Here is a 72,089-nt window from a genome sequence, read left to right as displayed (position 1 = left end):
TTCAGTGTGCCACGTTAGGCCCTGCTCAGCCTTCAGTCTTTCCAGGTCAGCAACTTTATTCTCTAGTTCTGACTATTCGTCTTGGAGTGCTGTAAGTTTCTGGAAATCTTCTTTAGTTGCCTGAACTTTCGGAGTTAGTTCCCTTTCCTTTTCCGTCAAGGGCTCTTCATGTCTTTCAATATTGGCCTTGAGAATTTCAATATCTAACTGCAAGCCATTAATTTGGCTTTGCATGTTATCTCTCGAAACAATGGAATTTACCCAATCTGTTGGCGCCTGTGACTCTGGCAATCACTTTCTTGGTTCTGTTTCGAGGGTGTTTTTCAGTGAAGTACTATGTTCAATCCTCAGTGACTCCAATTCACCTCAAGGTTTAATGAGATCAGCTGCAGCTCTTTGCAACTATTCAACGTCAGGAAAGTAAGACCATCTCTTTCAGTGACATAGAGCATGCAGTTAACATCTTTTTGTTTGTGCGTCCCTCTGATTTGGGTTGTCGAATCTCATTTCCACCACATGCCTTCAGCATGATATTGCTCGGCTTCAGAACATCTTTCTTTGAGTACCCACTTCCTTTCAAATTTTCAGGAAAGATCTTCTGGTGTAGTTTGAGTGGGATGATGTTGCTCGGCTATCAAGCTTCAGATTTATCATTGGGAGCTTACAGATTTGAATGCTTATGGGAATTTCTTTTCTCTGGGAACTGTTGCATCTAGCCATTTCATGCAGTGTATGGTTCCTATGTCTATTGTGTTCTCAAACTCACCATCATCTTCCAGGGTGTGTATGATTTTTGTTTCCTTTCCTTCTCAATCGCTCTGTTGCTCTGCCTTTGTAACTACTTTACCATCTTCTTTCCTTATTCTGCACATCCTTTTCCAGTGATTGGACCTTCCACCAGCTTTATAGTTTGTTCCATATGCAGGTCATTTCCTGCTGTCTGAGAACTCATGTGATCATCCACAGCTCTTGCACACCTTTCTCTGCCTGGTATACATTCTTTTTTGCTGTTTCACTGCATCAACCCTGCTGCCTTTTCCTTAATTGCCTCTCAGTTCATTCTGAGCTGGAACTGTGCATTCATTGCTGCTGTGGGGCCGCCTTTTCGATTTCACACATTTCATTCAGCTTTTCTCTCTCTCTCTGGCACTAATTCGGGTTGATTTTTCTCAACATAATTCAGTATTTATTTCATTGTCATTCTTTGGTTTTACTCACAGACACCTGCTGCCACCATCTTGTGGTTCCCAGCAGTTTGAAATAATCATTTTTAGACTCAAATGCTGGCACTGCATTGAATATACTTCTCAGATCACCATGTGACCATGAAACCATTGTGCTTTGTCATAAAAACGCATCTAGTTCACTAACATCCTTTTGAGGTGGAAGTCTGCCATCCTTACCTGGTCTGGCCTACATGTGACTCCAGACCTACAGCATTGTGGTTGACTCTTAACTGCCCTTTGAAATGGGCTAGCAAGCCACTCAGTTGTATCAAACTGCTATGAAGTCTAAAAGGAATGAAATCGGATGGACCACCTGGCATTGGCCTAGGCACCAGAAGCGACAATGGTGCCCCAGCACTGTTGACCCAGCCAAGTCCACCTTACTGACATGAGGGCCTGTGCCAAAATTGGAGAGCTGTCTCACAGACTAGACAAACAACAGCCTGACATATTCATATTCACAGAATCATACCTTACAGACAATGTCCCAGACACCACCATCACCATCCCCAGGCATGTCCTGCCCCACCGACAGGAGAGACCCACCAGAAATGGTGGCACAGTGGTATACAGTCGGGAGGAAGTTGCCCTGGGAGTTACCAACATTGACTCTGGACCTCATGAAATCTCATGGGGAAGGCAACCTCCTGCTAATTACCACGTACCATCCCACCTCAGCTAATGAATCAGTGCTCCTCCATGTTGAACATCACTTGGAAGAAGCATTGAAGGTGGCAAGGGCACAGAATGTACTCTGGGTGGGAGACTTCAATGTCCATCACCAAGAGTGGCTCGGTAGTGTTACGATCCCAGCTGATGTTAACACTGGACAAGTCAGATCCCAGGATGAAACTTGACTTGCTAGATCCTAACTTAGAAACTGTGGAGGAAAGTCACTGAACAAATTCACAGGACTCTGCTGATGACCTTTTAAAACAAAGATCTCAATACCAACACAAGAAAATGATTCAAATCACACTATTCCTTTACTTCAGTAATATCTTACACACACATGCAAATACAGTAAGATTAAACAATTTACAATACCTATCTTATACTTTAATATTCAGGGTAAGCATGAGGTATGTGCGAATAAACAGATGAACTGTGGTCAGACAAACAATACTCTAAAGTAAACGACAGATGTGACCAAAGCAGATTCCATGGATTTCTCAACAACCCACCCAGGCATTTGTCACATTGTGAACCAACCAGTCTCACCGAAACTTTGTCTTTCTCATGAGGGTTTCCAATCTCCACATTTGAAAAACTTGCCTTGGAATTCTCTCCAAATGTCACCCCCATTCAAGATAGCTTCAACAAAGATTCACCTCCATGGTTTCAATCTCACCTTCTGAGATTTCTTTCCCCTGGATCTCCGAGTACACTCAAGCTTCACCTCCAAAGCACAATTTCAGATCTTTAGCCATGCCAAGCAGAATACTACTGCTCAAAAGGCCTGCAGTAAGGAGTCACCAAACTTTGACTGCCTCCTCAGATCTTCAGGGCTTCTCTCAAGCCCACCTTGCTTCAAGTCTGCTCCTTGCAGCTCTCTCTTTAACACAGAGCCTATTGCTCTGCTCCTTTCTTTTAACTTGACTTCTAGGAACCTCTTTCTGAATCCTGTCTTTGATCCTGCCTGGGACTTTCTTATGGGACCACTCTCTGTTCCCCTCCCCGTGTCCTGCTCCCTGGGACACTTTCTTGGTAATGGTGCACCTGTCAGGTCACCTGATCTGCAGTCTGGCGCCATTTCACTTTGCTTTCACACAGGTGCACGGGGCTAATTCCCAGCTTGAAGATGCAAAAGCAAAAGAACTGCACATGTCCGGCCATTTCGCAGCCGGTGCATGCGTGAAAAGCCCAAGGCTCACTAGGAACTGGAGTTCCCAGCCACCAACTTTAAGTCAAGGTAAGTATTTGCATTTCATATAGCAGCACCAATATTGACGGAACTGGCTGAGTCTGAAAGGACATAGCTGCTAGTGCGGGTCTATGGCAGGTGCTAAGGGAACCAACAAGAGGGAAAAACCTACTTGACTTCATCCTCACCAATCTACCTGTTGCAGGTGCATCTGTCCATGACAGAATCGGTAGCAATGAACTCTGCACAGCCCTTATGGAGACAAAGTCCCGTCTTTACATTGAGGATACCCTCCCTTGTATTGTGTGGCACTACCACCAAGCCAAATGGGACTGATTTCAAACAGATCGAGCAACTAAAAACTAGGCATCCATGAGGTGCTGTGGGCCATCAGCTACAGCAGAATTGTATACAGCTACAATCTGTAACCTCATAGCCCGGCATATCCCTCACTCTACCATTACCATCAAGCCAGGGGATCAACTCTGATCCAATGAAGAGTACAAGAGGGCATGCCAGGAGCAGCACCAGATGTATCTAAAAATGAGGTGTCAACCTGGTGAAGCTACAACACAGGACCACTTGCATGCCAAACAGCGAAAGCAGCAAGTGATAGACAGAGCTAACCTACAGATCAGATCTAAGCTCTGCTACATCCAGTCTTGAATGGTGGTGGACAACTAACAAGAGGAGGCTCCACAAATATTCCCATTCTCAATGATGGGGAGCCCAGCATACGTGCAAAAGACAAGGCTAGAGCATTTGCAACAATCTTCAGTTAAAAGTGCCGAGGGGATGATCCATTTTGGCCTCCTCCTGAGGTCCCCAGCATGCCAGTCTTCAACTAATTTGATTCACTCCACGTGATATCAAGAAACAGCTGAAGGCATTGGATACTGCAAAGGCTATGGGCCCTGACAATATTCCAGCAATAGTACTGAAAACTTGTGCTCCAGAAATAGCCACACCCCTAGCCAAGCTGTTCCAGTACAGCTACAACACTGGCATCTACCCAACAATGTGGAAAATTGCCCAGGTATGTCCTGTCCTCAAAAAGCAGGACAAATCCAACCCAACTAATTGCCACCCCATCAGTCCAATCGCGATCATCAGCAAATTCATGCATGGGTCGTCGACAGTGCTACCAAGTGACTTTTACTCAGCAATAACTAGCTCATTGATGCTCAGTTTGGATTTTTCCAGGGTCACTTAGTTCCAGACCCCCTTGGCTGAAACATGGACAAAAGGACTGAACTCAAGAGATGAGATGAGAGTGACTGTCCTTGGCATCAAGGCCACATTTGACCGAGTGTGGTTTCAAGGAGCCCTAGCAAATCTGGAGTCATTGGGAATCAGGGGGAAAATTCTCCATTAGCTGGAGTCATACCTAGCACAAAGGAAAATTGTTGTAGTTGTTGGAAGTCAATCATTTCAGTCCCAGGACATCACTGCAGGAGTTCTTCAGGATAATGTCCTCAGCCCAACCATCATCAGCTGTATCATCAATGACATTCCTTCCATCATAAGGTCAGAACTGGGGATGTTCGCTGATTATTGCGCAATGTTCAGCACCAGTCGCGATGCCTCAGATACTAAAGCAGTCCATGTCCAAATGCAGCAAGACCCGGACAACATCTAGGCTTAGGCTGATAGGTGGCAAGCAATATTCACACCACACAAGTGCCAGGCAATGGCCATCTCCAACAAGAGAGAATCCAACTATCTCCCCTTGACATTCAATGGCATTACCCTCACTGAGTCCCCCACTATCAACATCATGGGGGTTACCATTGGCCAGAAACTGAACTGGACTAGCCATTTAAGTACTGTGGCTACAAGAGGAGGTTGGAAGCTGGGAATTCTGCAGAGAGTAACTCACCTCCTGCGTCCCCAAAACCTGTTCACCATCTACAAGGCACAAGTCAGGATTGTGATGGAATGCTCTCAATTTGTCTGGATGAGTGCAGCTCCAACAACACTCAAGAAGCTTGACACCATCCAGGACAAGGTAGCCCGCCTGATTGGCACCCCATCCAGCACCTTAAACATTCACTCCCTCCACCACTGATGCACAGTGGCAGCAGTGTGTACAATCTACAAGATGCATTGCAGGAGTTCACCAAGGCTGATTTGACATTAAACATGCAACCCCTACCACCTAGGAGGACAAGGGCAGCAGATGCGTGGGAACACCACCACCTGCAATTTCCCCTCCAAGCCAAGACTTGGAACTATATCACCTTTCTTTCAGTGTTGCTGGGTCAAAATCCTGGAACTGCCTCCATAACAGCACTGTGGGTGTACCTACACCACATGGATTGCAGTTGTTCAAGAAAGCAGCTCACCACCACCTTCTCAAGGGCAACTAGGGATGGGCAATAAATGGTGGTCTAGCCAGCCATATCCACATCCTTTAAAAGAATTTTTAAGAAGTGCTGTAGACTGATACAGAGGTCCATACATAGTCCTAGTTGTGAGTGATGTGGCACTCTGGATACTTATGTATGCATACGCATGAGCATATAGATCCTAAGTTATATTAAAATCATATAACAATACAATACCAATCACCTTCCAAATCAAAGAATTGCTCCTATTAATATAATGTACATCCGTTGTATTTTACAATACTTTATAAGTAAAAGAAAGCGTGGTTTCTTAATATTGCTCATAAGCTCCCTTTCGTTCACTGTGAATTCCTAACTTGGAATATTCTTTTATGTCTGACCTGCAACACTAGTTGTCTAGGGGTTGGAAGACATCAACTATATTAATATTTGCATCAAATCAATTATTTTCCTGTACATTTTTCCAGCAAGTTTAAGTGCCCCCTGTAGAAATGGTACAGCGTGCCCAGGACTTGGCTGCCACAGACTTCATGCAGAAAGATTGGAAGGAGGGAACAGACTTCCGAACACCCCTTTCTATTTTTTGTTCCTTTCAAATGCTGCCCCCTGTTACTGAAGCTATCTGCATAAATTACAATAATGTAATTTGAATAACGTGAAGCATCTGAAAGCTCCAAACATGTTTGTCGTAACGTTGGTGACTTCCGCAATCATTGGAATAAAACAATGATGCGCCGATCCCTTTTAAATTCCTCGTTTGTGCTCAACCACATCTGGACATCTTAATCTTTGTAAAATCGATATCTCACCACGATCGTTTTATAATTGTAAATTAGAGATGATCTTATCAGTTCTTTTTTTTCGCTTCTGTGTACGTTTTATACCAACACGGCTGTTCTAAGCAAAGTGCAAGCGCATCATTGAAATGCAGAGCGTGTCACATCTGTCAATTATATTCAGGTCAATTCTAATTTCGGTTCTGATGTTAGAGAGGAATTAAGTTCAAAACTCCAAGCCTGCAGTTAAGTTCGGACTCTGGAGGATAAGAGGAAATAAGCGCTGCAAGATAAACTAATCATCTAAAAACCATAATTATATGAGGTATCTTTGTACAGCAGGCTGTTTATACGAAGCATTTGAATTGAGTTTGAAATGAAAAAAGCATATCTATGAAAGTGGTAATAATTTTTTTGTCATCTCACCCCGGTCAGGGGTTGCAGAATTCATTAGCACAGATTAATACATTATGTACAAAGTAGTTGAGATATCTAATAGCGAATGCAGCGGTTCAGGGATTGCTAATTCTGTGCTGAATGCCATGCGTGGATAATATTTGGTCTATGATTTTTTTTAATTTGCAGAGGAGTCCAAGGATACAGGGAATAAAGCAAAACCCAAAACAGATCATAGAGCTTTGCCCTTCCTGGCCAGCAAACTGAATTGTTTTTAGACTAGTGAAGAAGGCTAATTATCCTGGGCACAAGGAGACAGACGGAAAATAATAAGATTATGGAGAATAATTTACTGATATAATTACAACAAAGTTGGGTACACACAATCGTCAAATACATGTATTGCTTGACCCGGGCGAGGCAGTGAAACAAATCCTCCTTCTATAGCCATCATTAATATGTTTTTATCATCTCCAAGTGGTATTTGCACAGCCAGAGCAATTTGCATGTGTAATGTGGCTATACAAATTTTCAACAAGTTGATAATTCATGAAATGAGCTGGTAGCTTGGTCTGCCTTGCATACCTACAATTTAAAAGGTGGTAGAGGGGGAAAAAGATCTTAAATTAGCATTTCCTCTGACAATCCTCTACCTAATTGTTTTCAGGTTGCCATTGCACCTATTAGTTATGATGGTATAATTCATTTGCTTAAATCAATTTTTATTGGGATTAGTAACGTCAAGTCATTCATGGATGACACTTGTAAACAATGAGGCTGTATTTACAGCATAATATTGCCAACCTATATATGGACACACCATGAACCCCAACAATAGATGGTGTAATCTATTCTGAAACAACATTTTTAGGATTTTCAGATTGGTATGCAGTGTTGCTAATGCTGACTCTTTCCTGTGTGCTCAAACTCTCTTCTAATTTTGTTCTAATTTTAGGGAGCAATATTCTTTACGCTTTCACTATTTTAGGACATCAGGGAGGTGTTGAGTCATGAAGTGGTTGAGAGTGACGGTGAGCAATATTATATGGAGAAAAGGTTTTTATTTAAGATAAATGAGTTAGGAAGACAAAGCACTGGGGGCTTGATGAGATTCTGGGGGAGACAAGGGAAGAAAGAGCTAAGGCTTTTTTACATTTACATTTTGGGTTTAAAACCCTATTAAGAATTGATTGTACATCTCTCCTTGGGTAGGCTATTTGCTATTGAGTTCTATACAAATGACACCATTTTTATGATTCTTTTTTGATGGCTTAGTGAGTTTGGGCAAGGTAGTAAATAAGATGAAGTCTGATTTTTCTACAAAACAAACACCACTGCAATCCCCAGTGCAAATACAATGCAAATGGCATAACAAGCTGAGAGTTATGTTTTACTTCTGCAGCATTAACTTGCCTTCTGCAACTTTATGAAATGATGAAGCTTTGCGGAAGCTGAGGTTTCGTCCCTTTGCTGGTGATGGAGTAAAATTAGATATCAAGCGCAGAGCAAAAGTAATGAACCCAATGATCTTTAAACGTTAAATACTAAAGATGTTGGAAATCCGGTGAGAATTAATCAAAACATTAACCCTCTACCTCTTTCCATGGATTGCTGCCTGACTTGCTGAGTGTTTCCAGCATTTTCTGCTCTTATATCGTCAAAAGTGTTTAAAAAAATAAACGGTGGAGAAATCGCAGATTGTGTCTCCTGTCATGCCAGAGGATAAAAATATTTTTCTTAAATTTAAGGGAAAAATGTTGGGCAATGTTATGCTAATTGGATTTTGAAAACATAATTTAAACAGTATTTTCCCCTCTGGTTGTGGAGTTCTAATGAGGGGTCATCAAAAAAAAACTGGGACGAAGAAATTAAGAAGGCATCCCAGGAGAAATGTGTCTGTTGAAAGATTTGATGGGGCATGGAATGCTTTTCTACAAAAGGTGGTTGAGGCAGAAATTATTATCTCTCATAAGGTAAATGTAGATAAATATTTGAAGCAGAGAAAGATATAAGACTGCAGAGAGAGAACAGGGCAGTATATTATTCCAGTAAAAAGCTGGTACATACATAGTGGGCTAAGTAGCCTCCTTCTTGTTGTAAGCTTCTAATGGTTCTAATATCTGCAGTCAATAACTGCTATTCTCAGTGATTCATTTTTAAAGGATTGAAAACCTGTCCTATTAGAAGTCAGGCTAACAGCTCAGGAGGGAAGGAAAAGTCGTAGCACCATCTGAAAAAGAGCAAAACCCTGTACTTAATTCAGCATTGAAATCATGCTACCTATGTATTGACTGTAGCAGCTAACTACATTCCTAAGCTGTGTGTGTGGGCTGCAGCTGCTAACTGAATTGCTGCATTCTGTATGGGCTTAAGAAGGAACAAACTTATGTAGTCCCTGTTTTGTAAGCAAATATAGCACTTGATTTAAACAGCAATGAAATTAATAATCAGTTGATCTATTTTTGGTATTGATTGAAGGGTGAATGTTGGCTAGCATGCTGGCAGCATTCCCTATTGGTCAAATAATGTAACATGATCTTTTATGTCCACCTGAATAGGCAGACAGTATAATATCAGAATTGCCTGACTCAAAGGTGAGAATGCTACCAGTCAGCCAAACTAACGCTTGTGGCAGCTAGGCTTCTTGCATCAACTAATTGCATCGTATATGGACTGTAACAATTTCCTGCACTGCTGCACCTTGTGCATACTGGAGCAGCTATTGCAGCTCAGATGGTAGTATTCTTGCTCCTGAGTCAGCAGATTGTGGGTTCAAGTTCTACTCCAGAGACCTGAGAACAAAACGCTAGGCTGATGTTCCAGTGCAGTAGTGAGGGAGTGTTGCACAGTCAGAGGTGGTTTTTTTCAGATGAGACATTAAACTGAGGCCACGTCTCCTCTCTCATAGATGCAAAAGATCTCATGGCATTATTTTGAAGTAGAGCAGGGGAGTTATCCCCAATGTCCTGGCCAATATTTATTCTTCAATCAACATTCCAAAAGCAAATTATCTGGTCATCATCACACAGCTGTTGATAAAAGCAAAAAACTGCGGATGCTGGAAATCCAAAACAAAAATAAAAATAAAAATACCTGGAAAAACTCAGCAGGTCTGGCAGCACCTGCAGAGAGGAACACAGTTAACGTTTCGAGTCCGTATGACTCTTCAACAGAACTAAGTAAAAATAGAAGAGAGGTGAAATATAAGCTGGTTTAAAGTGGGGTGGTGGGACAAGTAGAGCTGGATAGAGGGCCAGTGATAGGTGGAGATAGCCAAAAGATGTCATAGACAAAAGGACAAAGAGGTTTTGAAGGTGGTGATATTATCTAAGGAATGTGCTAATTAAGGGTAGAAAGCAGGACAAGCAGATAGCCCTAGTGGGGGTGGGGTGGGGTGAAGGAATCGAAAAAGGCTAAAAGGTAGAGATAAAAGAATGGATGGAAATACATTTAAAAATAATGGAAATAGGTGGGAAAAGAAAAATCTGTATAAATTATTGGAAAAAAAGGGGCGGATCGGAAAGGGGGTGGGGATGGAGGAGAGAGTTCATGATCTAAAATTGTTGAACTCAATATTCAGTTCGGAAGGCTGTAAAGTGCCTAGTTGGAAAATGAGGTGCTGTTCCTCCAGTTTGCGTTAAGCTTCACTGGAACAATGCAGCAAGCCAAGGACGGACATGTGGGCATGAGAGCAGGGTGGAGTGTTGAAATGGCAAGCGACAGGGAGGTCTGGGTAATGCTTGCTTTGGTCTGTCCGCAGATACTGCCAGACCTGCTGAGTTTTTCCAGGTATTTTTATTTTTATTTTTGTATCACACAGCTGTTTGTGGGAGCTAACAGTGCACAAATTTCCTGCTGCATTTCCTGCATTGTAACAGTGACTGCATTTCAAGTCTTTCTGTTCTAGCTACACTGCTGCATCTTGTGTATGGACTGTCACAATTAGCTGTACTCCTGCACCATGTGTGGACTGCAGCAGTGTATGCACTGCCTCACCCTGTGGAGGTATACTAACTTTGATCAGTGGGCAAAAAGAGGGTGATCTCAAATGGGCTGGCGTTTCACATCTCATACGATTTTTTTCCCTTGTGGAGGGGGTCGGCTGTGTGGGTGGGGGGTTGGGGGCTCGTATGGTCTCCTACCCCATGCCCCTTGTAAATATTGTGCTCTCCCAATGACCCTGGAAACTAAAGCAGATATCAGTGTTAGAGGGTATAAATATCCCAACATAACCATTGGGATGCTGCCCATGGTGTTTTGGGACTCTATTTTAATAAAACCATACAAGTTTGCTTCGCAGATGGAGACCATTCAGCCCATTGTTCCTGCAGTCGCTATTTGGGGCATTTCAAGACTAGCCCACGGCCCACTCTCTCCTCATTGCTTCACACAGTTATCCAGTTTTCCTTTAAAAGATGCAATTAACTCTACCTCAACCCAAGAACCATTGCATGTTTTGTGATTACTTTTGACCTGGAATCAGTGTAGTAAGGGATATTTGTAATTTCTTTAAAATGACTAGGGAATCTGTAATTGTTTTTTAAGAATGTTTGAAAAGGTATTTTAAGAGTTTGTATCATTTGTAAAGGGACCCATCGTATTTTACTTGGATAATAAGAAATGCTGATCCATGTGACCTGGTGGCCTGGAAGCAGTATGGACAGGAAGGAAGTTAACATTTGCCAGCCATGTGGCTGGCAGGCAAAAAGGAGAGCTACAGACACAAATGAAAGCAGAAGGCACAAAGGAGGGCTACAAACAGAAGAGCTGGAGGGTGAAGGCCCAGATGCAGACAAAAAGAAAAAGCAGAAAGAGGAACACACTGAGTTCTTGTAAGGAGAAGATGAAAATCACTCTCAGAAAGAGGTCAGTTTTCTGCTTCATATAAAAGGAGGCAGGAACTCTTGCAGTACTGTGTGAGCTGGCTAAAATGGTATAAAACCCAGAAAGCTGTGTGAATTGCTCAGAGACACTAAGGAACTGGGTGTATTCACAGAAGTGGCCTGGGGTGCTATTGGTTAGTTGGTTGAAAAGGAACTCTAGGAAGCTACAACATCAGGATTGTCATGATCAAAAGGAGAGGGAATTCATAGAAGCGTGCCTTGTTGATGATAATCATACCCATGAAACTTGGAGCTGAAAGCTGTTTTTGGCTAGGGCTCCAGACCTGCCCTGCACGAATAAAGAACAGCATATTGTGGAACTGTGTACTGTGCATACATGCTGAAGAGGAATACTTCTGGTTGTGCAAGATGTATATTTCTTCTATAGACTATTTAAAGTGAAATTTACCTTTTTATTTGAAATATCATTTACCTGTTAATTCATTTTTAATTTAAGCTTATTCTGAGTCAAGTTTAAGTAAAAACTACATAAAGTGGAATCTTGTTGGTAATTTCTCATTTGAGGGTCATTTAGTAAATTTGATTATTTTAGTTTATGATTTCCCGACAGGGATCGTGACAGTGTCACCAACCCTCCGATTAAATAGAATTTACCTTAGCGGTGTCCTTAGTGTCTTTGTGATAATTTATTGTCGAGTACAAGAGAAACATCATTAACATTCCAGGCCAGAGATCTTTCATCAATTCTGATCATAAGTCACTGACCTGAAATGTTACCTCTGTTCCTCTCTCTACAGATGTTGCTTGACCTGTAGCGCATTTTCTGTTTATATTTTAGACTTCAAGTATCTACCATATTTATATAGTACATATATTCACTGTATATATACTGTTCCTCTGTCTGTCCATCTGTCCATCCAATCTTCTCATGCAGATTGTTGTTCCCATTAGATTTGGTATTCTTGTGAATCTATCCTGATGAGTGCAAGATGAAAAGCTTTGACAGCATGTCCCTTTTTTCAGCAATATTCAAGTTCTGTACTACCAAGCGACTATTTATCGACCATATTTTGATTTTGCACAAGAGAAGCATCGCTCAGTTTTATTAGTGTGAGGTAATAATTGAATCTCCTTTCCTTCAGTAAATCTGACTCTTCAACATATGAACAGAGCACAGAACTAGGATGGATACAATAACAGGATGGTAGTTTTACCTATCAGAAGTTGAAGTGGGGAAAGATTGAGTATAAAGATGTCAAGGCATTCCAGTAAAAGTAAACCTATTTTAACAGAGGGAATTGATACAGCTTAGTAAATTGTTTGCCTGGAAAAACATAAGGTGACATTGTTAGAGCTACAAGTTTGTTAGAATTTTTGGGGTTTAGTTGAGAAACATCAATGCCAACTACATAGAAAGTAGTTGCTTTGCTTTCATACAGTGTTATTGCAACCTTCTTTCCCTCCCCAAAAACCTTAATGGAAGTTAAATACGCTACAAAGGATTTTGTTCCATATGTGAGTGCATTACACTGGACACTTCTGAATGAATGTAAGCAACTGCCTGTATATTTTATTCAGGGAATTAAAATTTCCGAAGCAGGGAAGCCTAAGATTTCTTTATTAAGACCCAGAGGACCAGAGGTGTTTTTTTTTACAGTACTTTCCTGGCCCTCTTCTGGTTCTGGTTTCAGATGCAGACAACTATGTCCTTTTGGGAAAGACTCAAATCCCTCAGTTGGCCTCAGGTTAATATTACAGCAGGGTCTCGATGATGTAATTGGAGCCCACTCTGCATATTTAATGAAGAGCTCTGCTAGTTTGGGTGGGTATCCTTGCAGCGTGAAATTTAAAATTGCAGTTAGCCCGATTGGGATGGGATAAGCACATTTATTTCATTTTAACTGCCTCTTCCCAATTACTGCCATTTAGGGGGAAGAATTAAAATTCCACCCTTTACCTCTGGAGGTAAATATTTTAGGACTAGAACTTATTATTACCTGCTGGGAGAATAAAAACACAACCAGGGAGTTGCTCATTTTTAATTCAAAGACTAAGAAAGGGAATTTTTGGAATGTTGGTCTTTGAGGGTGTTTATATTCTAATTTTAGCATCAGAGTGGAGCTGTTTTGCCTGGAGTGTAAACATCAAGTTGGATCTGCGATCTGATTCCACAGTGCACTCAGAATTTGAAAACAGAAATGCAAATCCCGTTGAGCAGCTTCAGTCTAGTTTCCAAGAATTTTGGTTACCAGCTGAAATTTGTTTAAATGTATAGCATTCACCTTGGTGTCACACTTGTGAGAATTTGAGTGATTAATGTCAGATTAAATCACCTGAATGCATTGTGAAAAACCATTGTTCATTATTATTGGTTTTGAAAAAGGTTGCGGTTAAAATAAAAATGCCAAAATATGATTAAATGTTTCAAACAAACTCCTATATATATATAACACATGTACATTACAAATCCAACTTCTGCACACATTTCCTATCTGAACCACTTGGTTTCCTGTTGTTACATTTTTCTTCCATTTTTCATGCAACCTTTTCCGTTATAAATTCACATGGCTAGATTATAATGGAAAATGGCTGAGTAAACAATTCACACTGGCTGTTGCTTTTCCAAATGCTTTGTGAAAATATTTGTCACGTGCTATTTTTTCTTAGTGCCCAGATTAATCTTCATTTTAAAAATTAAATAAGAGCATGCATTTAATACCGTCTTTTATATTCTCAGGATATGCCAGTGCCAATGAAATACTTTTGAAGTGTAGTCACTGTTATCAGAGTCATTATGGTACAAAAGGAGGCCATTCGGCCCATTGAGTCCATTCCATGTCATATACACAAATGAAGCGGCCAATTTGTACAGAGTAAGATTCCACAAAAAACAAGTAGATAAATAACTAGATGTTGGTATTGGTTGAGGGATAAATGTTAGCTAGAACACAAGGAGAATCCTCTCATTCTTCTCTGAGCATAGCACCATGTATCGGAGTAATAAGTACTACAGGTAGTTACAGTGCATTTTCAATGGAATGTGTGCTTCATGTACTGAAGTTAATGATAGAATCATCTAATAGTACAGCACAAAAAGAGGCCCCTCAGCCCATCGAGCCTGTGCCTGCTCTTTCAAAGAGCAATCCAGTTACTTCCACTCCCCAGCTCTTTCCCCAGACCCATGCAAATTTTTCAAATACTTATCCAATTCCATTTTGAAGCAACTATTGAATTTGTATCCACCACTCTATCAGGCAGTGGATGTCAAATCATGACCACTCACTGTGTAAAAACATTTTTCTCCGTTTGCCTGTGAGTCTTTTGCTGTTGACCTTAAATCTGTTGTCTCTACTTAGCAACCCTGTAACCATTGGAAATAATTTCTGTCTATTTATTTTTTTAAAAATCTTTAAGATTTTAAATACCTCTTTCAAATGTAGTTTTAGCCATCTCTGCTTTAAGGAAAGCAACCTCAGCTTCTCCAGGTAACAGCAATCTTTCATCTCTGCGACCATTCTAGTAAATCTCTTCTGTACCCTCCCCAAAGCCTTCAGATCCTTCCTGAAGTCTATTGCCCAGAATTATACACAACAGCTCACAACACTCGGGTCAAGCTAGTGTTTTTAAAAAAGGTCTGGCATAAGGTTCTGGCTTTTGTACACTTATGGCTGTACTCAATAAGCCCAAGATCTCAATATTCTTTTATTCATTCATGGGATGTGGGCTTTGCTGGCTGGGCCAACATTTATTGCCCTTCCCTAATTGCCCTTGAGAAGGTGGTGGTGAGCTGCCTTCTTGAACCGCTGCAGTCCATGTGGTGTAGGTACACCCACAGTGCTGTTAGGGAAGGAGTTCCGGGATTTTGACCAGTGACAGCGAAGGAACGGCAATATATTCCCAAGCCAGAATACTGAGTGATTTGGAGGGGAGCTTCCAAGTGTTGGTGTTCCCATGCATCTGCTGCCCTTGTCCTTCTAGATGGTAGCGGTCGTGGTTTTGGAAGGCGCTGTCTAAGGTGTCTTGGTGAGTTCCTGCAGTGCAACACACTGCTACCACTGTTCGTCGGTGATGGAGGGAGTGAATGTTTGTGGATGGGGTGCCAGTCAAGCGGGCTGCTTTGTCCTGGATGGTGTCAAGGTTCTTGAGTGTTTTTGGAGCTGCACTCATCCAGGGAAATGGAGGGTATTCCATCCCACTCCTGACCTGTGCCTTGTAGATGGTGGACAGGCTTTGGGGAGTCAGGAGGTGAATTACTTGCCAAAGGATTCCTAGTCTCTGACATGCTCTTGTAGCCACAGTATTTATATGGCTAGTCCAGTTCAGTTTCTGATCAATGGTAACCCCCAGGATGTTGATTGTGGAGGATTCAGTGATGGTAATGTTATTGAATGTCAAGGGATGATGGCTGGATTCTCTATCGTTGGAGATGGTCACTGCCTGGCACTTGTGTGGCATGAATGTTGCTTGCCACTTGCCAGCCCAAGTCTGGTTATTGTCCAGGTCTTGCTGCATTTGGACATGGACTCCTTCAGTATCTGAGGAGGTGTGAACATCCCATTTCTGACCTTTATAATGGAAGGAAAGTCATTGATGAAGCAGCTAAAGATGGTTGGGCCTAGGACACTACCTTGAGGAACTCCTTGGGAACAACCCTAAGGGTTTGTTTCCACAGGAACTTGGAAGAGTAAGGGCTGATTTGATTGAAGTATGCAAGATCCTGAACAGTCTTGACAAGGTGGACATGGAAAGGATGTTTCCTCTTGTAGGTGAGTCCAGAACTAGGGGGCACTGTTTTAAAATTTGGGGTCACCCTTTTAGGACAGGGATGAGGAGAAATTTTTTCTCTTAGAGCGTTGTGAAACTTTGGAAACCTCTGCCTCGGTGGAGGCGGGGTCATTGAATATTTTTAAGACAGAGGTAGATAGATTCTTGTTAGGCAAGGGAATCAAAGGTTGTCAGGGTTAGATGGCAATGTGGAATTTGAAACACAAGAAGATCAGCCATGATCTTATTGAATGGCAGAACAGGCTTGAGGGTCCGAATGGTCTACTCCTGTTCCAATTTCTTATGTTCTTATGTTCCTGCAGTGATGTCCTGGAACTGAGATGGTTGACACCCAACAACCACAACCATCTTCCTTTGTTCTAGGTACGACTCCAACCAGCGGAGAGTTTTCCCCTGATTCCCATTGATCCCAGTTTTGCTAGGGCTCCTTGATGCCACACTTGTTTGTTCAAATGCTGCCTTGATGTTAAGGGCAGTCACTCTCACCTCACCTCTTGAGTTCAGCTCTTTAGTCCATGTTTGAACCAAGGCTGTAATGAGGTCAGAAGCTGAATGGTCCTCAGCTCCTGACCTCATTACAACTTTACTAACTGCTTCAACCTGTCCTGCCACCTTCAAAGGTTTTTCCACAAACACATCCTGGTCTCTCTGTCCTTAGTCCCACTTTAAAGTTGTACCATTTTGCTTCTATTGCCTCTCCTCATTCTTCCTACCAAAATGTACCACCTCATACTTTTGTAGAATCATAGAATAGTAAAGACGGAGGCCATTCAGCCCATTGAGCCTGTACATGCTCTTTCGAAGAGCTATCAGTTAGTTCTGAGCTCCCCGGCTCTTTCACCAAATTCCTGCAATTTTTTCTCCTTCAGGTATTTATCGAATTCGCTGTTCAAAGCTGTTATTCAATCTGTATCCACCCCCATATCAGATAGTACATTCAGTCTCTAACCAGTTGTGTAAAAAGAGCTTTTCTTCATGTTGCCTCTGGTTCTTTTGCCAATCATTTACTTCTGTGCTTTCTTTTCCTACAACAACCAAGAGGGCTGTAATTTCTTTTTAATGGCAATTTAACTCAGATATTTGTGGGTATGAATGAGTAGAACCCACTGTTCATAATTCAGCAAGATTTGCACTTAACGTAGTGAAGTCCCTTAAGCGAGCCACAAACCCACTGTGGAGTAGGATGAGGGTTACAGTTAAGGCAGCATTGGAGACTGTTGAATTTCTTCTGCCATGTATCTACACATTCCACTAGCTATCTGTGTCCTCTTGAAACCTACTGCTGTCTTCCTCACTGTTTACTACACTTCCAATGTTTTATTTCATCTGTAAATTTCGAAATTGTGTTTTAAATCCCCAAGTCCAAGTTATTTATCGATCTCAAAAACAGTGGTGGTTCTATAGTATTGAAGTCTAGGGAAATCCATTGTGTGCCTCCTCCCAGATTGAAAAAGAGCCATTCACCACAAGTTTCTGTTTTCTATCCCTTAGCCAACTTTGTATCCATGCTGCCACTGCCTTTAATTCGTCGGCTTCAATTTCGCTAACAAGACTAATATGTGGTGCTTTATCAAACACCCTTTGAAAGTCCATATACATAACAACTGCATGGCCCTCATCCACTCTTTTCGTTAGCTCATCGAAAAACATGATTTGTCCTTGACAGATCCATGCTGACTCTCCTTGATTTGTCCATATTTTGTTTTACATTTTATGTCTATTCAGCAGGTTTCACAAAGAGGTTCTGAGGCTTGCATGGTTGAACATTAAGTGTTTATTGATAACACCTAACTATGTACATATATACAGAGTATAGCCCAAATTATGAGCTAATTCCATGCTTGCTTCTACACAGGTCTCTGTCCAGTCCAGAACTGACTCTGGTCTCAGGTCACGTGTCTCTTTACATCACACTGTGGGTGTTACTATTTCCCAGTCCCACATCAACCCTTGCTATACCTAATACCCTTGTATTACATACTTGCCCAAGTTTTTCCCAGATTATTTTTTCTATAAGCTTATCCACCATCAATGTTAAACTAACTGGCCTGTAATTGCCAGATTTATCCCTCACCTTTTTGGAACAAGGATGTAATGATTGCAATTGTCCAGTGCTCTGGCACTACCCCTGTATCTAACGATGAAGACAGTGGGCTAGCACCTCCACAATTTCTACTCTTCCTTTCCTCAGCAACCTTGGATGCATTCCATCCAGACTGGGTGACTTAAATTACTACCTTTTTAGTTCCTCTACTTTATCTATTTTTTTTTATCTCATCCAGTCTCCCAACAAACGCTGCTTTAGCAAAGTCCTCTTCTTTGGTAAACGATAATCATATACCAGACCCCAGACATGTATCTGTCTATGATATTTGAAAAATCTTCAATATGTGTGCTTTCCTCTTGGGGAGAAGGTAAAAAACAGAAAAAGAAGTACTTAGAAGTCAAAACATAGAAATAGGACATTTGGCCAACCAACCCACGTCAGAACTTAACCTCTCAACCACATTTCTGATTCCAAGCCCCTTAAACTTCTTCATCCACTTATCCAATCTAACCTTAAATGTTGACAGTTTCTGCCTCAGCCACTAATTCTGGAAGTGAATTCCACAGACTCACAACTCTTTGTGTACAGAGTTTCTCCTGCCGTCCATTGCATTTTATCTTGTGCCTATGGCGCCTCATTCTTTCCTTTTTATTAATTCATGAGATGTGGACAATGCTGACCAGGATTTATTGCTCAGCCTTAATTTTTCACCTTCAGAAATACAACTGAGTGACTCGAGAGGCCATTTCATAGGGCAGTTAAGTGTCAACCACATTGTTGTGGGTTTGGTATCACATACAGGCTAGACTGGGTAAGAATAGCAGGCTTCCTTGCCTGAAAGGGCACTAGTGAATCAGATGTGGCTCCCAATAATCCATTAATTTCATGGCTACCTTTACTGATACTACTTTTTAAAATTTATTTAAGTAACTGAATTTAAATTCCCCATGGTGAGGTTTGAACTCAGTTGCTGAATCATTAGTCCAGGCCTCTGTATTACTAGTTAAGTAACACAGCCACCATGCTACTAAATGGGCAGAGTTTTACAGCTCTGTTGTGGTGGGGGCGGGGCCCTAAAATGCGGAGAGCTGTTCAAAAGCCCATTGACTTCAGCAGGACTGTAATATTCCACCAGCGTAAAATTCCACCTAATGGCTGCAATCAGCCTGTCCCTATCTACCCTGTCCCGTGCTTTCATCATTTAAAAGACCTGTATTATTTCAGCCCATAATCTGCATTCTAGCTGAAAAAAGACCCAATTTTTCATTTATCCCTTGCACTTGTTTTACCTCCATTTTACTTAATATAAGATACACCTCAGTAACTCACCTATAGTGTCGTTCATGGTGAGTCAGAGGGTACACTAAATCTGATATCCGATGTGTGACTGGGAATAAGTAAGTTACTTGCAGGAAATAGGCAACCTAGCATTTTAATACATATGTACATGCACCAAGACCAACTGTAGTCTTCAGGTGAACTGGGGTTAGAAGGCAGAGGATACTTGGATCAGAGTGTGCAGGTGTAATTTAGTCTCCATTTAAAAGTTTAACATTGGTGGTGGGCAAGCTTGTAGAAACAATAGTCTGGGAGAAAACTTGGGCAAACATGTAGCACAAGGGTATCAGGTTTAGCAAGGGTTGACATGGAACTGGGGAATAGTACCGTCCACAGTGTGATGTAAAGATACACGTGACCTGAGGCTAGAGTCAGTTCTGGACTGGACAGAGACCTGTGTAGAAGAAAGCATGGAGTTAGCTCATAGCTTGGCTATACCCTGTATATATGTACATAGTTATGTGTTAATTCATTCATTCCTTTGTTATATTTTATTTTGGGAAGCAAAGTAGTTCAGAAGCATTGAAATTTCCCTGCAGTACAAGGGAAGAGCTGAGAGCGATATAAGACTAAGGGTGGAAATTTCAATGCCTGTTGGCGGCGGGCGTGTTTGGCGGCATGAGTGGACAATATGGCGAGAAGGCCAAAAGTCATTTTCACGACATTGTGAAACCAGTTTGCAATTATCGACTCTGCCCGTCAATGGCAGGCTGTGTTTCCCTCTGTCGGACGTCAGGAACTTCATTATAATACATCTGCATATCATTATAAACCCAGCTCGCCAAATGATACCCCCACGCTGGATCGTCCGAGCACACTGACATGTTTCACAACTGTACATAAGCAATGTGCACCTGGCGAGCTGCACTTCACTCGGACTTCTAGGTTTGTTTGTCTACTTTACCTCGGACAGCACTCGTGGTCATCAGCACCAGGCTTCGCAGGCAGCACCACATCATTTTTAGGGGGCTCACGGGCAGGTATCTACCTACCAGACCAGCCATGAGGCAGGGGTGGATTTTCAATGGTTGCAGAGCTATGGCTTGCTTGGGGAGGGGGGTAAAGTGGCCTCAGGCAAGGGGAAAGGCTGTAGGGTGATTGCTGTTCTGGGGAAGGGGGAATCCCAGGGTGTGTGTATGGGCACAAGTTGATCTGTGCAACTGTCCTCAAGATAGTGAGGGCTGAGGCAAAAGTCTCCAGAGGAAATGAGGCCAGATGGAGACGGGAGGGTGCGTGTGAGAGAATGAGTGGTGGTGTCTCTTGAGCTGGCAGTGAGTGAGATGCCAGTGAATGTGTGTTGGGTTTGAGTGTGTGTGTTTAGATGAAATGGTTGCCATACCCTGACAGCACGGATGAGATCATTCATCGCCTTTCTGCATTGGATGGCCAACCTCTTCTGTGCAGCATTGGCACTGATCACCACTGACACTGCCTCCAAGTCGGACTGGTGAGATTGCTGGACCCCCTGCAGCCAGAACGGGGGTAGAGGACATCATGGAGGGCCTATACAGCGTCCAAAAGGCATTTCAGGGACGCATCACTGAATCGGGGGGCTGCAGTCTTCTTGCCCTTCGGGGCCATGTCTCCTGTGCAGCTGCCCTAGGCTGGAAGCACTGAGAGGTGTGAACGTGGCTGCACTTTAAATATGGCACTCAGCGCGAGGAAGCAGCGAGGTGACAGCATGGTGGGCAAATGAGAGCCCACCTGTTACCGAAATGGTGTGTTTCCTGGGAATGCATGATTAATGAGGTGGGATTGGGGCAATATGGCGTGAAAAGCCGCCATTGCGTTCTTTTTCCCGTCCGCTACCGCATTTAGTGCAAACCTGGGATGATTCCGCCCTAAGCTGCAACAGTGCCACCATGGGAGTTTGGGGATAAGTGCAGTGTGGCAAGTTTCCGAGCACAGTTTCCATTAGAAATGTGGATAGAGGAATTTGTAATGGAACGCGCTGGAAGGAAATGCTTTAGTGCGTTTCAAAGAACATGTTAGTGATTTCATATTAAATTGCTAAACTGCTTGAGCTTTGCTGTTAGGGTTTAAGATGTTACTTGAACTTTGTGCACTGTTACTGCCTTGTATCACAGTCGAGATTATAAAGTAGATTATCTTAGTTGTTGCCATGGCTGAATGGAAAATCACAGCTGATGCACTCCCAGTTTTCTGACATGTGTTGGTGGCAGGCATGAACTTAGAAAATTTACCCTTATGTGAGACTGCTCTTTGTACTGTTGCATATTTTAAGTCAAATTTGGGCTACTGGGCTGTCATAATTCACAATAAAAAGTGTGTGAACAAGAGTATTAATGCCATAATACTAACCAAAATCTAATTCTCAAAATCAAATTCCTCCATCTTTCACTCTAACAGTTTGGGCTACAATTAAGTGGCAGATGCATTTTATTATTATCTATACGCGATGCTCCTTTATTGGAGCAGGCAAAATGCTGTCTCCTTTTCTAGAAGTATCCCAACTTCAGGTGGGTACAATATCACAGTTTGCTAGAAACCTTGGGTCAAGTGCTCATCCATCATCGGAGGACCTTCACAATGGGCGTTGGCTGGTCAACTGTCAGAAACATTACAGCTAAACTCAATTTGATACAGACCAGAATTCATACCTGGGACTTTCCTAGTCTGTTTTGGCTCAGCTATTGGCTGAGCCTTTGGGGAAATGGAAACAGGTAGCTGTTTAATTAGTAATTTTGTTCTGCAATTTCAACAGATATTATTCCCCTAACAAGATGGTAAATAAATGCTGACTGCAACGATTAAAACAAAATTGGGCCAATCATAAAATGTCACATATACGATCGAGCTCAGTGGTTAGTGAAAACTTAAGCATGGGGCCTTGGGCTACACAACTCGTGAGTGTTGCAGGTGGCAATGAGTCAAGAAATATGCATCAAGGGAGGTTTATTTTTATCTAATTGATTCTCCATCATATAATCTATTTATCCTGCACTAAAATACACAGTTGTACAGAGATCAAAACCTTTATTATGTTAGTTTTAAGTAAACCTGGCACAGGTTTAGGATGACTGACTTCTAGAACAAGGCTAATATTAGATTATATAGGTCAGTTAGCATATGTGGGGAAAACAGATAATGTTTCCGTTGTAGATTGTTCATGTTTTGTTCTCCATAGATGCTGTCTAATCTGCTGAATGTTTCCAGCCCTTTTCCTTTATTTAACATTTCGAGCATGTGTGGTATTTATATTGATATGAGGTCATGCATATGTTTTGCTCAGAACCACATGAGACTGATGTTTGGTGTGAACATGGAAGACCAACTGATATTGGAGGACCATAGCCTGTATTTGCTGCATAAAATAAAAGCCCATTTCCATTGCAATGATAGCAGCTTCCCTGAACCTGATAGTATTCTATCTCAAAAATCCAGCAAAATACATTTCTGTGTGATTATATAATCACCACAGTTACTTATACCATTGGATTTGATAAGGGCAATGTAACCCATTTTTAGTTGCTTGCCTGCAACTTTCCCTAAATTACTGTAAAAGAGGAAGGATGAATACAACTTGATATATCTTGATTTGTTCTTTTGTGTCCCTAACTTAGCCCAACTAGATAAGAACCACAGTGATCACCCGTCTTAGGTTAGATGTTGAAGGATTTATTTCCTTTACTTTCGTGCAGTTTTCCCCGAGTCAATCCATATTTGGGTTGGTACACTTTTCACCACTAAGACTGGCCCTGGAGAAAAGAGACACAGGGGGAAGTGCACAGAGGTGAGGGACTTTGGGCGGAATTGTCCCAGATTTGCACTAAGCACGTTAGCGGGTGGGAAAAAGGACATTTTATCCGCCGGCCGCAATGACGACTTTTCATGCCGTATCATCCCACTCCCGCCTCATTAATTATGCATTCCCGGGAAATATGCCAGGTTCGGGCAGGACGGCCTTTGGTTTGCCCAGCCTGCCATCACCTCAGGCATTCAGTAAGCCGGGTGCCATATTTAAAGGCTGCACTGAGCTAGCAATCTTCAAGGGATAGGAAGCTGCTGGGAGCTGATGGCTGCTAAAGGGAAAAAACATGCTGCTCCCAAATTTAGTGACGCCTCCCTTGAGTGCCTACTGGATGTAGTGGAGGCCCGCTGTGAAGTCCTCTACCCCCAGTCTGGGCGAAGACCAGCAATCAAGGTCACCAATCTAGCTAGGGAGCCAGTGGCAGTGGTGGTCAGTGACAATGCCTTGCAAAAGAGGACAGCCACCCAGTGCCAAAAAAGAATGAATGGTCTCATTCATTCCACCAGGGTAATTCACTCTTCTCATCACTCTCAACTCACACAATCACAAACCCATCAGACATCCACAGGGATCTCACACCTCAATGGACAACACCACTAACTCTCTCACACACCCTCACATCTCCATCAGGCTCATATCCTCTGGAGCTCACATCCTCATCCTGTCCATGTCCCCGCTCACCACACAAACATTCCATGCAGTGCCATGTGCCCTGCTCACACTCTCTCCATCTGTTTTCACGCAGGAGAAGCTGGTTCACATCAGCAGGGGGAGGTCCCAGACCGGGGGTGGAGTGGCCCACGTTTGACCATACCATCGTGTTGACTAGTGAGGATGTGGACTGTGCCTGTGACGATGGTGAGGTCAGTGCCGAACACCCACGTGAGGATCCTGCACCACATCTTCCCTCTCTCAAGGCTGAGTGTTCTCTCTCTTTTGACTCTGCTGCCATGCACTAATTATCTCTACTCTGGTTCACAGGGAGCTCTGCCAAGCGACCAACACCCTCAGCCAGCCAGTCCCTCAGCTCCATCCATGCCCTCACCTCCAGCCAAGAGGACACCTCCTCCATTGAAGAATTGGAAATAAGCAGCTGGAAGACCTGTCACAGTGTTTACCCACACCTTCCACCAGCGCAGAGACACACACCTCATTGGGACCTAGATCTAGAGCAGGCTCGGGTTCACAATCTGTTGGTCACCGCACGGACACATGTCCGCAGCAGGAGGAGGCAGGTTCAGCCGAGGTCCCCAGCACCCGGAGGACTTCTGGGGAAGAGGCTTCTGTGAGGTCCGAGTCAGATGATGAGCCTCTGGATTCGGCCTTCCAACTCAACGTGGAGAGTCAGCAGAAGGTGGGGGAACGTCACGCTGTTGGAAGCACTCAACAGAGTGGCACGCGAGTTGGAGGAGTGCATCCATCTACTTCCTGATGAAGAGGTACCTACATGTGCATGTATGGAGGTCTGCATGAGAGGGATGCTGGCCGCCCTGGAGACCCTAGTCCAGCAGAATGCGGAAATGCTCTCAGGCCTGCACTCCATTGCGGTAGCCATGGGTGCATTCCTGCAGCGGATATGAAAGTGCAAAACGGGACACCTCGATGTCCCTCCAGGTGCTCCTTCCCCACAAGGGGTCAGGCTGAGGCCATCTGGCACCTGAAGGGAGGTGGAGCGGCAGCTGGACATCCCTGGGTCATCCACTCAAGAATCTCAGAGGCTGTCCTCTCCCTCTGAGTCCTCTTTGCTTGTTACCCCCCCCTCAATCTTGTTCGTCCTTTGTCACTGCAGAAGGAGCAGCCCATAAGAGGGCAGATAAAGCAAGCCGGGGCCCTCAAGATGGCTTTCCAGAGGACCCATGCCAAAATCATGGCCGTCTCCACCGCTGCTGCGATGTCACAGCAGCACCTGGAAGCATTTGGCCTTGAAAAGTTAAGAACTCCTGATCACAAGTGGTTGTCTGGGTGAACACATATTGTCACTTTATGTAGCAGACCATGGCCAAGACCCCAATGTCCTGAAGCAGACTCCATACATCAATGGTGACCTTCCACCTTCCGTGAGCTGCTCTGCAGCAGTGCCATGTCCTTATAGATCCACCCAGCAGGCATGCACAGGTATCTCCAGGGTCCAGTATCTGTTGGGCTCCAACATCTTTTGCTCCTCGGATGTCCGCAATGTGAGCAAGGCCCTAACGGTAAGTCCTGAGTTCTGCACGTCACACTTGTCAAGACGTGTTCTGGGCCGGCGTGTTTTTCCACCAACATGCTCGGGTGATCCAGCATGGCGGGGGTGGGAGGAAGAGCAGGGGTGGGGGGGGGGTGATTCCAGTGAGCAGGGCTTATAATTATACGCAGATGTATTAAAATGATTTTCCCGGTGTGTGGCGGCAGGAAAGGCGGCCGGCCATTGACGGGTGGAGTGGACAATTGCAAGCTGGTTTCATGACATTGTGAAACTGATTTTTGGCTTTCTCGGCATATTGTCCACTCACGCCCGCCATGACGCCTGTCGCCAATGGGACGAAAAATTCCAGCCTCTATCTGGAGTGGCCTTTTGGTCTTTTCTGTCCCACATGCACTGAAAACGCAGAGGGACGAGGTCCGAAATTGTAGGTCAGTCATTCCTGATGTCTCAATGTATGGGCAGAATTTTAACTTAACTGACCAGTGGGGACAGGTGGGTCAGAAAGTGGTGGGGAACCTGGAATTTGGGTTCCCCCACATGCTTTGGAGTTTTAGTATTCATGTGATGTCATCGATTGGTTCCCCTGTTTGCAGAGTTGGCCTCTAGTCAGGATGGAACCAATCGGTGAAGGCTGCAGGACCTGGTAATTCTGTGCTTGGGTGGGGGGTGAGTGTGGGAAGTTCGATCCTGGGGGAGTGGAGGGTTTTGATTGGGGGTACGGGGGCACTAGGCCAAGAGGTTTTGATTATTTGGGAAAGGTCTCTTGATTGCAAGAAGGTCATACCATTGATTAACTTACCAATGAAGGACAACTTGCTAACACAATACTGGCCCCTTGAACTGTAAGGACAAGTGCATTGTACAAAGTCTAGATTGGTATATGAATATTATTTGTACAGAAACCGTGCACTCTTTCTAAAATAAATCATGGCTCCTGCATTATCAACATAACTTATCATGCTCTCAAGTGTTGCCTTGGACAGATATCCTTAAGCGTCTACATAAAGCTTGTGCCAGCTTCATACACAAATCATATGCAAGCTATAAAGCAACAAATGTGAATGAATTGGGAGTGAATTACAAGCCTTTATTTACTATAAACTGTAACCTTAAACCCTCTGTGTTGTCAGTAATGCATTTGTCTTATCAATAATACAGATTTGGAAAGTGAGTAGTGTTCTCCTGAGATTGAACCTTTTAAAAAAACTGTTGATAACATTTTATGACATTAATCCAATGTGAACAAGAATGAAGGTTAAAATAAGTTCAACCTAGACCACATTACAATAAATTTCTCCTGATGGAAACATCAGCAAAACTTTATTGATTTTGTCCCACATCAGAATTTGTACTTACTGTCACAATGTCTCGTGGAACTCCACCGGTTTAATTGCCTATTTCTCTAACTTTACTGGAATAATATTGTTGCAATATGAAAAGTAAGACATCTCAATATTTCCTTATAATAAATAATAATCACTATAATTAATATTTATGCACCTTTTAACAAATTCAACTTGGGTAAAAAAAAATAGAAATACATTTTTTAGAGTGTGGAAGATGATTAAATCGAAAACAGGTTCAAAGTCTGAACTCATTATTTAGAGCAAAATGTATACGTTTGAACTCCATCATAACCTATTGATGCATGCTGCTTCTTGTTCTACAACAATCTTCTTCAGAAAACTTGTTTAGTAACTAGAATCTCTATCCATGCACTGTGAAGAATCCAATTTTGATGTGTGTTACTCTCCTCACGGAAGATTTGCAATTTGTGTTATCAAGACACAAATTTGCTCCATAGCATTTTCCCTGAGTTAACTGGGCAAATTGGGGAAAGGCTGCAGAGGGAGGGAGAGAGAGAGGGAGAGGAACCAGGCCCAGAGAAGGGCAAACAAAGCACAACCTCTGGGGGAGGGCTGATGGCGGGAGGGGAGTTGGTCCAAGGGTAAGGGTCAGGTGGAGGGATATTGATTGGGTGGGATGCCAATCCTTGATTGAGTGGTTGGTGGTGTCAGCCTATAGGTGGGTTGAGGGGGTAGTGGAGATCTGGTGGTGGAAGGGATTGGGGGCTGGGTGATGGGGTCAGGGGCAGAAGAGAATCCTATGTTATAGTTGCACCATGTTGGCACTTGAATGATCCAACAGCATCTTATGTGTCTCTGATATTCTCTGTGTTGATATTGAATGTTGTGAGTGGTTGTGTTTTCCTAGAAGAGTACCAGCTATGTTATGTGACAAGTAGCACTGTTCAATCATATTTGAGTTGAAATTTCATTGTGCGATATTTATATTAGTCACGGATGCATTAACATGTATATTTGAAATTCCTGTCTCCTATTTTAGTAAGGCTGATTATTTGCTCAATCACTTGCAGAGTGTAGCTCTGGAAATTGTGAGCCTAGGGCATGTGATCTCCAATAGGATTACACGTATACTAGAAAGTGGAAGTAGCATGATATAGACAGAGCTAATTGATCCCACAACCAACGGATCAGATTAAAGCTCTGCAGTCCTGCCATATCCAGGCAGAATTGGTGGTGGAAAATTAAACATCTAATGGGAGGAGGAGGCTACATGAACACCCCCATTCTCAATGATGGCAGAGTGAAAAGACAAGATTGAAGCATTTGCAACCATCTTCAGTCAGAAGAATCAAGTGAATCAACTATATACAAGACACAAATTATCTACACGGCAAAAATCAGGGAGTGTGTTAGAATACTCTCCATTTGTCTGGATGTCTGCAGCTCCAACAAAATTCAAGAAGCTCAACACCATCCAGGACAATGCAGCCCACTTTATTCGCACCCATCCACTACCTTAAACATTCAATCCCTCCACCACTGATGCACAATGGCAGCAGTATGTATCATCTACAAGATGCACTGCAGCAACTCCCCAAGGCCCCTTTGACAGCACCTTCCAGACCCACAACCTTTGACACCCAGAAGGACAAGGGCAGCAGATGCATGGGAATACCATCACCTACAAGTTCCCCTCCATGTCACTCACCATCCTGATTTGGAACTATATCACTGTTCCTTCATTGTAGCTGGGTCAAAATCCTGAAACTCCCTTCCTAACAGCACTGTGGATGTACCTACACCACATGGACTGCAGCGGTTCAAGAAGGCAGCTCACCACCACCTTCTCAAGGGAAATTAGGGTAACAAATGCTGGCCTAGCCAGAAATGACCATATCTTGTGAATTAATAAAAAAATTATCTATCTCGGCCTCCTCCTAAGGCCCCTAGCATAACATAAGACAGTTTTCATCCAATTCAATTCACTCCACATGATATCAAGAAATAGCTGAGCGCACTGGATACAGCAAAGGCTCTGGGCCCTGACAACATCCCGGCTGCAGCATTCCAGAACGAGCCACGCCTCTAGCCACGGTCTTCCGATACAATACTGGGATCTACCCAACAAAGTGGAAAATTGTCCAGGAATGTCCTGTCCACAAAAGTCAGAAAAAAATCCAATCTAACCAATCAACCTACTCTCAATCATCAGCAAAGTAAAGGATGGGTCATCAACAGTGCAATCAAGTGACACCGACTCACCAATAACTTGCTCACTAATGCTCAGTCGACTCCACAGCTCAATACAGCCTTGGCGCAAACATGGACAGATGAACTGTATTTCAGGGGTGAGGGGAAAGTGGCTGCCCTTGACATAAAGGCAAAATTTGACTGACAGCATCGAGGAACCTTAGCAAAATTTATGTCAATAGGAATGTAGGGAAAGATCTTTGCTGTGGAATCATGCCTAGTACAAAGGAAGATAGTTGTGGTTTTTGAATACAAAGCATCTCAGTCCCAGCTCATCGCTGCAGGAACTACTCAGGGTAGGGTCCTAGGCCCATCCATGTTCAACTGCTTCATCCCTCCAAAATATGGTCATAAATTAGGATGTTTTCACTGGTTGCGCAGGGCAGAATTTTCCCTGAATTGCACTAAGTGCGTTAGTGGGCGGGTTAAATGGAGTCCAACCCGCTGACGAAAATGGCTGGTTTTCACGCCAAATCATCCTGAACCCACCTCATTATTTATTCACTTCCGCGAAACATGCCGTTTCCATGGCGAGTGGGCTCCCGTTTGCCCACCTGTCATCACCCCGCTGTTGCATTATGCCGGCCGCCATCTTTAAAAGGCAGCCACTAGCAATGCGCTCATCGCTACCAGCTCCACCACTGCCCAGGAGACATGGCCAACAAAGGGAAAAAGACTGCAGCCCCCCCACTTCAACGACTGCTGGATGCCGTGGAGATCCGCCGGGAAGTGCTCTACCCCCTCTCTGGCCACAGGATGGGTAGCAATGTTACCAACCTCGCTTGGGAGGCGGTGGCAGCGGTGGATAGCGCTAATGCCCTGCAGTGGAGGACAGCCACCCAGTGCCACAAAATGATGAATGATCTCCTCTGTTCTGCCAGGGTAAGTTACTCTTTTTTCACTCCCAACTCTCACACTCACAAGCCCATCACACATCCACAGGGCCCTCACATACTGCCAGTGCAAAGGACATCACCATTCACTCTCTCACACACACTGTCATTGTCCTCATCCCGTCCATGGGACCGCTCACCATCCACACAGGCCAGGCATACTTATCATCTGGCCTGGCAGGCGTCCTGATACACTCTCCCTATTTCTATCCATGCAGAACAAACTGGCTCACAACAGGAGGGAAAGGCCGCAGACAGGTGGAGGGATGCTGGATATCAAAGTTCTGACAGAATTCGAAAACAGAGCCATCCAGCTGGCCGGCAATGAGCAGGACCGGTCCTGTGCTGATGGTGAGCTCGGCGCTGCTCTACCAAGCGAGGATCCAGCAGTGCAACGTCCATCAGACAACCATGCCATGAGTGATGTGTTGTCTTTCACAGGCCACTGCCAGGCACTAATTATCTCCCCTTGCTTTCGCAGGCACATCTGCCAAACATCTGAAGAGGAATCTGAAGGCACCCTCCCTGAAGTCCCGTCACAGCACACAACCACACCCTCCACCAGCGCAGAGACACACACCTTGGTCGGACCTAGCTTTAGAGTAGCCTCGGGGCCACAATCTGGTGAGCACATCGCACTGTCTGATCCACAGCAGTCGGAGCCAGGGACTTCCCAGGTCCCCGGCACTCAGAGGACTGCTGGAGGCCAGAAATTTGCTGAGTCCGAGTCAGATGAGGAGCCTTTGGACTCGGTCATGGCACAGTTGCTGGAGCTGCAAAGGCAAGCTCGGGAACATCAGGAAGGGATGTCCGCTGCACTCCTCAGATTGCAAGGCAGGATGGAGGAGTACGTCCTTCTTCAGGCTGAGGTGATAGCGTCAGCATTGCAACGCACCGAGGTCAACACTGGCAGGATGGCGGCCGCCATGGAGACCTTGGTCCAGGACATCACTCCTGCACTGCTGCGCGGGCTTAACCCCATCGCTGATGCCATAGTTGGCCTCCAACAGTGTGTACGCGAGAGGGGTGATGGGCAGCTCAATCTCACTCCAGCTACCCCTTCCGCTCATGGAGTCAGCCAGGGTCCCTCGGGCACCCATAGGGAGGAGGATCAGCAGGTGTACACTCCGGGGCCATCCACACAGTTGAATCCAAGAATTTCAGGCCCACCCAAATCCCCTCTTCCTGTGGCCGCCGCTGCTCCAGCTGGCCGAGGAGGGTGCCACAGCCACACAACAGGACCCTGAAAGCAGGCCGGAGCCCTCCAAGTCTCGGCCCTCCAGAGGACGCCCGCCAAAGTCATCACAGACAGGGTGTCGCAGTCAGCAGGCTGCCTCCACCTCCACTGTGGATGTCACAGGAGCAACAAGATATAGCAGCAAGGATAGGAAAGTTAGGCAAAAGTAGTTGCACAGCCTGGCCGTGGGTGTTGATCGCTTGTACATACAGTTCACTATTGTCAATAAACTCCTAAGAATGTCCCCCTGCTTATAGCTCCTTGTTCTGATGAGTAATGTTCTTGTCACTCAGATGTGAAACCTTTCTGCACAAGATAAAAGGCAGGTGTTTCAGTCCAGGGCCTCTTCCCTGTGCTATGTGCAGCCTTCAGACCACAGTGATGGTCCAGTCTCTCACTCCCTGGAAACATCACTGATGTCTGCACCTCGGCTGTGCTGGTCATTGCTGCCAGAATGAAGTGGGCAGGCGTCACAAAGTTCTCTCATTCTCTCCGTGTGCTCTCAGCACCTTTCAGGTGGGGCTGGCCCCCATCACACCAGCATCTATGACCAGTGATGCTGTGCACCAGCTCCTGAAGGACTGAGGTGCTGAAGGCGGACACAGCATCAGATGCATCTAAAGTTTCATGGCTGTATCTCTGAGATGGCCCTGATCATGGAGCACAAGTGATCTGCCCTTGGCCAGACAGGAGTCAGACGTTCTCAGAGGCTATGTGAAGATCTATAGAGTGTCCTCACTGCATGTGGTCATCATCCTCCTGCGATCGAGTGACTATTAGGGCCTCCACTGCATCTCCATGACAGGAGCATTCTCACAGGGTGTATTGGTGCTGAGATAAGCCAGACTGGAGTCAAACTTTCACAACTGCGTAGTGAGGATCTATGGGGACATCTCTCTGCATGTGGTCATCATCTTCCACAAATCTGGCAGCTATGAGGGCCCCCCCGAGTGTGCCTGCCTCGTCTAGCCCATGTGAGAGCCTCATCTCCACCATCATCATCACCAAGGACCCCCTCACCCTCATCCCCATTGGCGTTGTCCTCATCAGAGGAGACGTGCATCTCCTCCATCTCCTCCTTAGCCAGCTCCTCACCCCGTTGCAGTGCCAGGTTATAAAGCACGCAGCCAATGACAACGATGCATGACACCCTCTGCGGACTGTATTGCAGGGCTCCACCAGGCTGGACCAGGCAGCGGAACCACATCTTCATCATCCCGATGGTCTGCTCCACCAAGTTGCGAGCTGCTACATGAGCCTCATTATAGCGTCGCTCTGCTGCAGTCTGAGGCCGCCACACGGGTGTCATCAGCCACAGCCTCTGCAGGTAGCCCTTGTCCCCAAGGAGCCAACCCTGCAGCCTCTGTGGACTCTGGAAGACTGCAGGGATCTGTGAGCGACTCAGGATGTAGGCGTTGTGCACACTCCCTGGAAACTGTGCACATACCTACAGGATGTGTTTCTGGTGGTCACATACCGGCTGCACGTTCAGTGAGTGGAAGCCCTTGCGGTTGATGAAGTCCATTGAGTGTAGTGATGGAGGCCTGAGCACCACATGAGCGCAGTGAATCGCATCCTGCACCTGTGGGAATCCCGAGATCAGGGCGAATCCAACGGCCTTTGCATCCTGGCTGTCCCGATCCTGGGTGAAATGCACAAAGCTGTGTGCCATGGAGAAGATGGTATCCCTGACCTCATGGATGCATTTGTGGGTGACGGATTTTGAAATCCCACAGGGGTCACCTGTGGAGCCCTGAAAGGAGCCACTGGCATAGAAATTGAGCACCGCATTCACTTTCACAGTCACTGGCAGTGGATGCCCTCTATGTCCCCTTGGTGCCAAGTCCTGCAGCAAGTGGCAGATGTGAACCACCAGGTCCCTAGACATGCGCAGCCATCGGTGACACTAGTTCTCATTCATCTGCAGGAATAACAGGCGGTGTCCGTAGACCCTGGGTGTCTACTCCTAGGCATTGACCAGCCACGGCTCCTGGGCAGCGTGTGTGGAAGCCCCTGCTGCCCCTTCTTCATGAGGTTGCTGCTCCTGCCTTTGCATGGCCAGGTGCCTCAGTCGCTCTCTCCTCCGTCTTCTACAGTCTCTGTAGGCCATCAGGCATACAGCTAGATCACCAGGATCCATGATCCTGACGTGGTCCTCCTGCAGCATGAAAGAGAGAGAGAGAGACGTGGTGATCATGGTTGTACTTAGCCCCTTTCCTGGCCCTGTGTGACCGCCCCTTAATGCTTCCAGGAGAGTTCTGGCCAGCTCTTGCTCATGCCCCCTGCACCCCTGAGGCCTGTAAACAATGGGTGAGTTGTGGAGAACGCTGCTGCTCACTCACCTCAGTTCCCCCAAAGTGAAGGCCGCCAAGTGCACGTCGCCTGTGTGCTGTTGTGAAACACGTCGGCGTGCTTTCCCGCTGACATGGACGGACGATGCGGCGGGGTTCCAAGAGCCTGGCGGGATGGCCTGTTAATTATTTGCTGATATATTACAATTGGCTCCCCGCCGACTAATGGCGGGAAACGCGGCTGCCATGAGTGGGCTGAGCTGACGATTGCAACTTGCCTTCATGTCATCGTGAAGCAGGTCGTGCTTTATTTTACGCATATGTCACATCACACCCGCTGCCAGCGGGCATGGAAAATTCCACCCACAGTGTTCAATTCCATTCACAACCCCTCAGATAATGAAACAGTCTGTGCGTACATACGGCAAGACTGGAACAACATTCAGATTTGGGTTGATAAGTGATAAGTGACATTTATGTCAAACAAGTGCCATCCAATGACCAGCAAGAGAGAGTTTAACCATCTCCCCTTGTCATTTAAGTAAGTCACACCGTATGCATGCTAGAAGCTACATATATTCACACAGAAGGAGCATGTCCACGCATTGTGCTTTTTACAATTAAACAAAATCTTGGGGGACAGGCAGTGCCATGACCAACCAGACTTGACCTGCCTGGTTTGGATTTTAACAAAAGCTTGGCCAGTTAACTGCTGTGTGGTGCATTCTCCAGGCAACGCCTCTACCAATCAGAGTTCACTTGCCAACTAATCAGCACTGTTTGTGGATTGGCGCCCCTTCCACAAACATTCATCCCCTCCACCGCCAACACACAGTAGCAGCAGTGTGTACGATCTACAAGATGCACTGCAGGAATTCACCAAGGCTCCTTAGGCACCACTTTCCAAACCCACGACCACTACCGTCTAGAATGACAGGGGCAGAAGATACATGGGAACACCACCACCTGGAAGTTCGCCCCTAAGCCACTCACCATCCTGACTTGGAAATGTATCGCCGTTCCTTCACTGTCACTGGGTCAAAACCCTGGAACTCCCTTCCTAACAGCACTGTGGGTGTATCTACACCACATGGACTGCAGCGGTTCAAGAAAGCAGCTCACCACCACCTTCTCAAGGTTAATTAGGGATGAGCAATAAATGCTGGCCCAGCCAGTGAAGCCCACATCCCGTGAATGAATAAAAAGTCTAAATTGTTGTTCCCTTTACAACTGGTATGCTTGTGAATTCTATCCTGATGAGTGCAAGATGAATAGCTTCAACAGCTTGTCTCTTTTCTCAGCAATACTCAAGTTCTGTACTACCAGACGACTATATAATGTCTTTGTTCTAATCACTGAAACCCACAATGTCATGGCTGATCTTCCTTCACAGACAGACAGAGCAGCAGCAGCACACAATGTCACAACTAATTACTGTTCTGAACTGTGATTGTCCAAGCACACAAAGCACAATTCTCCAAAGGACTTTCTGGCTGCACTTGTTAGTAATGGAGAGCAATCAAGTACAGGTTTCCTAAAAGGAATTGTTTTTGTGAAATTCATGCCCAAATACTGTGCAGCCTCTATCCCAGGCAAAGCCTTAAGTAACAGGACAGTATAGGGTGTGTTGAAGCATGGGTTGGAGGACAGATTAGACTGTGGGTCATGGGGTTGGAAACGCTCGCACAAAGATAGAGAGAATTGCTTGAAGTTTTGTGACGTTTAATTTTGACCATGTATCTTTTGTGTCTTTTTAGACCTTAGCATGTGAACCTATTTCTTCAGATATAAACATATTGGGGAATTTCAACTACTCCCATCCCTACCACCACCGACCCCCACGGCCTGAAATACCCGCTTCATTCCCACTCGGCTGGGATTCCTTTTTGACTCGATTGTTCAGGAATCTGAGGCATCCGCCTGAGTTAGGCTGGAGCCTCATTCATTCATGCAAATAGGGGGTCCTATAACGTCAATAGGACCCCGATGGAATGTTCAGTAAGCTGGGTCACCACTGCAGGAACCCTGACAGCAACAACCTGTCCAAAGCAACGAAGACGACGTTTAAGTTGAGTTTAAAACTTCCCATTTTGATGCCAGGATGAGCTGGGATGCTTCTCCGGACCCTATGAGGGAAGTGTAGGCCTCCCATATCCGGACTTCCCTCCCCCACAACCCCCTCCCCACTTTCCAAAACCATTGATTCTCCTAGAAACCCTGTGTTACCCTCCTCGTAGTCACGCCCACCCCTTCACATCCTCTCAAACCGGGCCTTTGGGCTGCATGAACTTTTTTGTTTAAATGTCATCTATTCCCTGGCTTGAAAGGAAAATCCAGTAAAACCTGGTTAAAAGCAGTAAAGCATGTCTGACCTGATCTTGTAATCAATTAAAATGGAACTCCTGTATTACTGATGCCAGTGTTGCTGGTTTTTATTGGGATTTGACAATTTTGAACAATTCTTTTTCCTTCTGTAGCATTAATGAGGCCTGTGTCATCCCCCCTCTTGCACTCCAAAAAAAAAAAATGCCAATTAACAGAATGACAATTATTTAACACATTGGAGCATCCAGAGGAGGCACCTTTACCTGCTGGAACAGGAGTAAGGGTAATATTCCTCTGGTGCATAGCATCAGTGTATGACTGCAGTTAAATTACACAAGAATAGCAAATAAATCTTAATATCAGCTAACCTATAATACACATGAACAGAATATATAATTGAATATATAACTGGAGAAAGAAAATGTAGCTCCTTGGAGATTAAGTCCCTATTGAATCATTCACAATGGCTAATTGTTCTTCATGCAAATAATACCATTGTCTTTGAAAAGTTAGAAGACATTTTCATTCATATTAGTAACCATAGGGAAGAATTTTCCCCCCATTGGGGGGGGAAGTTCAGGAGCGGGCGCTTGCAGGTGTGCCTCCGATTGGTGGCCTCGATCGGGGGTGCGCCGCCATTTTAAGTGGGTGGGCCAATTAAGGCCCGCCCAGCTTGACGTCCGCCAGGAAGCGCTATGCGCTCCTTTTCCAGGTTGGGGGGGGTGGGGGGGCGGGATTCCCTAAGCCGAGAGTGCAGTCTTTCACGCACGCACCTCCCTGAGGCTAAGCGCTGCCTCAGGGAGATCGGCGCCAAATTTAAAAATGTGAAATATAGACAAATAAAATTTCCCTGACATGTCCCATCATGTGAAACTGTCACATGAGTTGGGACATGTCCATCACTTTTAATTCAACTTTTATTAAATTTTTAAAGCCTACATGAAACCTCATCCTGCCCGTGGATGAGGTTTCATGCTTTTTCTGAAGCCCGCCAGGGCTCCCGACTTGCCCACCAACCTTAAGGTTGGACGGGCAGGTCCATTAACTACTTCAATTAGTTTTTAAATGGCCTTAATAGGCCATTGACAGGTCGGCAGGCACACAGCTGATTCGGCTGCGCCCCCACCGACCTGAAAATTGCAATGACGCGGGGTGACATCCAGAGTTCCGCCCGACATCATCCCGTGTCATTTTATGCGTTGGCAAGCAGGCCCTGCCCCCCCCTCTCGCCGAACTCAATATCCTGCCCCATTTCACAAAATATTAGTTGCCTAATGGGATAATGAAATTTTGCCCTTTATCTTTTAAAACTAAAGGAATTAGAAGTGGACAAACCTAAATGGCTTACATCCATACAAAGCTAATGCTTGTGAATTCTCTAGCTGCCCTCTGTTTTGGCTAATGAATGCAGTAAATTTAGTTTGCAGTAATGGTAAAACATGTGCAACTCCTTGCACTGTTAACATTCATCAATTTGAAGGGATTTGGCAATCGTTTGTTTTGGCACATGATTGCTGCAGAATATTGGAGGGGAATATAATCTGATAAATTTGTTTGTGTGATGCAATCAGTAATGGACAACCCTAAATTAGTTGGAGCCTTGGCAAGTTTTCAAGCAATCTCTAATTGACCTAATTTAATAGCCGCACTTTTGGAGGAAGCTAGCTTCCTCTTAATCATCAAAGATTGAGGCTTTATATGAACTAGACAAGGGCCTATATTTTGTGCAGCTTCTCAGGTATCTAGAAGGGGTTTAAGAACAACTTTGATAGTCAGATAAAGCCAGATGTAGGTTCATAACAGGCAAATGCACACTAGGAAGCAATTTATATTAAAGGCCCAACATTCAGCACCAATGCTTCTGGCAGTATGCAACCAGCAACAAGAAATAATAACTTAATTTAAGAAAATATTTTTGTAGTTTCTTTGACTTGCTTAATTTAAGGAAGCATTAGCTGACAGGCTGCACAGGGCGCTGACCTCTTCCCGCCCTGGGTAAAATCCCAGCGGCAGTGGGAGAAGGCCCTTAAAAGGCCATTAATTGGCCACTTAAGGGCTTCATTTGGCCCATGGGTGGCCTTCTGATGCCTCCCCTGCCGCGGCTAAAATTGCAGTGAGGCAGGTGGGTAAGCACTGGGAATGGTGCCCAATGGCATGGCGCCCAGTGTTACAGCCCCACCATCCCCCCACACCCGTGAACCTGCCCCCAGGAGCCTGTAAAATCCTCGTCCGATTTCTCAATTTCCATATTTAATTGCACATGTGCAAAGTGGGTGTTAGTTTCACAGTTGTAATAATGGTGGACGCTGACAGTTTCACTATCATTACAACCGCAAAATCTGAGCCAATATCTTTACTCTCTAGCCCTGTTTTAGTTTCACTGTGGGAAGAGACACAACCCTATCGTGAATTCTTAAACATGCCTTTATCTACAGGATGGCCGTAAGGAATAGACACCCAGAGAAGGCTATTGATTGGAGCAAAGCAATAGCTTTAAAAAGGATGTCAGTAGGGGCAAAGGAATAAGAGTTACAGTGATATTAATAAGATGGCATAATTTCCTTTTTGCTGGTATCATCAAGTCTGTTGTTTCAGCTTTCTTTGGGAAGAAAAGCTTCTACTGCACTGCTCATTAACCTAAGCACCTTTATCTATGGATGAGAGTATGCAGTTTATTGATGAATGGACACAGAACATCTCTCCTTGAGCCTGATTTTCCTGGTATCACCCTGTGTTCCTGTCATGTCGGATAGGAGAATTCCCGACGGCAGCAATGAAACTGAAAAATGAAAAGAAAGGCTTTGTGGAGCTGGTGTTCTTCTCTTTCGGGTGCAAGTTCTTTGTATCTGCCTTATCTTCAATCCTGGTCAGGTTCATCATGTATGCATGGCAGGTTTCTCCCAAGATTCCCATCCTCAAAATGGAGTTTGCTAGTGTGAGAGCAGAAAATTGTGGCAGCATTGCAGCCAGGAGCACCATTAAAGAGGCAAATGGTCATCCTTCATCTCTAACTTGCTCTTCTTTTCTAGTATCTTTGAATATATCATCACTTCTTAATTCCATGGTTACCTCTCCCACAACACCCTGTTCAAATCCCTTCAATACGGCTTCTTTCCTGTTGACAGAACCTAGGCCATCTTGGTCAAAGTCCTAAACAACAATACCTCTAACTGTAACCATCATCTGCCCTGGTTCACTAATGTGCTCAGCACTGTTAATGATATTTTCCTTCTCCAACTCTTCTCCTTTGCCTAGGTTTGTAGGAATGCTCATCCATGGTTCCCCACGCCTACCTGTCTCAACAAATCCAGCTTCTCCAGTGACTTCTCCTCTCACCCCTGCACAGTCATGTCTGAATATATCCTTGAGGCCCTCATCTTCCTCAGCTATATGTGGTCCCTCAGCGATGGCGTGCATAAGCACAGATGAATTCCCACATCTAAATGGATGTTACTCTGCTCCACTGTTCTGATCCCACAGCTATCTCCACGCTGTTAGGCAGTCTGCTTAACACTTTAAGTTATATAAGATCAAAAATTTCCCGCAACTGCAGATGCAAAACTGAAACCATCATTTTTAGTCCTTTCATAAATTTCCCTCCTTTACTGTTTACTCCATTTTCCTCCTTTCCTCTGCTATTTGCTCATGTCAGCCAGCTATTTGGGCTGAATCAGGCCATACAGATCTTCAGTTTGACCAACAGTTGAGGTTCAAACCCTTATCCATTACCAAGACTGCTTCCACTTCTCCAATATGTCCGACCCTCACCATAAATCTCCTCACGGTCTTCTCCATACTTTCAACAGCTCCAGAGCAATTTTTCCTTTCCTCATATTGCCTAACATCATTAAACTCCAAGTCCTCCATAAGTTTACTTCTTGCTTCGTGACCCACCCTCTATCTCACTTGCCCATCGCCCTGCTTGAGAGATTTAAAACCCTTGTTCACATCTTCAATTCATCCTGTGGCCTCATTCTATGCTCCCTCTACAATCATATCCAGCTTTGCATCACCTCTCATATCCTTTGTTCATCACCTCACCTATTTCTCTCAGCTTGGCTAAGGGCCTGTTCCTTTGATTGTTTTCCCTAAAGCAGCTTGAGTCATTGTTCTGCACGAAATGTATTATATAAATGAAAGTTATTTTTGGTGTTGGCCTGTCCCTCAAGATTGTACTTAACCACCTTCACCCTATCCTCTCAACTGATCTTATTGAACACAATGCGAAATATGAAACTTCTCTTAACAATGGGTGTCCCCATCATCAGATTTGCCTCTTGTTCAGTATAAGTATTTTTGTTTTGTTTTTACTATTTTCCGATCAGCCCTGGTTGCAGCATCAATCAGTGAGTTAAATACTTCATTTCCTGTTTACTGAGACACTGCTGCATGGTTGGTTCAGTTTATTGCTGCCACAATTTGAAACTTGGCTGAATTGATAAAGCTGCCATCATCTGGGAAGTAAATATATTCAGTTACCACCACAAACCTGTTTGAAGTGCTTTCACCTCCAGCAATTTGAAAACAAAGCTCATAATTACAAAGATAGTCCAAGTGATTTTTCACATTTTTCCAGTGCGTTTTGCTCAGGAATTTGGTTTGTCTAAAGTCAGGCAAACTGTTAAAAGTACAGCACCCTCATCCCAGCCTCCCTTCCACAGAAGGAGGGTGCCACTGATAGAAAAAGGACGAAGGTCAGTTTGTAGTTTGTAAACTTGCCTTAAACGTCTGTGGGTACTGCTGGTCTATACCAGAACTCTTACCAAGGGGGTGGAGGTATACTGGCATCCACAAGGCCATATATGGGTCCAACTGATGAGGACCAGACCCGTCAAGTTTCTCGGACTTCCCAAATGTTTTGCTATATCTCTCCTCTTGACCAATAGAAACGTTGCCAAGGTAGGGGGTGGGGTGGTGGTGGAAGAAAAAGTCCATGGCAGCCTCTCCAAAGCTGAACTAACAGCAGAGTTTCCATAGGCCAAGCCAGCACCAGGGATGTGCCTAAAGTGGCACTGAGGGCACTGTTAGGCAGGCACCGAGGATTGATGACTTGCAGCAGCCCCTGGTCATAGTCAGTTGAAGTGCACTGGTGGGCACTGCATGGTTGTACTCCATAGTCATCTGGGAATGCAATATAGACCGGAACATGGAAAAGAAGGTGGAGAAATCCTATTTAGTCAAGTTTTTTTTTTCCTTTGGCTCATTGGGAATTGTGGAACAGTCGGCAGAAATGACTCAGCTGAAACTATGCTGCAATTTCTGCAGCAGGTACATCTGGTGAAGGCCGTACATATGAAAATCTGGGCTGGCAGCCATACTTAAAGGTTCAGGCCAAACAGCTGGTGCAGGAGGCACAGCCAGTACAATATGCACTGGTTGCTTTAAAGACAAATTTGAAATGGATGTAGCGAATTCTGGCCTACCATAGGTAACTACTCAGTTTGATGGCGTCAGTCGCTCCCTTAGATAGTTTGGTTGCCAGCTTTATCACAGATGTTAACTTCCACTGCCCTGTATGTATTAGCACAGTTACCAGGACTCAGGGGTGTAACAATGAAACTCCTTGTGATTTGGACCAGATTTTCATCTCTTGAGCACATGTACTCCTTCAATCTTTCAGAAGACAGAGCGAGTTAACACTGAGTGGGCTATTATTTGTTTTGGATCTTGGCAGCTTTATTGAAGACAAAACATTCAAAATGCTGAGGTAGATTTCACTGCCTGAGCATTAAGCATTGCTTGGGCATGAAGATTGTGGCAGAGAGGATACACATTAGTAACAGAAGCCATCTGGTTTCCATTCTATTGCATCTGGCAAAACGCGAGGATATAAAAGAAAAGACTTGGATTTTTGCAGTGCCTTTTACAGCCATCGAGCATCTCAAAGTTCTTTTCAGCCAATGAAATACTTCTGAAGTGTAGTCACTGTTGTAACGCAGGAAATGTGGCAGCCAATTTGCCCTCAGCAAGCTCCCAACAACAACAATGTGATAATGACCAGATAATCTGTTTTTGTGACGTTGATTGAAAGATAAACATTGGCCAGGACCTTGAATAGTAGAAAAAAAGACTCAATTAGCTACCCAATATGTTGAAGTGAAGCAGTATGAGAAAAGACTAAGATGCTTTACAAGTTGGTAATAATAAAAGGCAATGTGCTGCAGCCATTATTGATGCCAAGCTAGATAAACATCCCTGTGGCCTGGAACAGTAGCTGGATTTTCCAGCCCCTCACACTGGCAGGATCTTCCGGCCCTGCTGATGTGAACGGAGATTTCAATGATTTGCTGGCCCCATCGCGGGGGAACCCGCCACGGGAGGGGCTGGAAAATTCTGCCCAGTGTATTGGCTACCTGATACACACAGGTCTGGATGGCATCCTGATTGATATTTTATAGAGTTCTCTGGCCAAAGTTTATGGCTGCAGGTCTTCACATATTAGATGGCACAGCAACCCAGGGTGACCAACTGTTGGTGAAAGATTTAAGGGACACTTTGACATCGGAGGAGGAAGGGGGCAGGGGCACGATACAAGTCACTGATGCCTCTGGAAACAGGACGGCAAGCTGCCTGGAGGAGATCATGGTGTGCATGCTCAGGTGCATATTGTGCATGCTCAAAATTCACTGATGCAGAATATGGGACAAACGGCGTTAACATTTGGAGGTAACCCAGGACGCAGGACAAACACTGCAAATGTGGGACAATCTCATATTTTACAGGATGGTCGGTCATCTATTGCACCATTTAAATGGTGATAGATTGGGAAAAAGTTTATGTACAAAGGGACCTGGGTTTCCTTGTACATCAATCACTGAAAGCAAGCATGCAGGTGCAGCAAGAAACTAAAAAGGCAAATGGTATGTTGGCCTTCATTGCAAGAGGACTTGAGTACAGGAGCAGGGATGCCTTACTGCAGCTTAACAGGGCCTTGGTGAGACCACACCTGGAGTATTGTGTGCAGTTTTGGTCTCCTTACCTAAGAAAGGATATTCCTGCCATAGAGGGACTGCAGCGAAGGTTCACCAAGCTGATTCCTGGGGTATAAGGATGGTTGTATGAGGAGAGATTGGGTCGACTAGGCCTCTATTCACTGGAGTTTAGAAGAATGAGTGGATCTCATTGAAACGTATAAAATTCTGACAGGGTTGGACAGACTGGATGCAGGGATGATGTTTCCTCTGGCTGGGGGGTCTAGAACAAGGGGTCACAATCTCAGGATACGGGGTAGGCCATTTAGGACTGAGGTGAGGAGAAACTTCTTCACTCAGAACCTGTGGAATTCTCTACCACAGAAGGCTGTGGAGACCAAGTCACTGAATATAATTAAGAAGGAAATAGATAGATTTCTAGACTCTAAAGGCATCAAGGGGTATGGGGAGAGAGCAGGAATATGAAGTTGAGATAGAGGATCAGCCATGATCATATTGAGTATCAGCCATGATCATATCGAATGGTGGAGCAGGCTCAAAGGGCCGAATGACCTACCGCGCTCCTATTTTCTATGTTTCTATGGCCAGGATTTTCTGGTCATCGGACGGGCTTGGCAGGGGCGAGCAGAGCAGGAGCTGCTATGAAACTGACTGCCGCCTGCGATCGGGCCCGGACCGCGATTTCATGCTGGCTGGTCAATTGCACAAGCACAATGGGTTAAATAGCCCCTTTTAGCCCCTTTCTGTGCTGTGAGATTCTATAATTAGAAGTAGTTTCTATTTAAATAAAAACCCCAACAACTCTTCCCCATGTCCAGTAATTTATGGGTAAAGTTTCAATCGTTTTCAGGCTCAGAATGCCCTCAGTTTTGCCTGTCTCAGCTGATTGCAGAACCAGGAATGCTTTAAAAAAAACCCCTAATTTTGGTGTGCCAAACCATCAGAACTCACTTCCCCCTGATTTGCAGGATAGTAGGTTCTGTTGCCCAGTTTTTAGGCCACAGAGATACTGAACATGGTGAAGAATTTCGGGGGCATAATTTACTGCTGAAATAAATTACATTGCTTCATTTATTTCATCATCAAAAACTTCATTATTACAGTGGAACGTATGAAATATTTACCCTCAGGTCATACCCAACCTGACTGATTAAAACTGCAGTTCTCCATAATTAAATATTTCCCATGTATAGGTAGCTTGCTGTGAAAAGTTGTTACTCATATAACATCCATTTTGAATACATTACATTTTTCCAAAAGAGTGCAATATTAATAATGCACAGCTTGCCCTCACCTCTTTACTCCTGAAGTCTGACATGATAGAAATGCACTCTGGTGAAGAGAAGCCTGTGCTGTAAGTGCACAAACTTCATGTTTTCACTCTGCAAAAAAAATTAAGCATCTTCAAAATGTTTGATATGATTAATGGCATTTCTATGTACTCATTTACATAGGGCAGGGTTTTTAGGTTGGTGTGTGGGCGTGATTGGCAGGCCCAGGAGTGACTGGGGAATGGACCACCAACCACGATCGGCCCCCGACTGCGATTTCACGCTAGCTGGCCAATTAACGGTCAGTCAGCATGAAGCGTGCACTGAAATGCTCAGCGCTGCCTGGTTGGGGGGGGTGGGAGGAGGACGGGCGCTGATGTAAGCGTGGGCATGGGAAAACACTGAATGAAAGCTCCCTGAAGGCAGAGGGCTGCCTCAGGGAGCTGCAGACTTTAAAACTAATAAATAAAGTTTTTAAAATCCGGAAAAAAATGTCCACGCATCAGAATCAGTCACCTCAACATATACCTGATAGAAATTCTGTCCATACGATTTTATTTTTTAAAAATTTAATAACGGGAACCTCATCCCGCCCTTGGATGAGGCTTCATGAAAAATGCAAAGTCCGCCTGGCAGATTCGCCTACCGTAAGGTTGGACGGACCACGAAAAATCGGAGACAATTACAACTGTGATTGCACTAATTGGCCTCCTAATTATCGGCGGGCGCGCTTCCGATTTTTAGACGCGTCTGCCGACCGGAATGTCGCGTGGGCGCAGGATGAGGGTGGGACGTTCAGCCGACGTCATCTCGCGCGATTTCGTGTCCAATTGGGTCGGGCGCGTGCCCTCATGCCAACATAACACTCCTGCCCATTAGAAAAATATACAGAGGGTGCGGCTTTAATTAAGGTAACTGGTTAAACTAGCTACAGTTTTATTCATTGCTGACAGACAGATTGTCAGGAACATTTTAAAAATTAAGCTAATTGTATTTTTGTCAACTGAGCAATCGACATTATTGATTTGCCACAAACACAGCTCAATGTGGAGTCTGAAATGTTTTTTAAAATCTGTGTGTTTTTACAAATGATCAAGGAGGAGAGGGACGGAGAAATAAGGCGAGGGAGGTGGTGAGTCTGAGGAGGAGGAGATGTCAAGACTGAGGAGAGATAGTATGGACGAGGAGGTATGTTGCAAGTCTGGGGAGGAGGGGGCGACAAGACTGAGAAGGAAGGGTGGCGAGGATAAAGAAGAGGATGGAAAGAATGAGGAGGGGTGGTGAGGCTGCTGAGGAGGGGGCAGGGCAGTAAGGCTGAGGAGAAGGATGGCAAGTATGCGGAGGGTTTGACGAATGAGCGGCGGTTGGATGCCGTTGCTTGGGAAGGGATGGAGAGGATGGCGACGGGGAGGGTGATGAGGCTGAGGAGGAGGGGTTGGCGAGGTTGAGGAAGGTTGATGAGGATGAGGAGGGGTTAGCAAGGATGGGGACATTGGGGATGAAGAGGAAAGGTGGTGATGCTGAGGAGGGGGCAAGTGATGCTGAAGGGGTTAGCAAGGGTGAGCAGGAGTAGTGAGGCTGAGGAGAAGGGGGTAGTGAGGCCAAGGTGGGGATTGGTGAGGGATGGGGTGGTGAGGACTAGGAGGGTGTGGCATGTGTGGGTTAACAGTGGCCTGCTTTATATTTGTAGTACCTGGATGCTGCTCCCAGCTCCTCAAAAATAAGCACAGCTAGATATATGGGATGTTGCTGGACCGCCAGCTAATACTAGATGATGAATGTGGGACATTAGGTGCTGGGGGAGGGACGTGCCCTGGCCACCAAAGCAGTTGGCCTTGTGGGGGGGTTGCTGCGGCCACAGCAGGGGTGGGAACAGGGCATAAGGCCAGTCCCCTGCATCATGGCCGATTTCTGCCAGGCAAATGACCTCAAAATTCAGCCCATGTTCTCACATTTCACGTTTATATGAGTAAAATCAGACAATTAATTTGGGAATAAAAAAAAAAGTGGCATAAAATTGCTGAGGAACTGAAAATAAGAAAAAACCCAACCTTGATTGGATAAGGGTAAGTTCAGTCATCCTGCGTTCCCATTGAGAGATTGTCTGACATTCTTCCTGTGATCCTCCTTCACAAGCTGCAAATAGAGAAAAATGCCCACGATTTGGCAAAATGGGAAGTGGGTTGTGTAGTTTGGTTTGCTGATGCATTCCTGGTATCTGTCAACACTGCGAGGATAGGACATGGGCCTGTTACACCAGCGTGGAAAAACTATATCTGGTAACACTGATTTGTGTCTTTCTAATTGGTCTTCATGAACAACTGTTTGTGATTGGTTCCTGGGTATCTCTCTCTTTCTCTCCCTTCTGTCTCTTTCTCTCACTCTCATTTTCCCTTTCTCTCTCTCTCTCTCTGTCTCACAGCTATAAACAAATAAAGAAAGAAAACTTGAATTATATATGAAAACATTCTAATTCTTCTCAACAAAACATAAATCATAACTGGTTTTGTTCTTCAAACATACAGAAATGTCAGACAGGAAAAGATGAGCTGACCCATATAGTTGTGATACCTCATGCATCCCAATATAGCACTCTCTTCCCACCAGCAACCAAGTAACCTCCAGGGGAAGGTGAAAAATTGGGTAACAACCCAGGATCAATTAGGGAAAAAAATGGAAAATTCCTCTGACAACCTGCCTGCTTACAAATTCAAGTCTTTTTTTTTAAAGTTCAAACAAAGGAAATGATATTAAGATGTGGAAAGACAATAGGGGTCCAGGTTTTGACAATGAATTGCGAAGCAAAAAACTGATTAGTTTGACACCTATAGAGATGTTTTTGCTTGTTGCTAAAAGATGGTGGAGATATTGAACCTTCCACTGGTGATGTAGATTCTCTGCAGACTAACATCACCCAGGAGGATAGCAGTAGACAGCATAGCTAGATTCATCCAGGTGATAAGAAATATGGAAAGTCAAGAAAAAGAGAGTAAAATAACTGAAAAAAATCAACTTATACCACAGCATTTTGCAAAAGCTTTTTAAAACTATCATTACTGACACTGAGATAAAAACAAAATACTGCGGATGCTGGAAAAATTCAGCACGTCCAACAGCAACTGTGGAGAGAAAAACAGAGTTAATGTTTCGAGTCCGTATGACTCTTCTTCAGGGCTAAATTATTGACACTGCACTGGCCCCAGAGCAAAATGTGCAATAGTCCACCACTAAATGTGACTCATTGTTCCCTAAAGTTCTATAGTCATTTCTGTGAATATGGAAGACACCAGATAAATGCAAGTTTCTCCTAGCTTTATAAACACATGGCAAATTCCAAAAATTACCGTGCACTTTGATATTTCAATTTCACAGCTTTTTATAAAAATCCACAATATTTTCTCTTATTTCCTTTAGGATTTATTCATGCAATGAGACACAGGTAAGATGATGCTTGAAATATGAAACAAGTGGGAATAAAACCTTCATAACCCAGCACTCCTAGTTATGTGATGTGACATTTGCTAGTTCTGTGGCCTTTGAAATTTGCTACTCACTATTTATTCATGGAGATTGTACATAATGGTGTGTGTATTAATAAATTTTTATATGTAAGTGTCGTTCTGATGTTAATTGAAGTCTCTGCAGAGATTATCACTTCTACTATTTTTGTTTGTTTTTATAACGCATCACCAGATGCCCAAAAGGATTTAATTAATTCCTGTCTTCTTGTATTGAGCTCTGTAGTGATGTTGAGATATATTATACAGACTGAAGACAATAATGTGCTGACTGTACTCTGCACAAAAGACTGAGGTAATTTCCCTAATGACTTTGTTAAATAGGATAAAGCTCACTCCTTTAGCTACTTGTATACATTATTTTTATCTGTTATTTATTTTGAGGAATCTACATAGTAATGAAAATCATGTGTAAATAAAGCCATCAGTTTTGAAATAACATTTATACAGTGCATTTCATGTAATGTCCCAAGGTATTTTAAAGAGTTGGGAAGGGAATATGGTAGACAATGAGCACAAAATGGTGGCATAGCACTGTGGGAATACATTGAATGCAAAAAAGGGAAGTCTTGAGGAGACTTGTGAAGATGGGTATTGGGGGTGGGGGAGGGGAGGGTGATGGGGGTGGGGGAGTGGTAGTATGGGATCAAAACACAGAGGGGAATTCCAGAGTTCTGGAGCATGGTAGCTGAGGGCTATGTCACCAAGGAGGAGCTGAGAGAAGGAAATGTGTAATGAACCGGAGGGAAAATTTACAAATGTACTGTGAGCAAGGGCTGGAGTAGATCAGAGAGGTAAAATGAAGCAAGCTCATGGATGGATTTGATGACAAGGATCAGAATTTAGAAGTTACTGTGCCAGGTTGGATTTGTGTACAGGACATACCTGGGCAATTTTCCACATGGCCGGGTAGATGCCAAGGTTGTTACTGTACTGTAGGGTGTGGCAAATTCTGGAGCACAAGTTTTTCTATTGCCGGAATATTGTCAGGACCCATATCCTTTGCAGTATCCAGTGCCTTCAGCCGTTACTTGATACCATGTGGAGTGAATCAAATTGACTGAAGACTGACATCTGTGACACTGGGGACCTGCAGAGGATGCCGAGGTGGATCATTCGCTTGGCACTTCTGATTGAAGATTGTTGCAAATGCTTCAGCCTATCTTTTACACTAATGTGCTGGGCTGGGCTCCCCCATCATTGAGGATGGGGCTATTTGTGGACCCTCCTCCTCCAGTGAGTCGTTTAATTGTCCACCACCATTCACGACTGGATGTGGCAGGACTGCAGAGCTTAGATCTGATCTGTTGTGGAATCGCTTACCTCTGTCTATCACTTGCTGCTAACGCTGTATGGCATGCAAGTAACCCTGTATTATAAGTTTACCAGGCTGACACCTCATTTTTAGGTATGCCTGGTGCTGCTCCTGGCATGCCCCCCTGCACTCTTCATTGAACCAGGGTTGATCCCCTGGCTTGATGGTAATGGTAGTGTGGGGCATATGCTGGGCCATGAGGTTACAGATTGTGTTCGAGTACAATTCTGCTGCTGCTGATGGCCCACAGCACCTCATGGATGGGCAACAACAACAACAACAACTTGCATTTATATAGCATCTTTAATATAGTAAAATGTTCCAAAGTGCTTTATAGGACCGTTATCAGACAAAATGTGACACCAAGTCACATGAGGGAATGGACAGATCACCAAAGGCTTGGTCACAGTGCTCGGTCTTAAGGAAGGACAGAGAGGTGGGAGCTCCAGGGAGAGGATTCCAAAACTTAAGGCCCTAGGCAGCTAAAGGCATAACCACCAATTGTGGAATGATTAAAATCGGGGTGAATACCGGAGCTAGAATGTCTGGGCAGAAGAATTAACATAATTAACACTTTGCTGCCACCAGGGGGAAGGTGAAGGAACTGAATAATAATCAATGTCCTGAATTCATACCAGAATTAAACTCGAGGGTCATGAAATTCAGATCATTCGTGGCACTGAACATGATGCCACAGAAGCCGAAAAACCTTCTGGCAGCGTGTGCTGCACCGCTAGCTGCTTCTGACATGGTGTGCCACCTTGAGAAGACCATTGTGCGGGTATGCCTTACGTGTGCCAGAAGCAACGGAAGTGGTCCTATCATGAGGCCTCACAGCTCTGCCAGGTGATGTGATACCCATTATCCAAATTTGGACCACGCAGGTCCAGTGGACAAATTTGCTTATCTCTCACTAAAGACCAAGCATTAAGCTACTTGAAGGGTCAGGTGCTAACATTATTTGAAGGAGAGGCTCCTAACTGGCAAGTAAGGTAATTTTGAATAGCTTCTGCTATTGCCTAGCCTCTGGGAGTATTCTGGAGTATTTTTGGAAGAGTTATAGTGACTTACTGGATTAGGCAGGGCGTGGTACTGCATCTTCACTGGGAGGCTACGGGGATGTGGTGAGCCTGTCCACACAAAGACTGCAATAGGTATGAGGATTGCAGTTGCAGTGCCCCTGGGTCTGCAATCGGACAGGGAGAGGGAGCCGAGGCTGTGGAGATGGGAAGCTCTGCCACGATGCCACCTGTCAAATTGGAGATGGTCTGCTCCATGCCCCTTGACAGTGACAGGAGACTGTCTGGCAGGTCAGCATCACATAACTTGGTGTACAAACCCAGCAGTGTTCTCCTGTGTGCTGCTCCATTAAGGTCCTCCTCTGAGTACCCTCCAGCAGAACTCCTTGCCTTCCTGTGAACTGGAAAATAAACCATCCTTCAACCCTGGCCTGGCTGCAGCCCACAAGTACTTGGTGATTTATCACATGCTAGCCCCAAACTTATGCTGGCCTCCAAGATACATGCAGTGCCAGGATCTGGCCTGGTGGCTGCAGTTTCAGAGCAATTGAAGCAGTCTCTTCGCCAGTGCTGAGTTGTTGCTCTCCCTCCCCCTCCTGGGGTTCCTGGGCTGGGCAGTTCTCTCCATTTATTCTTTCACGGGATATGGGCTTCGCTGGCTGGGCTAGCGTTTACTGCCCATGCCTAATTGCCCTTGAGAAGGTAGTTGTGAGCTGCCTTCTTGAACCGCTGCTGTCTATGTGGTGTAGGTACACCCATAGTGCTGTTAGGAAGGGAGTTACAGGATTTTGACCCAGCGACAGTGAAGGAATGGCAATATAGTTCCATGTCAGGTGTGGCTTGGAGGGGAACTTCCAGGTGGTGGTGTTCCCACACATCTGTTGCCCTTCTAGGTGGCAGAGGTCATGGGTTTGGAAGGGGCTGTCGAAGAAGCCTTGTTGAGTTGCTGCAGTGAGGTGTCTTGTAGATGGTACACACTGCTGCCACTGTCAATGGTGGAAGGAATGAATATTTGAGGTAGTGGATGGGGAGCCAATCAAGCAGGCTGCTTTGCCCTGGATAATGTTGAGCTTCTTGAATGCTGTTGGAGCAACACTCATCCAGGTATTCTATCACACTTCTGACTTGTGCCTTGTAGATGGTGCGCAGGCTTGAGGGAGTCAGGAGGTGAGTTACTCACTGCTGAATTCCCAACCTCTGACCTGCTCTTGTAGCCACGGTACTTATATGGCCAGTCTGGTTCAGTTTCTGGTCAATGGTAACCCCCAGAATGTTGATATTTGGCGGGGGGAGGGGAGGGGGGGGGGTGGTTTCAGCGGTGGTAATGCCATTGACTTTCAAGGGGCAATGGTTAGATTCTCTCTTGTTGGAGCTGGTCATTGTCTGGCACTTGTGTTATGCAAATGTTACCTGCTGCTCATCATCCCAAGCCTGACTGTTGTCCAGGTCTTGTTGCATATGCACACGGACTGCTGCTTAGGTGTCTGAAATCAGAAAACCGGGGGTGAAGGATGGGATGAGGCAAGGAGGGGAGTGGGGGCATGGGGTGGAGAGCAAGATGTTCAAAGTAACATCTTTTGCAGATTGCTACCATGCTAGATAGCGGGATAAGGGTGAGCTGGATGTTAAGGGGGGGACATGAGGCAGGAACATACCACCATCCTCAATGTTCTCAGTGACACTGGATACCATGGGCTCTATCACTGCTGAACTCATGATGCAGAGAAACATGTCCTTCCTTGGACTCAGGAAATAGAGGTGTCCTTGTACTCTGTTGGCTCTCTTCAGCTCTCTTCTATTGTGTGTCACCTTATCCTGCAAGAGAGAGGGAAGAATGTTGGTAAGTGTAAGTCTTCCCATACCTCATCGATGACCCTGGACCCTCTCTCTGCCCTGGGATTCCATTTTCCTTGTTTATAATTGCAACAATAGTATTCAGCAGCATCCTGTAATTCAGTGTAGCTTCCCTTTCAGAGGGACAGACTGCCTTTTAGAACAGATGGCTGGTTGTGCCACATGCTATTAGCACAAGCTGCTCGACTCCCTGCCATGCACAGAGACAGCCAGCAGTGCAGGAGATGCTCGTCTCTATGCAACAATCAGCTAACTGAGGTGGCAGCACTGTCCAACTCGTCTTTATGGGTGCAGGTTGGTTGTGAATTGTACCAACGCAGGCGCCCCCCCCAAAATAAAAACGGATGAATTTTTAGCCCAAAAAAATCTAACTTTGCTGAGGTTTGTGTGGACAATCTGGAAATAAGAAACAAGATCCTGACTGAGTGCCTTAATGGTAGGGACCAATCTGGCCTGGAAATTCCTATCAGCAAAAGATCTTTCTAATTAACATGCTGTTAATGGAATGGCAGCTTTCAAACACACAATTTAATAGCAGATCATTAATTTGCAGAAAATCACAAGTGCTCTCATTCCTTTTGTAATTTTCCCCACCCCACCTCACTCCCCACCGACCCCAAAATCCTATGTTGAGGCACAAAACCAAACAAGGTAAGGCAATTAATATTTTCTGGCCTGTTGACTCAATTCTGCCAGTGTGGGTTATGCATGTAGGGGTCATGAAATCAATAAGGAAGCTTTTGTATGGTGTGCAATCTTCCATCTGGCCCTCTAGGCCAGTCTAAAGAACACTCGCACCAACTGTGCAAGAGTTTCATTTCAATATTGAAATGCATATAAATGGATTTTAATAAGGCATAGTATGGTTTCCCATTTATGTTGGATGGGATGGTGCAATGTGTTCTGTTTGCCTATCTGGAATGGGTGTACAGGTAAACTCTTTGTCCCATAGAGCTCTTAAACAAGGTTGACATGTTTTGTTTATTTTCATTTTCAATGTTAACACTGATTTTTGCTTCTTTCGCTGATTTAAAAAAAAAAATCTTTCTTTTGTTCCTTGTTCATCATCATTATTATTTAGCGAATGCAAATCCCTGCAGCCAAGCGATCGCCTCCTCATTTGCTGAGCTTAAGGCGATTAGTCCGCCACTTAGTCATAGAGGGGACACTCCTCGGTAATGTGCAGCATTGTTTGTCTCTTTCCACAAGTGCATAAGGGGTTTGTACGGAGGCCCCAGTAGTGGAGGTTGGCTGCACAGGGGCCCTGGCCTGTCCTGAACCTGTTTAGCAAGGACCACTCTCACCCTGGTTGTTCAAAGCCTGCCATTCAACAGATGGGGTTTATCACAAGGAACTATTTTAAATTTTATGTTAATTGCCTTGTTCATTTATTTTTTTTCTATTTCAATGGGAGATTTTTAATTTGAAACAAAAATAGCTGAATACTCCATCTGCAAAATTATTGGAAAGCTGATTGGAATGGAAGCATTAAAAGGAATTTAACTGAGCATGAAAAACTTCAAAAGGAAGAAATATGAAAAGCAACTTTTGCAACAATAACTTAAACGTAAACTCATGTGAGGATGTATAAGTGTCAGCTGCAGAGTCCCACAGCCTTCACAGCTCAAGTTTAAAGTTAATGCTAGAGCTCCTTTTGATTCCATCATTGGTGGCCATGCCTTCAGATCTGGAATTTCCCTGGAAACCTCTCTGCCGATCTCCCTCTCTGTTCTCTGAGATGAGGAGAAATTTCTTCACCCAGAGAGTGGTGAGCCTGTGGAATTCGTTACCACAGAAAGTAGTTGAGTCCAAAACATTGTATGCTTTCAAGAAGGAGTTAGATATAGCTCTTGGGGCAAAAGGGATCAAAGGATATGGGGAGAGAGTGGGAGCAGGCTATTGAATTGGATGATCAGCCACGATCATGGTGAATGGCGGAGCAGGCTTGAAGGGCCGAATGGCCTACTCCTGCTCCTAGTTTCTATGTTCCTATGTTTCTATGGCCAGAATTGTTCCGTCGGCAAGTTGGGGGCGGAGGAACCCCCGACGTCATCCCGTCCCATTTAAATTTTTAGGAAGGCGGGGGCACAGCGAAATCAGCTGTCCACCCGCCGAATTGTCAATGGCCAATTGAGGCCATTGACAGGATAATTAAGCCAATTAAAGGCCCTGCCCGTCCAACCTTAAGGTTGGTGGGCAGGCCAGGAGCCCCAGCGGGTTTCTGAAAAAACATGAAACCTCATTCACTGGCGGGATGAGGTTTCATGTCTGTTTTAAAAAACTTTAATAAACTTTATGTGATATTTATTAACATGTCCCATCTCGTGTGACATTGTCACATGATGGGGACATTTAAAAATTTTTTAATTTTTCTATTTTTTAAGTTTAAAAAACTTTCAGTGCTCTCCCTGAGACAGCACTTAGTCTCTGGGAGAGTGTGCTCTTTGATAGTTGGGGGATCCCTCCCCCCCCGCACAGGAAGCGCATAGCGCTTCCCGTCGGGTAGCACGCTGAGCGGGCCTTAATTTGCCCGCCCACTCAAAATGGCGATGGGGCCGAGCTGGTGGGGCCTGCCTGCCCATCAAGGGCAAAATCCTGCTCTATGTTTCTCCTTAACACCTCATTCTTTGATCATGTTTTTGGTTACATGCCCTAATATCTCATTATCTGGGTCTGTGCCAAATTTTATTTAATAGCGCTCATGGGAAGCATCTGAGGGTGCTTTACGATGTGAATGGTGCTATATTAATGCAAGTTTTTGTTTTTAAATTGCCCAAGTTCAAGTGGTATCAGACGAAAGAAGATATGCCAGGGATACCAGCAATCACTAAACTTGGGCTGTCTGCATGTTGCCAAACATATATGCAACCCTTGCATGTCTATCTGACACTCATTGAGGACAACTGCTTTCTTGGGGGTCTAGCATTTAAAAGAAAGATGCTGGTAAAGTGGTGAATATGCTGTTCCAGAATATTTTCCATGAGGCTGGCCTAGTAGGAGGATTGCATTATTTCACCTCTGGCACCGTGATGGATATGCGAGCAGACCTGCAATCAATCTTATGGTACCTGGCAGTTTCAAAGACTATAAGACATAGGAGTAGAAGTAGGCCATTCGGCCCATCGAGTCTGCTCCGCCATTCAGTGAGATCATGGCTGATCTGATAATCCTCAACTCCACTTTCCTGCCTTTCCCCAATAACCCTTGATTCCCTTACTGATTAAAAACCTGTCGGTCTCAGCCTTGACTATACTTAACAACCCAACCTCTACAGTCCTCTGCAGCAAAGAATTCCAGATTCACTACCCTCTGAGAGAAGAAATTCCTCTTCATCTTAAATGGGTGACCCCTTACTCTGAGATTACGCCCTCTGGTCCTAGACTCTCCCACAAGGGGAAACAATCTCTCAGCACCTAACCTGTCAAGCCTCATAAGAATCTTATATGTTTTAATAAGGTCGGCTCTTATTCTTCTAAACTCCAATGAGTACAGATCCAAACTACTCAACCTCTCCTCGTAAGAAAATTCCTCCATACCCGGAATTAACCTAGTGAACCTTCTCTGGACTGCCTCCAATGCCAGTACATCTTTTCTTAGATAAGGGGGCCAAAACTGTTCACAGTATTCTAGGTGTGGTCTAACTAGTGCCTTGTATAGTTTTAACAAGACTTCCCTATTTTTAACTCCATTCCCTTTGAAATAAAGGCTAACATTCCATTTGACTTCCCTATTACCTGCTGAACTTGTATGCTAGCTTTTAGTGATTCATGCACAGGGGCCTCCAAATCCCTTTCTGCAGACTTTCTCCATTTAAATAATATTCAGCTCCTCTATTCTTCCTGCCAAAGTACATAACCTCACACTTTCCCACATTATATTCCATCTGCTAAGTTTTTGCCCACTTACTTAACCTGTCAATATCCCTCTGTAGACTCTTCAATGTCATCCTCACCACTTGCCTTCCCATCTATTTTTGTGTCATCCGCAAACTTGGCGATAATACATTCACTTCTCTGATCCAAGTCATTAATGTACATAGTAAATAATTGTGGCCCCAGCACTGATCCCTGTGGCCCCCTACTAGTTACAGATTGCCATCCTGAAAATGCCCCCCTTATCCCAACTCTCTATTGCCTATTAGTTAGCCAGTCCTCTATCCATGCTAATATACTACCCCCAACACCATGGGCTCTTATCTTATAAATTAGCCTTATGTGCAGTACCTTATCGATCACCTATGTGAAATCCAAATTTATTACATCTACTGGTTCCCCTTTATCTATCCTGCTGGTTACTTCCTCAAAGAATTCTAATAAATTTGACAGGCATGATTTCTCCTTCATGAAGCCATGCTGATTCTGTTTGATTATATTATGTATTTCTAAATGCTCTGCTGTCACATTCTTTACATCCTTCATAATAGACATAACATTTTCCCAATGACGGAAGTTAAGTTAACTGGCCTATAGTTACCTGTTTTTTGTCTCCCTCCCTTTTTGAATAAGGGCATTACATTGGCAATTTTCCAATCCTCTGGGGCTTTTCCAGAATCTAAGAATTCTAGGAAGATTACGACCAGTGCATCCACTATCTCTGTGGCTATTTCCTTTAATATCCTAGGATGCAACCCATCAGGTCCAGGGGACTTATTGGCCTTTAGCCCCATTAGTTTCCCTAGTACTTTTTCTCTAGTGATAGTTATTGTCTTTATTTCCTCCCCCACTTTTGCCCCTTGATTATTCAGGATTTTTGGAATGCTATTAGTATCTTCTATTGTGAAGAATGATGCAAAATATTTATTCAACTCCTCTGTCATTTCCTGGTTCCCCATTATTATTTCCCCAGCCTCATTCTCTAAGGGACCTATGTTTACTTTGGCCTCTCTCTTCCTTTTTATATGTTTAAAGATGCCCTTACTGTCTGTTTACCCTCAAAGTTTATTTTCTCCCTCTTTTTAATTTTTTGGCCACCCTTTGTTGGTTTTTAAAACTTTCCCAACCCTCTCGCTTAACACTAATCTTTGCCACATTGTATGCTTTTTCTTTCAATTTGATACCATCCTTAACTTCCTTGGTTAACCATGCTTGGTTTGCCCCCCTCCTACAATCCTTCTTCCTCACTGTGCTATATCTTTGTTGTGAACCATGAACTATTTTCTTAAATATCTGCCATTGTTCATCAACTGTCTTTTCTGCTAAGCTCCTTTCCCAGTCCACTCCAGCCAACTCTGCCCTCATTCTTTTGTAATTACCCTTATTTAAGTTTAGCACAGTTGTTTCCGACCCACGTTTCTCACTCTCAAACTGAATGCTAAATTCTACCATATTATGGTCACCGTTTCCTAGAGGATCTTTTACTCTGAGATCATTTATTAAACCTGCCTCATTACACATTACCAGATCCAAAATAGCCTGATCCCATATTGTTCTAGGAAACTGTCCCAAATACACTTGATGAATTCTTACTGGTGGCTATCTCTGTCCATTTGATTTTCCCAATCTACATGAAGATTAAAATCACCCATGATTAATGTACTGCCTTTTTTACATGTCTTCATTATCTCCTGATTTATTCCCTGTCCTATAGAATAGCCACTGTTAGTGGGGGGGGGGGGGGGGGGGGGGGGGAGGGTGTCTATAGACTCCTCCCACCAGTGTCTTCTTCCCCTTGTTATTTCTTACCTCCACCCATATGGATTCTACATCTTCAGACCCAAGATCATTTCTTGCTATAATACTTATTCCATTTCATACTAACAAAGCCACCCCACCACCATTTCCTTCCTGCCTGTCCTTTCGAAAAGTCACATACCCCTGAATATTTAGTTCCCAGCTTTGATCTCCTTGTAACCATGTCTCTGTAATGGCTATAAGATCATAAGGTCAAAGTTATCTGAGGCACCTGTCAACAGTGGATCCAAGAACAGAAAATAAAATAAAAAAGACTTGAATGTATATTGCACCTTTCATAACCACCTCAAAGTGGTTTACAGCCAATGAAGTACTTCTGAATTGTATTCAGTAATGTAAGTGTAAAGTAGGAAAAAGTTGTCACTTCTGCCAAGGCTGCCATTGATAGCTGTGGAAGAGAGCTACAAGTCAGCATATGACTGAATTGATATGGTTGCCTGTTACAGTCATGTCATATGCCCAGAAAGCTTATTGGGAAATGACACCTTACTTCTAATAAGCAACATGGAATATGGACACTGGACCTTCACAAAATGTACTCCAGAGAGTCAGGTGGTGTCTGTGTGGTTTCTGTACAGGGAGAGAGAGACATATCTGAATGTATCTTTGGGAAGTTACTTAAAATTCAAATGGTTTTTTCAGATGCTGATTAACTAACCCTCATGATTTCAATGGAAGACATTTAAATTGACAACGGCCACTAAACAACTTTTTGAGGCTAATTATAGCTGGAACGTTAATGAGATAGCAAACACCTTTCATTGTGTGTCAATTACATCTGCCTTCAACCCATTGTGTAGACAATGGAATACATTGAGACTGTCATCACATGACTGAAACCGGCTGGAGATAGCCAATACCTTATTAATTCACAAGGGAAGCTCAGCAGGTCAGTCTGGGATATGAAAGCTAGAGGGAAGCCATCTCTTGCCTAGCACAAGGGAGGACCCTGCCTCAAAAGTCACCTTAGGCAGAGAATTGGGGCTTGTTCGTTTCGACTGTCAGTGTATAGTTCTTCACTACAGGGGTTCCGCCAACTTTTACTGGAAAGTCAGAAGCTTTCTATTGTTTAGGGTGGACAGTATGAGTGTATTGCCAGAACTCCTGACCTTCATTTTTCTACAGTGCATCAAGAGAGAATCCTTAAGACTTACAACATTTCAATTACCATCTTGAGACTGATTAGAAATAACCTTTTCTTTTACTCTTTAATTTAAGTGCATGTTACACCTTTAAAAAACATCTTTTCTTATGTATGTGTGTGTGTGTGTGCACGCATGTGTGCGTACGTACATGTGTGTTTATCTAGCATGTGTGAAGAGTGAATGTTGTTGTGATTTCATTTTGGGCGTTGTGAGAAATAAAAATTTATCCTTTCTTTTTATTTAAGATTACAAGAACGCCTGTTAATATCTGTTCTTTAAAGTCACAGCATTTAAAGTGTTAAAACACACCTTCTTTAAAATATGTCTGTTGCAATCAGCCATGAGGGAAGGGAGAAAATTACCCCACATCTCTCCTTGTCAGTAACAAAGTGAACCATGATGGATGAATTTTACAGTGGGTGGGGATGGTATTCAGCTGAAAGTCTCCATTATGGGCTAAATCTGTTGATATTTGGAGTCTTGAAGCTGTCAGCGGGTCTCTCCTGGTTAATGTTGTCTCAAACAGAAGTTCTGACCATTTTAGCCAGCTTGCCTTCTTCAGCTTCCCTATTCCTCTTTTAGTGCATCAATAATGGAACCTTTCTGAAAAGCAAAATTATGCAGCAAACGCTAATTACAGGAGAGCCCCTGGCTGGACTCTACTGCAGTGCTCTCTCAGAACTGTCAAAGTATCAAAATCATACCTTCTGAATAACAATGAGAATTCGGATAGCACAATAAGGATAATTGTATCAGTGCTCACCAGGGGTAGAAGGAAAGTGAATGGGAGTCAAGAGCCAGCGCTGCAACGGGTAACCCCGGTCTGCAATCAGTCATCCAGACACATACCTTTCACAAAGTAAGCAGCTGGGGCATGTTGGACTGGATTTAAGTGTCCACAGCCCTTTCACTGTGGGCAGCAGCCCTTTAAGGGTTGAGGTTGCATACAGTAGTACCCTTTGGCAAGTTCACGGCACCAGATCCAATATGTTCCAAGAGGATCCCATGCATAAATAAGGTCTCAGGACACTGAGCCAGTGGGATAACAGTGAGTGCTAAACTTGTGCCCTCTGGTCATGGCTTTACAACCTGGGTCAGAAAATCAGGTATTCTTTCCCCTAATAGTCTTTGGAAGTGATCAATAAGATAAAAAAATGTTGTTTTTTGTTAGGTTTAGCTAATATTACAAGGAACACTTTTCCCAGAATTAGTTCCAAGTTGCTTTTTTATACACACAGCACTTAAATAACTGAAAATAAGAAAGATAAACCTCAGTATCTGGATCCCCACCCCTCAACCACCCCAGAGCCCCCCACCACCCCAAACAAAACCCCAGAAAATACTGGAAATGCACAGCTAGTAAATTGGCATTTGAAATAAAAGAAGAAGCTGAGGGTTCAGTTGGGTGCTGTCGGACCTCAGTATGCACTGTTGAGAGGTCATATCCAAAATGTTAACCTTTATTTTTTTCTGGTGCTGACCAACCTGAAGTGCATTTCCAGTCAATGTTGCTGTTTTTCACTAAAATAGGCTTTAAAGTTATGCTGCATAAGTATTAGTGCACGGATGCTTATTGCCTCCATGCACCATCCCTTTGACCGTTAATTTAACTCACACTTAATTGTGATTTTAATTCTATTGGTGAGTGTATTTTAAAACCACATTTCTCTTTTCTTTTGTAATGTGATTTGGTCACTTCTCTGAAAGTAGGAATACTGAAAACATTCATTTTTAGTGTGGTTTTGGTCTTTCACAAAAGCCTTAGTCACTTGAGTTAGTACTGGCAAGAAGCTCAGGTGGGCTCTCAATATTAGCTCACAGACCATTGTGCAAATCAGCATCCATTAAAGGGAAGGAGAAGAAAGCAGTCCTCATTACACTGCTGTCATTTACTCTTCATCCCCTGTCCTCTTTAGCAGCATTAAGACTGGATGTAAATTTGCCAGTTAATGCTGTTAGAAAATGGATAGTTCAAGAAGGGCAGGAATTAGAGATCAGTATTAGGTGCTGATAAGCTTCTTTCCCTCTGCAGTGCCAGCTGTTTAACATTCATGGGAAAGTAATCATCAAACAACGTTATCGCAGCTCTGTTGACAGCTGAAGAACATCATATCAGTATGATAATTTTTTTATTGCTGTGAGCAAAGAACCATATTTTTTCTCATGTCCATTACTGTGATCCTGGCTTCTTAGTATGGGCACTGCAAACTTATGAGTTTGCAAACAATGTTTAATTTTTTTCCCCCTGTAATAGTGGTTTTGAATATCTTTGCTGATAAAACACAAGTATACAAATAGGCCAGTCTTGTCACAAGCCAAGCATCATCCGTTAGACTAAGTGCCTTAGAATTTGATTTGCAAAACTTAGACTGTGATGCCGAAAGTCACAAATTAATGCCTTGGCAAAGGCCTACAAGAAGTCTTGCACAACATGAACACCAAGCCGCATTTGACCATAGGATTGAAATTAAATCTACATTGCACTGATAAAGTTCTGAGGGACTCAATATTTCATGTACCCTTCAAAAATTGAAGATCGTACAAAAAGTTACCTCCCCTCCATTGTTTATGCAAAAACGATGCTGCAGAGTTGTGGGTTCAGATCAGGATAAAATGATCTGTCGCCTAATGCCTCAAACTATTTCCATGGGATTAACTTTGGACTGAGCTTTCATTCTGGTAGGTAATGGGATAGGTTATTGCCTTCACCTCCTGGATGGTTATCTGGCACACTGGATCATCCACCCGACGGAATGAAAATCGGGAAGGCTGTACAATGGGCCTACTCCACCCCATTAACACCCAAATAGCCAAGCCAGCAATCTATGGCTACATATTTTACAATTGATTTTATTTATATTTTTTGTGCTGTATTATTTGCTGCCAGGTGACATGCTGTCTTCTTCCATGACCAAACTCCTGCTGTTTCAACTGTTGGTGTATTGAGTAGAACACTTCCTCAGACTAAAAGGCAAGGGTTCCAATTTATAACTTCAATTTGTCTCTTATTCCGGCCAATGCTGAATGACCAGCTGTGTATTTCGGTGATACCATGCTTCAGATTTCCAGCATTTGCAGTTTTATTTTGCTTCATATTTGCTTAGAATGGGCATTTGTTTGGGATTTCTGAAATTCTTCTAAAATTCAAATGAGGAAGAGGATTCTGTGAGGGGCCAACAAGATGCAATGATTCTTCACATATTTTGACTCCACCTGTCGGCACTCAGGGACCTCCACATGGGCATGTCAGAGGAAGCCTATCTTCACTACCTCTGCTTCACAAGACAAGCTGCTCTGGAGTTGTACCATCTGCTGCACCAAGAACTGTGCATATTTGGGTCAACGTTTTCTCTTTCCTAAGAAGTGGAGTACCACAGGTACAAGATCCTGTCAAACCACCCTAGTAGACATCTGCTGCATCACCACCTTCTCAACGGAAACTAGGGATGGACAATATATGCCAGACTTGTCAGGAGCGGCCACATGCTGAGAATGAATTTTTATAAATCAGGCAATTTACACCGCACACATTTTTCAACCAAATAACAATGCCATATTTGCAATAGGCAAATCCTTCATTACTGTTTTCCATGGAAAGGAGGCATCAGATATGCAGAGTAGATGTTTATCACCAAGTGGCAGGGTTCCTTCAGAACCTGGCTTCCTCATTTTCAACCCTGAAAAGGTTTGCAAAAAGCTGATGTTCAGGTGTCATCCGAAACCCTATCGTGCACGTTCAAAATTGATATCCACGAGGTAAAAGTGAAAGCTTATTGTGCAACAGCGCTGGCATAATTGGAAGGAGAAGGAGCTCTGGTTTGATGGTTGGTAAGGGAGCAAGACTATCCTTTGCATTGTGACAGCCGGCTCCACTGAGAAACCCCTGAACAGCCGAGGACGCTGATGATAACAATGCCACTATAGCTTGAATTATTGAGCCCAAAACTCAGGAGAAGCTAAATTAACATCAACAGAGATAATCATTGTCCTGAGGGTGGTTAGCATGAACTGTATACTTTAATTTAGTTCTCTCACATTTCTTGTCTTGGTTTCTTTGCCAAAGCTTTACTTTAATAATATCACCAGCACTAAAGGGTTTAATTTTCTCTAATAATGTACTGGTTAATACATTAACACTAAATTAGTTTGCACAGCTGTTAACTAGTTTATTTTATTTTAAACTAATTAACAACTGTGTTAAAATAATGCACAAAATAATTTTGTATAAATGCATTAGCCGATGGTGCGCCAGAGGAAATTATATTGCAGGATTTAAACAGAAACATTGGGCTGGATTTTCATTTTGGACCCCACACCCTGCCGTTAGGAGAATTTCCAGGCCTCGATCCCATCTCGCATCAGTTGCAGACGCCAATGGGATCTTTGTAGGGATGGCCAATTAGTGGCCATGGAGTGCACTTATGGATAATGGGCGAGTGTCCATGCTGAAGTTTAGGAGGTCTTCTAGCAATGACAGGTCGATTATCCAAGGTGGGGGCTGCAGAAACATGCAAGAGAAAGGGAGAGGGAGGCCATAATAGGCTGGAGTTGGGGGATCTGGGGATCTCCCTAGCAGGATGAGCATTAGCACCCACCCCCCCTCCCACCACCTCACACATAGTCCCGATCTGCTGCTGAGGGGAACCAGCATCAACTGACCATGTTTCGGGCTCAGTGGTTGGGGGCGGGGGGCTTGCGTAAGCCATTTGGAAGATTCCAGTTGGCTTCTGCTGAGTAGCCTTAATAAGCCATTTTTCTTGGCATAATAGGTTACCTTCCTCTTGCCCTCAGTACCCATAAGCCCTATTCCTGCTAGAACAAAAATGGCCTGGAGACGGAAGCGTGCCAGCAACTCAGCAAGTTGCACTCCAATTTTCAAGCTTTCCTGCTCCTGGTCCCATCTCCAATGGGAATCTGAAAATCTGCCCATTAAACCCAACTGATTGAAACAGCCAAAACCATTTTAAATTAATCAAACTTCTTAGGTTTGATTATTAAGGAGGGTCCTGATTTAAAAATAATTTTTCCATATCAAAAGTGATTTTGAGATTATTGTTTGCAGAATATCTATTTAAGATATCAATTACTGTGTGGTTTCTGCAAAGATTTGTGGTGGAATAGCTTTTCTCCCAGAGATATTTCCCTGCATGTTGAAAACAAAATTAGCACTGAATTTTAGGAACGTCTTCAACCAGAGATATCCTACCTGCAACCCCAACCCTATGATACGGTTGAGGATATATACCTTACTGAGCCAAGTGGAACAGCAAGGTTCAAAGTTTAATTAAAGCAAAATACTGCAGATGCTGGATATCTGAACTATAAAAACTCAGCAGGTCTGTCGGCATCTGTGGAGAGAGAAACAGAGTTAACGTTTCAAGTCCAATATGACTCTTCTTTGGAACCTCTTCTTCTGAAGAAGCCATTTTGGACTTGAAACGTTAACTCTAATTCTCTCTCCCCAGATGCTGCCAGACCTGCTGGGATTTTCCAGCATTTGCTATTTTTATTCAAGGTTTAATTACTGGTCTGGGCTGAGTAAACTTGGCCATAATTGGTGTCTGTACTTTGATTTATGGAAGAGAAGCATGAACAAAACTATCCACTCCGCATCATTCTCTATTAATACATTAAAAGTGCCATGAAGTTTATTGGAGGGCAAGGTAGTATAATGAATCTTATTTTGTCTAGCCGGATGGTGCAAGTAATAATTCGGCTGTTGCCATTTACACCTTATCTAATCTATCTGTTGTTTGTTGACTTGCCCCATAACCAGTTCTTTTTGCACCATCACCCCTTTTGATATTTAATCATTCCTGACTTCCACCCATCACATTCCTTTCTTTTAGTTCTTTCCTCCTTTCCACGACTTTCCCTGTCTCTAATACCTGTTAGACTTGTAACATTTTCCAGTTTTGAAGAAGATCATCGACTTGAAACTAACTCTGTTTCTCTCTCCACAGATGCCGCCTGGCCTGCTGAGTATTTCAAGCACCTTCTTTTATATTTCAGATTTCCAGCATCCGCAGAATTTTGGTTTTGTCCTATTAAGTTAATTGTCCAGGTCTGTGATCTTCCAATCCCAATAGCAGCAAATGCGGATATGTTCACTGCTTTTCACAGTGGCTGTGGAAGTTCTGGGAAGCCGATTTTATGCTGGAGCCCTGAACTTCAGGTACCTCAGAAATGACTCCCTGAGAGTCCTCACTGATGGTCCCCCTGGATCCGTAAACATGTAGGCCCAGGTCTTCCAGTCAGGCATTTGAAAACTGTGCCCTTTCCTTTTTATGCTGGAGCCTTAGAGACTTCCTGTGTCAGCTCCAGCTTGGATCCAGTGACCAGATGATCCAGATGGCCTTAGAACCATAGAACCATAGAAAAGTTACAGCACAGAAGGAGGCCATTCATCCCATCTTGTCCATGCCAGCCCGAGGACACCCAGGTGCCCTTTCTAATCCCACCTTCCTGCACCCGGCCCATAGCCCTGCAGCTTACAGCAGTTTAGGTGCAGATCCAGGTAATTTTTAAAATAGTTTAATGTTTCTGCCTCTACCACCAACTTGGGCAGCGAATTCCAGATGCCCGCTTCCCTCTGCGTAAAAAAGTTCTTCCTCATGGCCCCCCCTACACCTTCTGCCATTTATCTTGAATCTATGTCCCCTGGTTCTAGAATTCTCCACCAAGAGAAATAATTTTATCCTGTCCTATCCACCTATTCCCCTCATAATTTTGTACACCTCAATCAAGTCACCTCTCAGCCTTCTTTGTTCTAAGGAGAATAACCCCAACCTATCCAATCTCTCCTCGTAGCTACACTTTTCTAACCCTGGCAACATTCTTGTAAGCCTCCTCTGCACTCTCTCCAGGGCTATTACGTCCTTCCTGTAATGTGGTGACCAGAACTGCACACACTACTCCAGTTGTGGCCTCAACAGTGTTTTATACAATTCCAACATTATATCCTTACTTTTATATTCTATACCTCTGCCAATGAAGGAGAGCATTCCATATGCCTTCTTTACAACCTTGTCTCCTTGAACTGATGCCTTCAGGGACCTGTGTACTTGTACGCCAAGATCTCTCACTTCATCTACCCCTCTTAGTATATTCCCATTTATTTTGTAATCCCTGTAACTGTTTGACCTCCCTAAATGTATGACCTCACACTTCTCTATGTTAAAATCCATCTGCCACTTTACCACCCACTCCACCAACCCATCTATATCGTTTTGGAGATTATGGCTATCCTCTACACTATCCACTACTCAGCCAATCTTTGTGTCATCTGCAAATTTCCCAATTGTGCCCCCCACGTTCACATCCAAATCGTTAATATATAACACAAACAGCAAGGGTCCCAACACCGAGCCCTGTGGAACACCACTTGAGACAACTTTCCATTCGCAAGGGCATCCATCGACCATTACCCTTTGTTTCCTGTTACAAAGCCAACCTTTTATCCAGTTTGCTATGTTACCCTGAATCCCATGGGCTTTTACTTTCCTGACTAATCTGCCATATGGGACCTTGTCAAATGCCTTGCTCAAATCCATGTACACAACATCCACTGCATTACCTTCATCAACCCTTCTTGTCACTTGCCCAAAGAATTCAATCAAATTTGTGAGGCAAGACCTTCCTTTAACAAATCCATGCTGACCATCCCTAACTCGTCCATGCCTTTCCACATGTCAGTTAATCCTATCTCTCAAGGTTGATTCTATTAATTTGCTCACCACCGATGTAAGACTAACTGGCCTATAATTGTTTGGCATTTCCTTTGAACCCTTTTTAAACAATGGAACTATGTTGGCATTTCTCCAATGCTCCAGTACCTCCCCTGTATCTAGTCAAGTTTGGAAAATCGTCCTCAGAGCATCTGCTATCTCCTCCCTGACTTCCTTCAGCAGCCTCGGAAACAATCCACCTGGCCCTGGTGACCTATCAACTTTCAGGGATTTCAACCTTTTGAGTACTTCCTCTCTCTTTATGACTATCCCATCCAATATCTTGCAAGGTTCCTCCTGGACTACTATATCTACATCTTTCCTTTGTAAACACGGAGACAAAATATTCATTCAAAATCCTTCCCACAGCCTCTGCATCTACACACAAGTTTCCATCTTCATCTTTGATAGGCCCCACTTATTCCTTAACTAACCTATTAGCATTAATGTATTGGTAAAACATCTTTGGGTTACCTTTAACTTTACTTGCTAATCTTTTTTCATGCCCTCTCTTTGATTTCCTTCCTTGTGGCAAAGTGAACTGTAGCAAAGCCACAACCACTTTTTTGTCATGATCTGCAGACATACTCCTTGCGGACTTTCCTCACTTCACTATATTTCACCGTTTTTAAATGCCCTTGTTGTTGTTAAGTTCCATCGCCTCAACCCTGTGCTCCCAGGATTGCGCACTCACTACAATGCTTACTCCCACCCCCCACATCTACGATAATGTTTAACCGTGTCCCCCCCCGCCCCCCCACCCCCGCCATACCCCCAATAATGTTCATCGCCCTTGCTACTGCCCCCCTGACAATGACTCACCCCATTCAGAGGAAAGTGAAATTGAAGACCTATTACTGTGTCTTGTTAGGATTCGAAATAGGTGCAAAATGGATAATGCATTCATTACCACTGATTCTCCAGGATTTTGAGCTTCTGAGGTCTTCAGCAGAAAATAACTTACCAAACCAGGCATAGGATGTTGTTTCCTTACTGCAAATTTCTTTAGAATCAGTTTTGAAGCTGTTCTCGCAACACTTTGCACATCACAGACTATCCATTCTTATTAAAATAATGCTTATAATAGCTTCAGTGGGGGCAGTTGAATGACTATAAATGTGAATAGGTTTCATACAGACATCAAATATTCTTTTTGATAGCAAATTATATAAATTAAATTGCATCTGTGCCTTGGTTTGCTTTGTGGACCTGATGTGATTTTTTTTTTAAATGTGCAAATTAGGTTTTGTTATATGTGGTGTGTAATTATTGCTTAAAACTCATTTTCCATACCTGTACAAGCTTGTGTGTTTAAATAATCACACACCTATTACTGACTGTTTAGCTTGCCATTTTGCCTCAAACACTGAGGTATACAGTTGTCACAATGGGTTTTACAGTTAGAGATTAGAGAAACTATGTATTGAGGTTGATTTGGACTCTTAAGGATAAAGCTGATGATTGTCATTGAGGTACTTTGGATTATTCTTGAAAAAACATAACATTTTTAGCTGTCATTCTTACTTTGGCACAAGAGTTGATTTGAAATTTAAAAAAAAAATATTTGACAATCTTGTTCCCCTAGGAAAAATCTTTGAACCATTAAAAATGTGGCTCGTTGTTGAAACATGACACAGCTAGTATGTTGGTCTACCTGCAGTAATTCAGCTGCAGGAACTGTTGATAGCATTTGAATAAATATTGATTACCCATCAAGAATGCCTTCTAGCAAAGAGTTGACAGAAGAGGCTTTTTCTCACTGTATGTTTAGCAGAACATTGGGTGGAAATTTCCCAGAATTGCACTAAGTGTGGTAGTGGGAGGGTAAAATGGAGGCCTATCCACCGATGAAAATGGTGGGTTTTCACGCCGTATCTTCCCAAGCCCACCTCATTATATACTCACTCCCACAGAACACGCCGTTTCCATGGCGGGCAGCTCTCATTTGCTCACCCGCCATCACCCTACTGTTGCATCACGCCGGCTGCCATCTTTAAAAGGCAGCCGCCAGCAAAGCACTCACCACCCCCATCTCACCGCCTCTGCCTGGGAGACATGGCCAGCAAAGGTAAAAAGACTGCAGACCCCACTTCAATGATGGGTCCCTCGAATGACTGCTGGATGCCGTGGAGGCCCGATGGGATGTGCTCTACTCCTGCTCTGGCCAAAGGATGGGCAGCAAAGTCACCAACCCTGCTTGGGAGGCAGTGGCAGCGGTGGTCAGCACAAACACCCTGCAGTGGAGGACAGCTACCCAGTGCCGCAAAAGGATGAATGAACTCCTCCGTTCCACCAGGGTAAGTCACTCTTTTCATCACTCCCAACTCACAAGCCCATCACATATCTACAGGGCCCTCACGCACTGCCAGTACAAGGGACATCATCATTCACTCTTTCACACACACTGTCATTGTCCTCATCCTGTCCATTGGACCACGCACCACCCAGACAGGCCTGGCACAACTATCATCTGGCCTGGCAGGAGTCCTGATACATTCTTTCCATCTCTATCCATGCAGGACAAACTGGCTCACAACAGGAGGGAAAGGTCGCAGGCGGGTGTAGGGATGCCGGAGATCAAAGTTCTGACAGAATTTGAAAACAGAGCCATCCAGTTGGCCAGCGATGACCGGGACCGGTCCTGTGCTGATGGTGAGGTCGGCGCTGCTCTACCAAGCGAGGATCCAGCAGTGCAACATCCATCAGACAACCATGGTGTGAGTGATGTGTCCTCTTTCACAGGCCACTGCCAGTCACTAATTATCTCTCCTTGCTTTCGCAGGCACATCTGCCAAACAGCCAACTGAGTCCATGACCCAGGGCCTCCAATCAAGCCCGAAAGAAACCTCTGAAGAGGAATCTGGAGGCACCCTCCCTGAAGTCCCATCACAGCGCTCACCCACACCCTCCACCGGCACAGAGAAACACACCTTGGTGGGACCTGGCTTCAGAGTAGCCTCGGGTCCACAATCTGGTGAGCACATCGCACTTTTTGATCCACAGCAGGTGGAGGCAGGGACTTCCCAGGTCCCGGCACTCGGAGGACTGCTGGAGGCCAGAACGTTGCCGAGTCCGAGTCCGATGACGAGCGTCTGGACTCAATCATGTCACAGTTGCTGGAGCTGCAAAGTCAAGCTCGGGAACAATAGGAAGGGATGTCCGCTGCACTCCTCAGATTGCAAGGCACGATGGAGGAGTCCGTCCGTCTTCAGGCTGAGCTGATAGCGCCGGCATTGCAACGCACCGAGGTCAACATGGGCAGGATGGCGGCTGCCATGGAGACCTTGGTCCAGGATGTCACTCCTGCACTGCTGCGCAGGCTTAACTCCATCGCTGATGCCATAGTTGGCCTCCAACAGTGTGTACGTGAGAGGGGTGCTGGGCAGCTTGATCTCACTCCAGCTACCCCTTCCGCTCAGGGAGTCAGTCAGGGTCCCTCGGGCACCCATAGGGAGGAGGATCAGCAGGTGCACGCTCCCTGGCCATCCACCCAGGTGACTCAGGGAGTGACCGGCCCATCCAAATCCCCTCTTCTTGTGCCTCCGCAAATCCAGCTTCACAGGCCGAGGAGGGTGCCACTGCCACACAGCAGGACCCCAAAAGCAGGCCGGAGCCTTCCAAGTCTTGGCCCTCCAGAGGAGGCCCGCCAAAGTCATCACAGACAGGGTGTCACTATCAGCCGGCTGCCTCCACCTCTGCTGTGGATGTCTGGGGAGCACCAAGACGTAGCAGCAGGGTTAGGAAAGTTAGGTAAAAGTAGTTGCACAGCCTGTACATACTGTTCACTATTGTCGATAAACTCCTAAGAATGTCCCCCTGACTGTGGCTCCTTGTTCTGATGAGCAGTGTTCTTGTCACTCAGATGTGAAACCTTTCTGCACAAGATAAAAGGCAGGTGTCTCAGTCCAGGGCCTCTTCCCTGCGCTCTGTGCAGCCTTCAGACCACAGTGATGGTCCAGCCTCACACTCCCTGGACACGTTACTGATGCCTGCACCTCAGCAGTGCTGGTCATTGCTGCCGGAATGTAGTGGGCAGGCGCCACAGAGTTCTCTCATTCTCTCCGTGTGCTCTCAGCACCTTTAATGTGGGGCTGGCCCCCATCACACCAGCATCTGTGACCAGTGATGCTGTGCACCAGCTCCTGAAGGCCTGAGGTGCTGAAGGCGGACACAGCATCAGATGCATCTAAAGTTTCATGGCTCTATCTCTGAGATGGCCCTGATCATGGATGCAAGCAATCTGCCCTCGGCCAGACAGGAGTCAGACATTCTCGGAGACTATGTGAAGATCTATGGAGTGTCCTCACTGCGAATGAGCAACTATTAGGGTCTCCACAGCATCTCCATGACAGGCGTATTCTCTCAGAGTGTATTGGTGCTGTGAAAAGCCAGACTGGAGTCAAATGTTCACAACTGCGATGTGAGGATCTGAGGGGACACCTCACTGCATGTGGTCATCATCCTCCACAGATCTGGCAGATATGAAGGCCTCTCGAGTGCGTCTGCCTCATCTAGCCCATGTGAGAGCCTCATCCCCATCATCGGCCCCACCGAGGACCCCCTCACCCTCATCCCACTGGTGTATTCCTCATTGGAGGAAATGTGCAGCTCCTCCAACTCCTGCTCAGCCAGCTCCTCTCCCCGTTGCAGCGCCAGGTTGTAAAGGGCGAAGCAGGCGATGATGATGTGTGACACCCTCTGTGGACTATATTGCAGGGCTCCACCAGGCTGGACCAGGCACTGGAACCACATCTTCAGCATCCCGATGGTCTGCTCCACCAAGTTGTGAGCTGCTGCCTGAGCCTCATTATAGCGTCGCTCTGCTGCAGCCTGAGGCCGCTGCACGGGTGTCATCAGCCACGGCCTCTGCGGGTAGCCCTTGTCCCCAAGGAGCCAACCCTGCAGCCTCTGTGGACCCTGGAAGGCTGCAGGGATCTGCGAGTGACTCAGGATGTAGGCGTTGTGCACACTCCCTGGAAACTGTGCACACACCTGCAGGATGCATTTCTGGTGGTCGCATACCAGCTGCACATTCAGTGAGTGGAAGCTCTTGTGGTTGATGAAGTCCATTGAGTGTAGCAATGGAGACCTGAGCGCCACATGAGTGCAGTTAATCGCATCCTGTACCTGTGGGAATCCCGAGATCAGGGGGAATCCAATGGCCTTTGCATCCTGGCTGTCCCGGTCCCGGGCAAAATGCACAAAGTTGTGTGCCATGGAGAAGATGGCATCCGTGACCTCATGGATGCATTTGTGGGTGACGGATTGTGAAATCCCACAGAGGTCATCTGTGGAACTCTGAAAGGAGCCACTGGCATAGAAATTGAGCACCATGGTCACTTTCACAGCCACTGGCAGTGGATGCCTCCATGTCCCCTTGGCACCAAGTCCTGCAGTAAGTGGCAGATGTGAGCCACCAGGTCCCTAGACATGCGCAGTCGTCGGCGACACTGGTTCTCATTCATCTGCAGGAACGGCAGGCGGTGTCTATAGACCCTGGGTGTCACTAGGCGCCGGCCAGCCACGGCTCACTGTCACTGCTGGGCAGCGTGTGCAGGAGCCCCTGCTGCCCCTTCTTCAGAGGTTGCTGCTCCTGCCTTTGTGCAGCCAGGGGCCTCAGTCACTCTCTCCTCCATCTTCTACGGTCTCTGTAGGCCATCAGGCATACAGCTAGGTCACCAGGATCCATGATCCTGACATGGTCCTCCTGCAGTGTGAAAGGGAGAGAGAGAGA

The sequence above is a fragment of the Cetorhinus maximus genome, chromosome 20, assembly GCF_964194155.1.
Source record: "Cetorhinus maximus chromosome 20, sCetMax3.hap1.1, whole genome shotgun sequence".
Lineage (NCBI taxonomy): Eukaryota > Metazoa > Chordata > Chondrichthyes > Lamniformes > Cetorhinidae > Cetorhinus > Cetorhinus maximus.
The sequence above is the reverse complement of the archived record's forward strand: the minus strand, read 5'-3'. Positions refer to the sequence as shown.